The 72,089-nt window shown below is 38.9% G+C and overlaps 1 protein-coding gene across 1 annotated transcript; it reads right to left on the bottom strand.

Annotated features, from left to right (window-relative positions):
• Positions 1 to 35,332: 35,332 nt before the first annotated feature.
• Positions 35,333 to 63,419, bottom strand: LOC129718095 (peptidyl-prolyl cis-trans isomerase-like). The gene is made up of 2 exons (XM_055668518.1): positions 63,170 to 63,419; positions 35,333 to 36,028 (listed from the first exon to the last, which is right to left on the bottom strand). The coding sequence occupies exons 1-2, from the start codon at positions 63,380 to 63,382 to the stop codon at positions 35,603 to 35,605; spliced, it is 639 nt and encodes a 212-aa protein (XP_055524493.1). The 5' UTR covers positions 63,383 to 63,419; the 3' UTR covers positions 35,333 to 35,602.
• Positions 63,420 to 72,089: the final 8,670 nt, after the last annotated feature.

The raw sequence follows: 72,089 nt of genomic DNA, 5'->3' as shown, positions 1-72,089 counted from the left end.
TCGGCTCTCATGCATGTACATGCTTTTTTTTTTTTAACTCAAATATTTATTTAGGCCCAACCGCGAAGCATAACGGGGCCGAATATCTTTTGGAGTAGGGAAAAGCCAGCTTGAGTAGAGCCTGTATCCCGACTGCTCCTCCTCAAACAGGCATAAAAACCCTCTCATCTTTTCTCTTTTAAAAATACAATTTAAAAATATATGTCATTTAAGCCTACGACTAACATCTTTATAACTTCGGTGGATCATGTCTCTCAAAAAGAAGCAATGATTCATGTTTCTATAAAAAAGATGAACGAAAGAAAGAAGAAAAAATAGTAGGAGGGTGGTATCCGGGATACGACCGCATAGTTGACGTAGGACTACAATAGTTTTATATTTCCCTTTGAGGCTCTGTTTGATTTAAGCCTGTTTTACTTTTGGCACGGTTCGATTTTGGCACACATGTGCCGAAACGAGCGATTATGTCTAAGCACATTTTTTGGTCTTCTTGATTATTTTAACAAACTTAAGCTCAACATCCTCCAAAAGAAAGGTATTTTGGTTCTTTGTGTTGCCGAAGCGAATGACCGTAATCGGTAAAACGGATCCTGGAACATGACCGGAACATGTGCCGGTAATATGTATAATGAACATGATCTAAGCAATACTAAGCCTCTGATTACTCGGGTAGTAATATCGAGTATCTAGGTCATCAGCCTCAATTCATCAAGCGACACCTCAAACGACTTGGAACTAAAACAAGTTCATTGGTGGAAATATCTATGAAAAAACGTCATGAAAAGAGAACCGTTCATTTTTGGAAAATTCTGCTATGTCGTGTTTGGCGAAATCAAACGGGGTCTGTGTTTTGATTATTTATTTGCAGCACACTATTTTAGAAGAAAAAATATTCTCTTCAACATTGATGAATACCTTTCATTCTAATACAGTCAATTTTCTTCAATAGGCGAAAAGGCAAGCTTCTATACAGACCTAAATTGAGTACGATTTAGCAGAAATTAAACAATATTTATTTGTCTTGTGAAAGATGGCTCACTCTCTGATCACCAAGCGGCAAACATGTCACATAATAAAATTTTCCTTCAGTTACAAGTTCGTGGAAAAAATAACAATAAAAAATTACAGTTTTTGAACAAAAATGTATATTCACAAAAAAATTAAAATGGACATGAGAAAAACAAAGTGTAGAGTTCGAAAATAAACAACGCATTTTATCTGTACAATGAACCTAATTTATATACCCTGCTATCTGCCTCTACCGACACGTACAGAATTTTGCTATTCCCGGTGGCGCAGCGTATTTGCGGCACCCGAATAATCATATTGAATTCTGATATTTGCTACTACATATACGAAACAAGAAGAAGAAGACAATTCAAACGGCAATTCGATTGTGTTCCAGATCGCAAAACGATACCTACTGATAGACGACGAGTGATCAGCGCTCTACATTGCTCGGTGCAGTACTGTTGCCTGTGCCAGCATGTTATCCATCAAGACATCAGTTTTAATAACATTCTGACAGCAGAACGTAAATCTGTCTGATAGTGGAGGTAGTTACGAACTTTCCGAAAAAGCTTCACCTTCAAGACATCAATTTTGTCTAGGTTCTTAGAAGCAAACGTTAGTTGACCTATTGGGACGGGGAGATTCTGTCAATTTTTTTTGCCATTGCTATACAGGATGTCACAGCAAGCAGTTGGTGTCTATTCATGAAGTCTGTGTCAGGGGTGCTCGCATGTGATTGGTACATCGTTCGTGAAAATTCTACCTTGAAACTTTTATCCAATTTTCACTGTTAAACAATGAAATGATAATAATAACTGAGGAATCACAAAATTGTCCAGCATTTTATCAATCCAACGAAATATTGATTATTGTAATCCATCATGTGGTTACATCAGCATTACCGTTTGAAATCTTTCATTCCATCGTTACACCTTGGTTTTAGTTTCCGCAGAATGTATCTCAATATAGTGCGGTTAGACGTAGTCCTACGTCAAAAAAAAAAACGGAATTAGCGTGAAACTTTTTAAGATTGTTGTGTTGGGAGAAATTAGGAGAAAAAGCATAGAGATAATCAAATTCGATACTTGATATCTCTTAAAAAGTCGTAAATGGGTATTACAAGCGCGGGGTTGCGGCTAGCAAGCACATCCCGTATTTGCATTGTAAACGTCACTTTCTGTTTCCGAAGAGAATCCATAAGCTTGGCCCTTGCTCTGTGGTACTTAGGGCATACGAAGACTATGTGGTCAATATCTTCGTACCCTCCACATTCGCACAGATTACTATCGACTAAGTTTATTCGATAGAGGTGTGCGTTTGCAACATAGTGATTGGACATTAGGCGCGAAATAACTCGAATGAAATCACGAGTTAAATCTAACCCTTTGAACCAAGCTTTTGTAGACACTTTGGGCGAGATCGAGTGCATCCATCGCCCAAGGTCGTCTTTATCCCATTTTTCCTGCCAGTTTTCTAGAGCCAATTGTCGGGGCAGATGAAAATACTCGGTATAGGTGATCGGTCTATCAAATATATCTCCATCTATGGCACCCCTTTTTGCTAATAAATCAGCTTCTTCATTGCCTGGGATTGAGCAATGAGAGGGGACCCACACAAAGCAGATAATGAAAGACCGATCAACCAGCACTTCTAATATCCGTCTAATTTCCGGAAGGAAATAGGACGGGTGCTTGACCGGTTTAATCGATCGGAGAGCTTCGATAGAACTGAGGCTGTCCGAGAAGATGAAGTAATTGTCTGGTGTCTTGAGCTCGATGATTCGCAGCGAATTGTGTATGGCAGCTAATTCAGCTACGTATATGGAGCAGGGCTGTGCCAGTTTGCGAGATATGCGATGATCTGTGTTGAAAACGCCATATCCGGAATTTCCATCCATCACAGATCCGTCCGTGAAAAAGGAATTCTGTTTTGGGAGGTGGCCAAATTTTGCCGAAAATATTGATGGCATAACTGTTGGTTTGAGGTGATCGGGAATTCCATGGATTTCTTGTTTCATCGTCAAATCAAATACAACAGAAGAATTGTTGAGCGATGTTGAAATCTCACGGGATGGAGCAACAACCGAAGGGTTTATCTCCATGGACATGAACCGCTGGTATACTGACATACAGGGTTTCTGAACAACTTCCAAACATTTCTCATAGTTCGCAATAAGCATTGGATTTGCTATTTCCGATCTAATGAGGAAACGAAAAGCCAACTCAAACAGCCTCTCTTTGAGTGGTAGTATTCCAGCTATGACCTCTAGGGACATGGTATGTGTCGACTGCATGCAGCCTAGAGCGATACGCAAACAACGGTATTGTATCCTCTCTAACTTCAGCATGTGTGAAGCTGCGACACCTCTGAAGCATATGCTGCCGTATTCTATAACGGGCAGAATCGTGGTTTGATAGAGTCGTATCAAATCCTCTGGATGGGCTCCCCATGATGTTCCTGTTACCATCCGAAGAAAATTTATCCTTGGTTGGCATCTTTGCTTCAGGTAATTGATATGTTTTTCCCATGTGCACTTAGAGTCATACCATACTCCGAGATATTTAAAGCTAGGTGACTGGGTGATGGGTCTTCCAGACAGAACTAGCTTTAAACGGGGTGGTGGTCGCTTTCTTGAGAAGACAACCATCTCCGTTTTTTCAAGCGAGAACTCAATTCCAAGACAGCTGGCCCAACTGGTCAGATTATCTAGCGTTTTTTGCAGACTGTTTTTCATATCTACAGCCAGAGACGCCGTGACTGATACTACGCAATCGTCAGCTAACTGACGCATTGTGCAACCGTCCGTCAAGCATGTGTCGATGTCACTGATGTAGAAGTTGTACAACAGCGGACTCAGACAAGAGCCTTGGGGGAGACCCATGTAGCTTGTTCGTGTTATTGTTGAAGAACCGTGGTTGAAAAGTAAATGCTTTTCAGACAGCAGGTTGATCAAAAAGTTTGTCAATATAGGGGAGAATCCTCTTTGATGCAGTTTCTCGGAAAGAATTTCGATTGAAACTGAATCAAATGCACCTGTGATATCCAGGAGAACCGAGGTCATTTGTTGTTTGCTGCCAAGAGCCATTTCTGCTTCTGTGGCTAGCAATGCCAGGCAATCGTTAGGGCCTTTGCCCCTACGAAAGCCGAACTGGGTCTCTGACAGTTGGTTAGTTGTTTCTGCCCAGTTGTCAAGTCTGCGCAGGATCATTTTTTCAAGCAATTTGCGTATGCATGAGAGCATCGCAATCGGCCTGTACGAGCGGTGATCTGCGGCAGGTTTATCTGGCTTTTTGATTGCGATAATCTTAACCTGTCTCCAAGCTTTTGGGATCACATTGTTCCTGATAAGCTTATTAAACAGTTTAAGAAATCGTATCTTGGCCGAATCCGGCAGGTTTTTCATCAAATTAAATTTGATCCTGTCCGGTCCTGGAGCCTTGTTCTTACAAGACGCGAGGGCAATTGAAAATTCCAGCATTGAAAATTCTGGTTCTTCGATCGCCGTTGTGTCGCTGAATTTCTGCTGTGGTGGGACAGCATCTGGACATACCTTTTTCGCGAAATCATAGATCCAACGTTCAGAATATTCATTAGCCTCATTGTTGTCGGACCTATTGCGCATTTTCCGAGCCGTATTCCAGAGATAGCTCATAGAAGCCTCTCTGGGTAACGTGCTTATGAAATTTTGCCAGTACGATCTTTTTTTCAGTTTGTGCAGTTTAGCCTGTTTCAGTTCCAGCTCTCTAAACTGATCAAAAAGTTGAATGGAATGATCTTTCCTGAATGCTAGGTATGCTCTTTTCAGAGTTTTTTTCATCTCGGTGCATTCTTTGTCCCACCATTGTTTGTTAGGACGAATTTTCAACTTGTTCTCAGGGGCGGGCCTCGTCTGAGATTGCAACGCGCTATCTAAAACTAATGTTGCAAGAAAGTTGTATTCGTCTGATGGAGAAAGCTCGTCGGTTGTTTCGAGCTCCTGAGATATCATGTTCGAGAATTTTTCCCAATCAATATTCCGGGTGAGATCATACTCTACTTCGACTGTGGTAACAGACTGGAGCCTGCTCATAATCGAAATACTTATTGGCAAATGATCACTACCATGGGGATCTTGAACTATTAAATGTACATGCACTTGGTTAATTTTCAAGTGGTTGCATGTACATGCATGGGAATCAGGATTTGTGGTGAAACATGGTTTTAGGAATTTGGCTAGCTCGGTGGGAATACTCTAGTGGTCTGCACATGGCTAGTGTCATATGCAACACTTGTCGTGGGAATAATTTGGAAGATGTTTGACTATCCGGCCCGTGGGAATATGTTTTCTGGGTCCGTTTGGAAAGTCATTAAAATTTGGAGGATCATGTTATCCTCGTAAGGTTTCAGCTTACATCTCCTCCCCAAGAGGGTGAAGCCGAAGGATCATTCTGAAGAAAAGGAAAGGTAGGGTTTTCGATAATTTTTGTCAAATAAATAGCTTTTAATTAAAAAAAATGCCTGGTTGGTCGCCTTTACAATATTATTATAACTTTTGGTTACCTTGTTATTTGATTTTGTGGTAATTCGATAACATTAGGGGTCTTCACATCGAGCTCGTATACGAATACCCAGCCGTAAACTGTGTATCTTTCATTACTCGTCAATGGAGGTGAGTATTTTTACGGCTGGGTATTTGTTTACGAGCTCGACATGAATACCCATATTATTTTATGCTCTTATAAGTCTATTTTTGTGCACTGTAAATTTTTGATTTAAATGTATGTGTGAGATTCCGCAATTTGGGTCTGTAATTTTTGTTATTTTGTACGGTCCGTTGTAAAACGAATTTAGTTTCTTTCTATTTTCTGTTTGCAAATATACTGTATCATTAACTTGAATAAGCAACGGGTTTACATTTTTGTCGAGCACTTCTTCTCTCTGATATTTTTGATCTATTAATTTTTGTTTTGCTATCTCGTTGGACTTCTGTATTTTATACTTCATTTCTTTACTGTATTGTTCGAAATTGTATACGGGGTCTATTGTATTGTCATATGTCTCCTGTGGTAGTCGTGGTTTAAATCCGAATACTAACTCGTAAGGTGTGTATCCGTGATCTGTATGTGGTGTTGAATTGTAAGTAAATGCATAATATGGTAGCCAATCATCCCAGTCAGATTGGTGTTCGTTGACGAAGGATCTCGGGTATTCGTTTAAACACCTGTGGTTCCTTTCCAACGAACCAATTGTCTGTGGATGGTAAGCTGTAGCGAATGTTTGTTTGATTTTTAAATATTTGCAGATCTGGTCGAGTATTTCGTTTTTATACTCTGTGCCCTGATCTGACTTTAATTCTAAAAATTTTCCGTATATTAATATAAAATTGTTCACTAACGTTTTTGCTATGACGTTAGCTTCTTTGGTTGGTATTGGTATTAAAACTATATATTTTGTTAACTCACACTGTATTGTTACAGCGTATCTATTTTTGTTTTTCGATTTTGGTAGTGGTCCTACCGTGTCGATAGCTACTACTTCGAATGGTTTTGAGGGTGTATTAGTTGTAGTACACTCCTTTGTATGTTTTGTTATTTTGTTTAATTTGCACAATTCACAGGCCTTAATGAATTGAGAAATTGATTTCCTCATATTTCGCCATGCATATATTTCTCTTGTCGGTGTTGTCCGATATGTCCTCCTGTTGGTGTTTCATGGTGGCTTTTAAAAATTTCTTTTACCTTGCAAACATCACTAATGAATATTGCTGGTTTATAAATTATTATTTGCATATTCTTTAATGCTTTATTACTCATTTCTTTGAGTACTTCTATGGGTACATATTTAAATATTTCATCGAGACAGCGCAATTTTATTTATTTTCATCTTTTTCATATCTTCTTCGATTTTTGTAAGTGCAAATTTGACAATTTGACTTCCATTACCGTTTTGTATTTTGAATTGGTAACTGGTTACCTGTTCATTTTGCTTTGGTATAATTCGCGCTTTTGTATATACTGCAAATTCGACATAATCATTTTCGAATTCTGTTTGTAATTTCATTAACTTTCTAACCTCGCTTAAATTTTCGGTAGTGTACACCGCAAGGTGATCAATCTTGGACCCGCACTCCGTCTTATTTTGTATAATTTTTGATCCTTGACTTCGTGTCATAGATCTTGTATTTACCATTAAAATGGAATTTTGTTTAAGTTCGTCAGAGGAAATGACAACACGTGATAACGCGTCCGCTCCCACGTTGTCCTTCCCTTTGATGTACTGTATTTCAAAATCAAATTCACACAGATCAAGACGCATCCTTGTTAATTTCGATGTTGGGTCTTTCATACCAAACAGAAATACAAGGGGTCTATGGTCTGTCCTTACTATAAATTTTGTACCGTAAAGGTATGATTTAAAGTAGTTAATAGCCCAATGAATAGCTGTTAACTCTTTCAAAATAACTGCTTTATTTTTTTCACCTTGTGTGAATGTTTTCCTCGCAAAAGCAATAGGTAGTTCATTACCGTCAATGTTCTGCGATAAAACTGCTCCACATCCTACATCCGAAGCGTCGGTTGTTAATATGAAAGCTCTTGAGAAGTCTGGGAATTGAAGAATTTTGTGGTGACATGAGATAATTTTTAAATTTATAAAATGCTTCTTGACATTGATTTGTCCAAATGAATTGTTGATTTTTCTTTAAATGCAATTGATTTGAATGCAATGAAATTTTCTTTAAATGCAATGATTTAAAGGATGTGCAATTATTGCAAAATTTGGCACAAATTTACGGTAATAGTTACAGAATGCAACAAAGCGTCTTACATCATCACTATTTTTGGGAATTGGATATTGTTCAATTGCCTTATATTTTGAACTATCAGGTAAAATTCCTTGGTCTGTAATTTTATGACCTAAATAAGTCACTTCATTACTAAAGAATTTACACTTCTTTGCATTTAATTTTAAATTATATTTTCGCAGTCTATCAAAAACTCTTGATAAATTCGCTAGATGATGTCTTACTGAACATCCTATTACAATTATATCATCTATATAGACAAATGCCATTTCAGATGTTAATCCTGCCATTGCAATTGTCATCATTCTTTGGAAGCTATTCGGACTTATATTGAGTCCGAATGGCATTCTCGTAAATTGGAAATGACCTGATTGTGTTGAAAATGAGGTGTATTTCCTAGAATGTATTTGTCGAAAATGAGGTGTATTTCCTCGAATGTATTGTTTTATAATTCGGAATATAAACTGGTATATTATCGGTTAAGTTTATATTTTGATTATAAAAATTATTAACAAATAAAGGTTCTCCTGGTAAGCAGAAAATATCTGCATATTCATTAATTATTTTCCTAAAGTCATTTTTCGCATAATCTGGTACTTTTGACATATCTATAGTGTCGGTAATTATGTCTTTTCGTTGATTATTTGAATCAGTATGTATATTTTTATGTAGAAATTTGTAATTACTTAGTGGTTCTAATTTTAACTTACCGCTTATAACCTTACTTGGTATATGTACAGTTTGGTCAGTTGTATTAATATTTTAATTAGTTTACTATTTGGCGATATGATAGAACTTGCACAGAATACACCGTAGGTTAATTCTTGTGACTTAACTATCATAAATTTCAAGGTTGTGAATTTGCTTAAAAACTTCACATCTTGGTGGTATAATATAATTATCATCTAACATATCTTCAATTGGTAACGAAATAGATGTATTATTAATTGAAAAATTTAATAACCAACATTCGTAGTCGATTATGCATTGGTGAGAAGACAAAAGTCTCTTCCCAAAATACCATCGGTTGGTATCGGAAAATCAATATTTACAATATGAAACGTATGATTTGTTTGACGTTGTTTGATTAGTAATACCTGTTAATTTAATTCTGTTATTTGTGTTTATTGGTTGCTGAGGATGAATTTTATTAGCTTTGATGACAGATATATCTGCTCCTGAATCTACTAAAAATTTACACAATGAGTTAGCCATAGGTACGCAAATTTTCACAAAATTTGACGCACTTATGTTCATTGTATACAATTTTCGCCTAAAAAATTTTGTGGTACGTATTGTATATTTTGCTGTCTTAATTGACCAACGTCAATTGGGGGTGCCTCGATAGTAGGTTGATTCGGCGCGACTACGAACATTCGCCGGTTGCGTTGTTGAAAGTTATTTCTTTGTCTTCCATTGCTATGTTGAAAGAAGTTTTGATTTCCTCTTCCTCTATTTTGTCCATAAGGTACTCTGTTAAAATTATTTCCGTTATTATAATTTGGAAAATTTGGTCGTCTATTGTAATTTATTTCGTTTTGGAAATTTGGTTGCCTAAATTGATTATTGGAATTATGGTAACCTCTGTGGTTACCTCTTCCGCCTCTGCCTCTCTGCTGTAGGTGAGGTTGATAGTATCTATTATTTATACCTCTTTGGGCTGTGAAAATTTCTCCATTTCCGTTGGTATTGTCCATGGTGTACTCCTGAACTTTTTGAACTGCTGCCGTGATGTCAGCAAAATTTCCAGCATTTAGAATCAATTTGAGGTCTTTGGATTGAATGCCTTTTATTAAGCTATTCAATCCAGCTTTAGTTGCTAAATTATTGGCTGCCTCTTCTGGGACGCCCTGTTCCAGATATAAAAATTTTAATTTCTGCGTGAGGATATCAACTTCCTCGCAGAATTGATTTGTATTGGCATATTTAATTTGCCCTAATTTTGCTGTGAGAGTATCAGGTGTCTCTTTTGCTTTGCACCTTCTCTTTACATCGTCCAACAGCTGTTGTATCGTTCTCAATTCCAACGGCAAGCCTTGTCGCGCTTTGCCTGTTAGCATCATTCGTATGAATTTTATTGCTGTTGAAGTTTGGTTTTCGGGTGTCAACTCCGCTAGCATGTTAACAGCGTCAATAAATGAACTTAGCGCATCAGCGTTACCATCGTAAATCGGTAAAAGTGCTAATGCCTGTTTTAGGTTAAATGTTGGTGTATTGTCGGTCGTCATGGTTGTTTGTTTATGTTTAGTTTGCTGCTTGCTTTGATTGGTAAAATGTATACTGCTTATCGTAGTTTTACTTATGCCCGCTAAAGTGTTATGGTTCGTTCTGTGCGGGGGCGAATGAGCCTTATTATGCTGTAACTTAGATTCTAATATTTTTAAGATTTCATGATTAATTTGCCTTGTTGCTTTTACGTATTCATGAAATTTAATGTCTGGTATTTTGTCTTGATTTTCTAGTAGATAATATTCTACACTTTGTGTTAATGCGTTACACAATGTAATTTTATCTTTTATTAGTTCTGAACTTAATTTTGTATTTATTGCTTTTGTGCAATATGTTAATAATAGTTTTAAATCCTCGAATTCTTTCATGTGAGGTTTTTAAATTTGAATGTTTATACATATATAAAATTTAATTTATTTTTTTTGGGTATATATATATAAATGTAATAAAATTGATTATTTTCCATGTTTTACTTATCTACGAATGTCCATTGTGTGTTTTCCATTGGTTCCTGATTCTGATTGATCCTGTAATATTGTTGCTCTCACTCTTCCTGAGCTGGATCCTCCTGGTTGTCACTTCTCGATCGTATCGCTGTTTCCACTGCACTTCCGTTTGTTAAACTGTTCTTCCATTCACGCCTGTGTGATGCTGGCCAAAGATTTGCGTGCTTTGTTGTAAGCACGTCTCTTAATCCATTTTAGATGGACGTAGTACAAAATTACCGCTAACTGCAGGCTAGTGATTGCTACTATTACCCACAATAAGTTTCCGTTATCGTTTATTGATTCCCCGTACGATTCAAGTTTATTTATTATAGCCACTTGGGGATCGCCGGTATTTTCTGTTTGCTTTGTGGTTACACTACCCATTGTTTCATCACTTTTTATTTTCTTCTTGCTATTGTATTTTAGATTGTTAGTTCTTCTTTTATATGAAAAAATTTGTTTTTATTAAAGTTCATACGCACTATTTGTTATTTTGGCCACTTTTTTGTTGTCTGTGTCCGTGTTTTTATTCCACTGAACTGTTATATTTTCGCGGGTTTTCAATGTTTCGTTGTAGTTTCTCCAGCACTGCACTTGGCTTGTCTGCCATTTTTCATTCCTCGTTATTGTTGATGCCGAAGGACATTATCATTTGCTCTTCGGTTTTTATTAACATGTTCTTCGTGAGCCGCCTGTGTTCGATCATTGCACACACTTTTTTCAATGTTTCGAGGTCTATTTCTTCTGCTTCAAGTTCTCGTGCTTTTAATTCATAAAGGTTTGGCATATATTTGCATACCCTCGCGTACACTTGCTCATATTCCATTGTTCATTTCTCTTATTGGGTATTTTAGCACATAAAGAAATTTCTGTCACTTCACTTTATCACTTGTTGTACCCGTTCTGCTGTTTTTTTTTAACACTTCCGCGATTTCACTCCAAAGATTGTGGTTACTAACTCACCGGTCGCCATGAGGGTTTCTCGCATTTCTTTTGGTTTTAATTGAAACACGACTTGTTCTTACCATGTCCCAAACGGGATTGATTTATTCAAAACTCCACTTAACTGTAAGTCCCTTCTTAATTTCTAGCTTTTACCTAACACTACTTTACATGTGAATTTGTGTATGTCGGTATATGAAAATAGGCGGACCTAGGGCATTGAATTGTCATTACTTGATACAGTGTGGCTTGCTATAAAACTCACACTGCTATAGCACATGTTCATGATGTCCGCAAGTTGCGCTAGTGTCTTAGCTGCTTGCGGCTCTCGATCTATTTCGTAAGGATATGGTGGAACGAGAAAGAATCGTGGGAAGCTAAACATTGCTGGCTGTGCTGGCAATGTTTCGTTTAGTTTATGAGGTGTTGCAAATATGGGATCGAAAAGGTTCTTCGGCTCTCATGCATGTACATGCACTTGGTTAATTTTCACGTGGTTGCATGTACATGCATGGGAATCAGGATTTGTGGTGAAACATGGTTTTAGGAATTTGGCTAGCTCGGTGGGAATACTCTAGTGTTCTGCATATGGCTAGTGTCATATGCAACACTTGTCGTGGGAATAATTTGGAAGATGTTTGACTATCCGGCCCGTGGGTATGTTTTCTGGGTCCGTTTGGAAAGTCATCAAAATTCGGAGGATCATGTTATCCTCGTAAGGTTTCAGCTTACAACAGATACCATTTTGAAATCTAAAATGGCGACTTCCGGTGTCAGGAAAACGGCGGCAAACGACCAAATACCACCCAATATGGGTATTTTCGGAATCGTAATGATGCACTGGAGCCACAAATCGACTTCAGACACCATTATGAATTGTAGGATGGCAACTTGTGGTGTCTGTAAAACAGCCAAAAATGGCCGATTTCCGTCCAACATGAGTATCTCCGGATCTAGAATGATACGCAGCAGCTGAAATCGACCACAGACCCCATTTTGGATTCTAGGTTGGCGACTTCCGGTTCCTGGGAAACAGCGGAAAATGATCGAATTACACCCAATATGGGTGTTTCTTCAACCAGAAACGTTCAGAGGCCAGAAATTATCTCAAATACCATTTTGAAATCCAAGATGGCGACTTCCGGTTTGTGAAAAACAGCCTAAAATAACCAAATACCATACAATATGAGTATCTCTGGAACCAGAATGATGCAATGAGCTAACAATTGACCTCAAGCACCATTTTTTATCGCTAGATGGCAACATATAGGAAACAGTCGAAAATGACCAAATAATACTCAACATGGATATTTCCGTAATCGAGATGATGCATAGAAACCAAACTTTGACCCTGAACACCATTTTGAATTTAAAGACGACCACTGCTAGTTTCTGGAAAACAACCAAAATAACTAAATACCTCCCAATATGAGTATTTCCGGTTTCAGATTGATGCCAGAAAATTTGCTGAAAATGACCGAATACCACCCAATATGGATATATTCAGAATTAGGGCGATGTACAGAAGCCAAAAGTCGAGGATGTTGTCTTTTGACTTTGATCATATCCTATGGCCGATTCGTCGTGCATTTGCAGCTTTAAACACATCGCAAGGAATCATTGAATTTGGAACGTTCAAATAGTACAAAACCACATTTAAATTATGTTGAGACCACATACATCAACCAAAGCAGGTATAGTTTTAAATAGCCTTTGAATTTCTTTTCTTTCCATAACTTTTGAGCCACATATCAAATTGTTATGAAGTTTGTTATTTGTATGTTTGAGAGATGACTCGTTCTTATGACACTAGTTATGTTCAAATATATATAATCTTTGAAATAATAGACTTTCGTTGTTTTATTAACAATTTAATACATAACGGTGGCTTAAGTTTAATTATAATCAAATGAAATGGGAATGTATAGGGCAGCCAAACTTTGAAACCACGTGTTCAATTATAATTCATCAGTTAACCCATAACTAGCCCGCTCATATAATATTAATATTGATCAAATCGGTTGTGTAGTTTCTGAGAAAATGAAGTTTCGTGATTTTCACAATTTGGTACTTTACAGACGAAGTTACAGTCCGATTACAGTAAAATTCAATAGGGTCTTCTGAAGCAGCTAGACTTATTAGTTGACACTAATTTTGTGGAAATCGGGTCAGCCATCTCCGAGAAAAGTGAGTGAGTTCAAGTAGTCTTCGGAATATGTTCCTTTTCATAGCTGGATTTCACATTGCAAAACAAATCAAAAGGGTCTTATGGGGCAACTAGACCTTCCATTTGACACTGATTCTATGAAAATCGGTCCAGCCATCTCTGAGAAACATGAGTGAGATTAAGTAGTCTTCGAAACACGTTTCTTGTCATAACTTTTGAACCACAAGTTCAATCTTTATGAAATTCAAAAGTTAAAGATATTTAAGGTAGCCCGTTCATTTGAAATCAATTTTGTTCAAATCGGTTGTGTAGTTTTTGAGATAATGATGTTTCATGATTTTTACATTTTGATACATAACCTCAAAACTAAAAATCCGATTACAATGAAATTTAATAGGGTCTTATGGGACAACGAGACCTTTCATTTGCATTTAATTTCATGAAGATCGGTCCAGCTATCTCTGAGAAAAGTGAGTGAGAATAAAAATCTGCACATACACACACACACACATACACACACACACACATACAGAAAATGCTCAGCTCGTCGAGTGATATATGCCATTCGGCCCTTTGGAGCACTTTTATACTTTCGGTTTTGCAAGTGATTGCTATACCTTTCTAGGAGAAAGGCAAAAATATACCGAACATTGATTTTTGGACATTGTTTTTTGCCTTCTACGTCATCACTATTAACAGAAAAACCTAAATTAATCCACCTAGCGGTGAGACCCAGCCTTTCTCCTTTGAACTTATAATTTGTTAAAATAGATTTACTACAACACTTAAAAAATACACCTTGATTATTTCTGCTGGATTTGTTATTCATTCTAAACAAAAAAATTTTGGTAGCCAACAGCACAACTATACCGAACATTCAAAATTTAACATATAATCGACTTCGTGCAACACTGGCACAACTCAAAATTTTGCATTTTTGAGTTTTTGATGCCAAACGATGCCAAATATTGTTAAGTTTCATCACACGAAATCCCATTTCGAAAATCACAAAAATTCCAGAGTTATGAGTAAATGTGCTTGCTGCACAAATCGAAATTTCTCCATAAAGTTAGTGAAAATAAGGTTTTAATTGGACAACGTGAGCACGTAATATGTACATAATAGACCCAAAGGTGTTAAATAAGGATTGGTAATCTTACACTTCAAAATTTTCTTGAAAACCCAAAAATAAATTTTTGACGCAAATTTTCAAACGCGTTTTTCTCGAAACTATGTTTTTTGAGTTGTGCCAGTGTTGCACGAAACCGACGATATGAATATAAATTAACACATATACATGCAAATAACATGAAATTCTTTCAACTATATGATGCGAATTTGTTTTTGATTGTGGTATAATCGATTTGTACTTATATACTGCCTATAAATATTCAGATTCTTCAAGTCAACGTTAGTCATAAGCTTTCAAATAATGTATAATTAAATGTTGTTCCTTATACATTAATTAGATCATTCATATCAGTGAAATTGGAATTCTTTAACGCAGTTGATATTACTGATCGTTTCTGAAAGGCATCCAATGAATGGCCTAATACCAATCAATATGGGTTCTTGAAACCTGGATTATACCCAGTGGCCAGAGTCCGACCTAAAACTCAATTTTCAATCCAGATGACCACTTCTGGTTGCCTGATAATCATAAAATCATAAAATCCATCATAAAATTGCCGAACTGCCTAATCTGGGTATTTTTATGGCGAAGATGGCGACAGTTTCTGATCAACAGCCTAAAGTGACAAATGTCATCCAATACGATTTGGGGAAGCGGTATGATACCCTGAGGCCAGAAATCATCTTCAGACGCCATTTTAAATTTCTAGACAAAAGCTTTCGGTTTCTACCAGTCTAAAAGGGACAAACATTACCCAATGTGAGTTTTTCAGTACCCGGGATGATTCTCAGAGCCCAGCAATCAACTTCATACTTCATTTTGAAATCCGAATTTGTGACACCTGTTTTCTTTAAATAAGTCGTGTAATCTTTAAAAGAAGAGATTTTCAATATTTTTACAATTTAACACATAATGGATAAAATAAAAGTCCGATTACACTGGTCAACACAAGTGCTGCCCCGAAGGTCAAACTAAGAAAAAATGAAAAATTATAGCTTTTCATGTGTTTTTTTTTTCTTTCTAGGGCAACTATTATGAGCCTAAGAACAGCATTTTTTTCGATTTTGTCAACGAGTGAATTTAAAAAAGTTTTCTGAACACGTTTCTTTTCATAACCTTCGAACTACATGTTCAATCATCATAAAATTCGTTATTTAGGGGTTTTAAAGACAGCCCGTTCATTTGGTACCTATTTTGTTCAAATTGGTTGTGTAGTTTCTGAGATAAAGGAGTTTCATTAATTTTACATTTTGATACATAACAGACAAAGTTACAGTCCGATTATAATAAAATTCAATAGGATCTTATCAGGCAACTAGACCTTTCTACTGCAACTTATTTTGTGAAAATCGGTCCATCTCTGAGAAAGGTGGGTGATTTCAAACAGTCTTAGAAACATGTTTCTTGTCATAGCCTGATTTCACATTATTATACATAACGGACAAAGTTAAAGTCCAATAACAATAAAATTCAATAGGGTCTTATGGGGCAACAAGACCTTCCATATCATACTAATTTTGTGAAAATCGGTTCAGCCATCTCTGAGAAAAGTAAGTGAGTTTAAATAGTGTTTGAAACACGTTTCTTTGCATAACTTTTGAACTACATATCCAATCATTATAAAATTATTTCACAAATAGTTCAAAAAACAAGCCCGTTCTTTTGATACCAATTTTGTTCAAATCGGTTGTGTAGTTTCTGAGATAATGAAGTTTTGTGATTTTCACATTTTGATACATAACCTCGAAACTTGAAAATCCGATTACAATAAAATTCAATAGGGTCTTATGGAGTAACTAGACCTTTCATTTGCAATTAGTTTCATGAAAATCGGTCCAGCCATCTCTGAGAAAATCGAGTGAGATTGGGAGACCGTTACATACATACACACACACACACACACACACACACACACACACACACACACACATACACACACACATACACACACACACCCACACACACAGACACATACATACACACACACACACATACAGAAAATGCTCAGCTCGTCGAACTAAGTCGATTGATATACGAGATTCGACCCTTTGGAGCACTTTTATACCTTTGGTTTTTTCAGTGATTGCTATATATACCTGATATATACGCTTACCGGGAAAAACCTATAGATAAGTAGAAATCACTCAAAATCCCCTTAAAGCGCACAAACTCAAAATCTGAGTAGAAAGGCTGTACCTACTTTTGAGTTATATGATCATACTTATAATTGGATAACGAAATATACCTAAAAAATGGTAGCATATGAGATGAAACAGATACAAAAATGACTAGTTTCAACGCATATCAGGATGTTTCAGTTCATGATTATTAACAAAAACAAGTAGTTTTAACGATTAATTTCGTCAATTTAACCCACAACTAAATTGTTTTACAGATAAATGGTAATGCAAAGTGGGTAGTTTTAACATATCAGTGAGTAAACTTCACCCAAAACTAAGTAGCTTGTCATGACATATAACCACAAAAAAAAAATTCAACTCAAAATTAAGTTCTTTTTAGTCAATTCTATAGTGCTGAGTAGTAGAAGTAAGAACCCTGGCATGAACTGCAAATTGGGTAAAAATTACTCAACGATCGATGAAACTACCCATAATTAAGTTCAAATTACTCAAATTAAGCATTGAGAAATCCTGCAGTGAAAAATTGAAAATTAAATAAAACTCATAACATTAACGGAAATACTTCATTGTTTATGTTCCCTTCAACCACTACAACACTCGTAGAAAAAAAACACTGATTTCACAACTGTCTCTTTCTTGACAGCGCTGGCAGATCAAAAATTTTCATCCAAAATTAGGTAAAACAAAACCCCTCGAGCCGCGAAAATTATTGATGGAAGGGATCGAAGGAAATTACCAATTTCATAATGAATACAACCTATAATATTTCACTCAAAAATAAGTATACTGTATTAATCCATCTTGTGAGTTTTTTCTACCAATTTCACTAAATCAAAGTTACTCAAAATCGAGCTTCGCTTAGGCGAACTCAAAAACTGGTAGTTTTCGTACTCATAATTAGGTAGCTTCATTTAACCGTGTACCTCTCTAGGAGAAAGGCAAAACCCTTTAAACCCGAAACTCAAACCATCTCCGTACCTTTTTATATTCCATTGGCCCCGGTGAACTTGACCTTATGGACAATAGATCATTGCACGACGACTTCACAAAACAAGAAGAAGAAAGGGATTTGTCAGTTGTCGCGGGTTTGTTTACATAGTAAAATTTTCGGCTCGAATAAAAATGCGACACTGTCTTGTTAAAAACTGCGTTTCCAAGAAAAAACCAAAAGATCACAGTAACGAATTCGCATAGGCGGAGAGTTTTCCCATCTTTTTCGTACTCGTCATTTTCACTCCTATCGCATAAAAAGTGAATGGAACGCATTGTAAACAAACCCGTGGGAAGTGTCAGAAAAGTGAGGTTATTTTTCGTGTGCAATGATCTATGGTTTTGAAACCTGGCTCGTAACATATCAAACTTTAAGTTTTGGCAGAATGGGACCTGAAAATAAATATAACCCCTCAATATAAACCCCAACTCTGACAGTCTTCACACTTTTCCTTCGTACTTTGAAGTGCAAAAAATATGGCAATAAATAGCATTAAGTGCAGAAAATGACAATATCATTAATCTGCATGTTATCTTCACGCTCATTTTTTGTTACTCTAAAGTGAGTTAGATATGACCCATTTTTGATAAAAGTGGTGGTACCCTAATTTGAGTACTTTTACGGTTACTCACTTCTGAGTAAGGGCGTCATACGTCAAAAACTGATTAGAATCTACTCTGTTTATGCAAACCAAGAATTAACGAAAATGAGTACAAGTTACCCAGTTTGCCTAAATTTGGAAATTTGATGATTTCTGGTTTTTGTAAATCTGACTCAATAAATAAAATAAATTCAGAGCAATCAAAATCATAGTTTTATTTTTCATCGAAACATTATAAATGTTTTTAGATCATTCACGTGTCTTTATATAATGCAGCAACCAACCGGTTCACAGTTGCCCGTGAACTGTGGCTCATGTTTTTGTACAGTACGCACACCAGAATATCCGTCATCATCCGTCACCAAACACTGCGAAGGATTTAAATTGTATCGATTGCATGTATTGGGCACTGTACATCGATACAAATGTTTCCGTTCATTATCACGAATAAATGCCCGACTTAAAACGGCATCGCAGGACACACAACATGCGGTTGTTCATTTTGAAGAGATGTTTTTTATGTTTTCAAATCCTCTGCAATAATGATGTTGGGCTGAAATTGTTATGGAATATTATTACATGTTGTTTGTAATGTAATTGATTAGGAAATTATTGATTTGATGAAAGATCAAATACTTACTGCTAGCAAACGAATAAAAAGCGACACCAATTATTCTTCGGAAACAGATAATATCGCTGTTGAAAACTTTTGACATATACATATTTTGGGTGAGTAAACATCATGGATAATAATTCAAAACTGAGTAAACATGGTAATTATGGAAATTTGGGTAAATGTTACTCAATTATCAAGTACCCGATAACTCACTTTTTGACATTTTGCATAAGAATACCAAACTGAGTAGATCCTAATCAAATTAGAGTTAAAATAAAGCAGCGTGTTAAGCGTCGAGCTGACCAAACTGCTACACCTTTTTCATATACAATCTTGATCAGCTCAACGATCAATGACGGATTATGCACGATAAATTGGTTTCGCGCATAGTGACAATTTTATTAGAATTTAAGTCACCAGATGGCAGCACTAACCGTCGGAAATCGGTCGTGTTCAAAATGTATGAAAAATATGGAAGTTAGGTATCTTGTTCTAGTTATCTTTGGTTGTGGGCAACTAAAAAATAATTGTCAAGCAAAAAAACAAAAATGGAATTGTTGATTGCTACAATTTTTTGCTGGAAATTGTTAATAATTTTATTTAACATATCTTCTTATGTTTGCCAAATAATGAACTTTTGTAAGGGCTTCCATATTATTTTGAAAGTAAGATCCATATTATATATTTGATTTAATCAGTGTCAAATAAGACAAAACCATTCATTATGATAACGTAAGTAATATTGGATTTGGTTTTTGAGGATATAGAGTTAATTCTGACTTTGACGCATTACGAGAAATTCTTGGTGCTTCTTCAACAAGCACGATATGCTTGTGCCTTATCAAATACATGTTGTTTGCACAAAAAAATACTACAGGCATAATATCGCCGAATATAAACAATATTTTTCGAGTGTTGAATATATTTCAAAAATTGATTTCCAGGGGAGGCTGAAAATAAAAATACGTACAGTCGCTGAGAAAACACATTGATTCTGTCTGCAGACTCCGTATATTTTGTAACAAAAAATTCCCTAATTACAGTGTTTAGTCCCACGTCACCATTTCATACAACCCTAGGGCTGTATACCTTGTAGTATTTTTAATAAATCCACACTCTTCTGCTTATTTAGAACACATACTCTTAATATATAGTTGAAACCAGAGGCCATGCAATGCCTCTAAGCTAATGATCTCAATTTTAAAAGCTGAAAGCTACGTTGCAGACCACGGAGGAGATACTATAATTAAATAAACGAAAACTTAAAAAAATAAATTTGACATAACCTGTATAATAAACATCACGTAGAGAAAAATGAATCTGTTTAAATATATTCTGCAAGTAAAAATGTTTCCATCCAACATTCTGTTGGAATGTAAAGCCAAATTAAACTACTCGGTTTTAATTCCAGGTTGAAAAGGTAATCTTTATTCGAAATCATCTTGTCAGGTCATTACAAGTGACCGTGTTGGTCTAGAGATTGTTACATTTATTTTGTGTTTCTCTTTCTTAGACTTGTCTACCTACTATTACTTGTAGCACACACACCTAAGCTGCCGCGCACGTGTTGTACAGCTTTAAACTTCCCACCTAAAGCTTTACATGCAATATTGCATACATGCTGGCTTATCATGATACATTCTCTATCTACATACTAACTGATATAAGTAAAGCGCCTGATGAATGGTAAATTGCTTTTATTCACATTTCATAGTGACTGTAGTGAAATGTTATTCTCAACACTTCCCCGAAATTTGCACATTCAGCAGATTAAACAATCTCCGATGCGTGTTCTTAGGTAACTCCTTTGTGAACGCGTCGGCTGGTTGATCTACACTCGGGATGAATTGCAGCTTGATTCGTCCTTGCTTGATGAGATCCCGTATGAAGAGATATTTGATCTCGGTTCCTCTGTTATGCTTATTGATAGGCTGATTGTTGGCTGTCGTTTCGTTGACCACGAAATCAGATTTCCATAAAGTTGATATGCATATCCTGATACCGACTTCCTGTCGTCAGGATCATTTGCAAAATCCGCATCTCCAAATCCAACTAATGCTGGTCCATCATTGTGTTTTGCATACACGATCTTCGTGTTACTTGATCCCCTCAAGTATCTCAGGATTCGTTTTAATCCTGACCAATGCCAATCTGTTGCGCAGATTGTATACTTGCTAAGGGCGTTTACTGCAGCACAGATATCTGATCTTAATGTTAATGAGAGATATTGAAGACATCCGATCAATTCTTTATATGGTTGATCAGTAAGTTCCCCTTCTGATTTTGACCATTTAGTAATACTATCCAGAGGTGTCCCCACTGGTTTACACTCAGCCATTCCATATCTTTCGAGAAGTCTCTCAACATATTTCTTCTGAGAAATCTCGATTATTTGATTTTCAAAATCACGATTAATTTCCATTCCCAGAAAATGCTTCACTTCAGAAAGAACATTCATTTTGAACCTTCCAAGTTTTTCCTTGGCAATTAGCAGAATGTCATCTACATAGAGTATTAGGATTATCCCCTTGGATTTCGATTTGTAGATGCAGCAAGATCAAATCCAAGTTCTGCCATAGCATCACTGAAACGTTTGTTCCAGGATCTACTTGCTTGCTTAAGTCCATACAAGCTTTTATTTAGACGAACAATCTGACTTTGTCCGTTTTCATTGATTGGCAATTTCTTCCAATTGTCCATTCAAAAATGTTGTTTTGACATCCTTTTGATGTACAATTAATTCATGTTCGTTTACAAGTGCAAGTGCTGAACGAACGCTTTCTAGCTTTACAACAGGTGTGAATGTTTCACTATAGTCGAATCCTGGTCGCTGTGAACATCCTTTGGCTACTAACCGTGCCTTGTGCCTTCCATCTTCTTTCAACGAGAAGATCCATTTTGAGTACATTGGTTCTACTCCTTTTGGTATACAGTTAACCACTGTCCAAGTATTGTTGCCACTCAATGCAACTACAGTTAACCACTGTCCAAGTATTGTTGCTGTTCAATGCAACTACAGTTAACCACTGTCCAAGTATTGTTGCCATTCAATGCAACTACAGTTAACCACTGTCCAAGTATTGTTGCTATTCAATGCAACTACAGTTAACCACTGTCCAAGTATTGTTGCCATTCAATGCAACTACAGTTAACCACTGTCCAAGTATTGTTGCTATTCAATGCAACTGCTTGCTTCCATTCTTCCCAGTCCACTAGTTCCTTCAAGTCCTGAATGTTTGTCCCGGAAGTTCACCACTTTGGATTGTAGCCATTCTTGCTGAGTAGTCCGAAAACCTATGAGGTGGTCTTCTACCCCACTGGCTTTATCTCAATTCTTGTTGGTACCCATCTTCCTCTCCATCGACTTGACTATCATTTGCACTCCCGTAATCAGTTTCGCCAACTGATTCCTCCGATGCATCCTGATTCTCACCTAGATCTGGATTTTGTTCAGCTATGGTAGCATCTTCTATTTGATCTTCATCGGATGGTGCTCCTTGACTATCATTCTCCTGATCTTCTTCAGAAGTTGACTCCTGACCATCACTCTCATGATCCTGATCTTCACCGAGATCTTCATAGTTATCTCTGAATTGGAATTGTGTATGAAGTGTCAAATCCTGTTCCCCAGGTTTGAATTCATTCATTCCATTTCCCCGATAAACTATGACCGATTCGTCGAATACGTTTCTTATAATTCCAATAGAACGTGTTCCGACATTCCACAATCTAAAACCATTGTTTGCGTATCCCACAAAAACCAATGATTTACTCTTGGGATCCAATTTTTGACGTTTCTCCTTTGGGATTTGTTTGAATGCTCTGCATCCAAAGATTCTCAAATGTTTCAAATCGGGTCGTCTTTTGAACCACATTTCGTATGGTGTTTTATCTGACGCTAACCCTTTTATTGGAGATCGTTTCAATAGATATGTGGCAGCATTCAATGCTTCACCCCACATATTTTTAGGTAACCCGCCTTCATAAACCATTGCTCTTACCTTTTCTATTTATGATCTATTTATCCGTTCACAGTATCAGTACAGTATCTATGAAATTCGTTGCTCAAAATTTGCTGACGCCATGGCTTCATAATCCTTGAATCTCTCAAAAGACTTCAGACTTATGCTTCATAAGCTAAACTACGACAAAATGCGTATAGTCATCGACAAAAGTTACAAAATAGCGATAACCGCCGTATGTGTCCTGTTCCATTTTGCCACAGACATCTGAATGTTCTAATTCTCATGGTCGTTTTGATCTTGGCAATTTCATACCCTGAAATTTGAAAGCAACTTGCTTACCCGCCAAACAACCATCGCATACAACAGCCTGATTTTTCTTTCCAGAAGATATGTTGATTCCCTCAACCATACCTCTTTTAATGAGCATCTCCAAACCAGTAGTACCTATATGTCCCAGTCTTTTATGCCATGTCTCGAGACTCATCTGTTTTCCAGAACATGCCGATCTGTTTGCATATTCTTCGGACTTTCCATCCCAAATGCAATCAAGGTAGAATACACCATCTGTGCATTTACCTTTACCGATTACTTCATTTTTGATATTCAAAGATAACCTCTTTTTCAGAAAAAGTGACCCTTTCCATGAAGACTTGTCTTTCTAACCGAAAGCACATTTTATTCAAGATTTGGAATTAATAGAACATCGTACAATTCCAATACCTTTATTAAATTCTTTCCGACTACTGACTTCAGCCACAACTTACCCATCTTCGTGGCCCGAGGTTCTTGTCGCTTTAGGCTGTGGAGAATATCAGTGGTAGCGGAAGGTTCCTAATGTCATCCAGCAGGCGCTGGTCGTTGACCATGTGGTCGCTCGGTCCAGAGTCGACCACGAAACGAATTCGTTTGTTTCGTTCCATCGTCTTTAGTTTTGTCATCATCGCGTGAGATCGTTTGTTGTCCTTTTTCTTCTGTTCCTCCTCGTACTTCTCCTTTTCCTGTGCTTTAAACTTCTTCATGACAGGGCACATGTTGTAAAAATACCCTGTATCGTCACAGCCGAAACAACGTCTGGTCTTCTTCTTCGATACGAGGGTGACGTTCCACGGAATCTTCTCCTTCGCCTTGTCTTTCCCAGCTTCTGCACCCGCTTTATTCCGGTGGTATTTTTACTTTCGTACAGGTTCTAATCCGTCAGTACAAATAAAATAACGCTTTCTTGACACAACGATAGTAGCATAGGAAAAGGTGCGCTCGAAAGTTCCCCTTTCGTAGCCACCGTTCCTACGTCAAGTTGTCGTTTTGTCCTGGTAAGCGTCAGGCGATGTCCTCGCTGACTATCAGTATACCACTGATCACGACTCTAGCAAGACTTGCTACTACCAGTTAACTACGGGTTAAAACGTCCGGTCCAATATCTGCTGCTACAACTACTGCTATTGCTGTTACTACTAGATGACCACTGGTTTTCCAAGTCCAATCCAAGAACAGCTGCAGCTACCAGTTAACCACTGATTCACATCTACCAGTTTACCACTGGTGATGCTGTTTCTTTTCCAACCGGTTATGGACGCGCCACTACCATGGACCAAAGTTCACTTCTGTACTGTCGTAGACGTTGGCCCACTCTGCTTGCACAACGGTAGCGGTATAGGGTAAGGCGCGCTCGAAAGTTCCCCTTTCGTAGCGGCTGTCTCTATGTCCAGCCATTGTTTAGCGTTCCTGGTATGTAGTCCTGTCCTGGTCCAGTCAAGCGTTGACTATAACCTATAACCGGTTAACCACTGGTTTGTCGAGTCCTATCCCAAGTCTGCTGTTCCTACCAGTTAACCACTGGTTTGCCGAATCCGATCCTAAGTCCGCTGTTCCTACCAGTTGACCACTGGTTTGTCGAATCCAACCCTTGGACTGCTATTCCTACCAGTTGACCACTGGTTTTCCAAGTCCAATCCGAGGACTGTTGCAGCTATCAGTTAACCACTGATTTGCACCTACCAGTTCACCACTGGGGATGCGTCTGCTACCATTTAACTACTGGGCTCATAACCATTTGTTGGAATGTAGAGCCAAATTAAACTACTCGGTTTTAATTCCAGGTTAAAAAGGTAATCTTTATTCGAAATCATCTTGTCAGGTCATTACAAGCGACCGTGTTGGTCTAGCTATTGTTACATTTATTTTGTGTTTCTCTTTCTTAGACTTGTCTACCTACTATTGCTTGTAGCACACACACCTAAGCTGCCGCGCACTTGTTGTACAGCTTTAAGCTTCCCACCTAAAGCTTTACATGCAATATTGCATACATGCTGGCTTATCAAGATACATTCTCAATCTACATACTAACTGATATAAGTAAAGCGCCTGATGAATGGCAATTTGCCTCTAGTTACATTTCATAGTGACTGTAATGAAATGTTATTCTCAACACATTCTGAGTTTGCTCGATACAGATTTTTTGGCCTGAGATACAGATATCCAAATATTTTCAAAGAAAAACACAGATATAAATGTGGCAACCCTGCTGACGACAGCACACATGCAACTCCATACGGAATGTTATTTTTCATCTTCATATGTCTGTTGGTATTTCCCTAAGGGAAGACAACTCGGTATAGATTTGCATCCACTTTGGGAACCACTCGCTGATTGGTTGAAATTGAAATGGATGAATCATAATCATTGATGGATGACACGTCCGATTTTAGTATATTAAAGATGCAGGTTCTCCGGTAACCCTCAGACGGTAAAACCGCAGACAGACGTCCAAGCTGAGTTCCAAACTTGGGTAAAGTTTTGTAGTAGCAATCCGTAACCAGATAGCGCTACCAGTACCGCCAGCCTCGTGCACCAGCAAAAAAAAATGTATTGTAGCGATAAGGTCACCAGGCGGCTCTAGTATACAAGTGATTTATAACGCCATTTACTTTGAAAATTTACACGGAAATTTTGATCAATGTTGTTCTTGCTTGGACGTCTGTCTGTGGTAAAACTATCGCCTGCAGGAGGAATTGTGCATAATGGTGATAATAAGCATTAAAACATTCAAGTATTTTCCGAGTGGATGGCAACACTTACGAAAAATACAACAGGGATCATCGAGGTGGATGAGGAAGAAGCCAGATGTCGCCCCTTAGGTATTTTCAGGTATTTACAAGCTGTCGCGAACAACGTTGCCAGTATGCCAGGTAAATCTGGATTTTACCAGATTTCTGTTTGCGCGCCAGACAAACAGATAAACCTCAGAATCTGCCAGATTTGTAAATGAGCCAGATATTTGCCAGATTTCATCAGCGTCGTCTCGCAAAAAGGTCATTACCGCGAGATGGGCCGTGCCTGGCCTTTACCTACCTAGACCCGGCGAGAGCGAAACAAAAAAAGGTCATCACTTTCAATTCTGCCAGCAATTTTATCCAAAAATGAGTGACAGATTTTTGCGACTTTTTATTTTCGTTTTGCCAGATTTTATTCAAAACTTAGTGGCAACGCTGGTCGCGAATGGCAGCCTGTAATCTTCCGACTAGAGATCCTCAAGGCCCAAGCACAATGGATACGTTTGCGTTGCGTTGACGTTAATTTGACAGAAAATGTATGGGCTAACTGTCAAATTGCCGCAAACGCAGCCGCAACGTATCAATTGTTTTTAAACAGGGGGCTCTTGTGGCTGTCAAACTCCATACATTTTCCATCTACCACTCATTGATTCTGGTACCAGCGTTTCTGATACCCACTTTTTAGTTGGTTTGCCCTGAAACAAGTGTAATAGAGTAATCGTTCCAATTTGTCGGTAGACTCATTCTCGAGTAAATGTCGTTTTAGATGAAAAAAAAACAAGAGCTCAACATTTGTTTTCAGTACTTTCAATGAATAAGATAAGTTTTGTAAGCATTTGAAATGAAATATTACACACACACACGCTACTCACACACACACCCACGCTACTCACACACACACACCCACGCTACTCACACACACACACACACACACCCACGCTACTCACACACACACACACACACCCACGCTACTCACACACACACACCCACGCTACTCACACACACACCCACGCTACTCACACACACACACTCACGCTACTCACACACACACACCCACGCTACTCACACACACACCCACGCTACTCACACACACACACCCACGCTACTCACACACACACACACGCTACTCACACACACACACACCCACGCTACTCACACACACACACCCACCCACGCTACTCACACACACACACCCACGCTACTCACACACACACACGCTACTCACACACACACACCCACGCTACACACTCACACACACCCACGCTACTCACACACACACACACTACTCACACACACACATACACACGCTGACGCTACTCAGACACACACACACTTGGTATACGACACACTATACCTACACAAATTACTATCGGCAGCATCCAAACGGCTTCCAAGTCTTCCAATGGTCCCTTCCAACGGCTGCCAATGGTCCCCAGTGCCGATCACGTCCAGTTTCGGGCTGTATTCCAACAACGATATCTGAATTAGATTACCACTGGTGGGGTCCAACTCAGATCGAAGGGAAGCCGAACTGTTCGCTTTAACGGTCGACTAGGGAATGAGCTTCTCTCAACACGGAACGTCCTTTTATAGCGTCACTCAGTATGGGAAACTTGGGTGATTGGGGGAAGAACCAATCACGTGGAAGCATCTCTGCTTTCTTTCTTCGTCGCTAACGTTGGGTATTGAATGCGATGCCAATTGGCTGGCATTGCTAGCCAATGACTGAATGCGTGAAATCATTTCGTCTATGTTTTTGAAGTCTGCGTTAGGGAAGTATACCAATCGTATGAAAAATGTATGTGGATATTCGACCTTCAAAATTTCCCGCAATTTTCACGGAGTAATAAGGAAATGGTAACTAAAATTATCATGTTATACAAATCTTGTATGTTTTAGCTTTCCAACGGTATATTATCTATTAAAATCGGAACAGTTGTTTGAGCGCTATTAGCATCTAAAATCTTCCATTCCACCAACCAAAAACGTTACATGTTCAATCCAGTTTTCACAGAATGTACCTTAGTATAGTGAAGAAAGACGTAGTCCCACGTCAAAAACCGCTGATTTGGCAACTAGGTTTCACATATCAGAGGTGCCAGATCTCTTTTTTTTCTCATATCATTTATTTGACACGGCACAAATACAATTTAATGTTTAACGGCGCCAATTATATCTGAAGACTTAAAATCTTAAAGCAAATTTTTTATCCTCGCTGCTGACTACGAGCTGAAATTAAGTCTATCTTCAAACTAGGATGTATTTTTCAATCACTGTTTTGTAGTTTGATGGTCGTCTGGTGCTCTTCGAATGGCCATGAATATGCAGCAAAGGGTTGCCATATTTACTGCTTTTCTTTTTGCGCATCTCTTTATAACACAGTCTCTAGTGAAGACAAATGGAAGACATTCGAAAATATGTGAAGACATTAGAAAATATGTGATATGACTTTTTTTTTGCTCGACACTTTTTGATTTTGCCGGTAACTTTTTCAGTCTTTGGTCGGTCTTAACCACGGGAATGGCATCGCTGTCAGCTACCATACATTTGACGCGTTACCAACATCACTGGCACTGGCACCCGGAAAATGGGCAGTTTACCCTCATCTAATGTTGATTCGGGCAAACCAGCTAAATGTTGACTGCAATTATTAATAGCATATCAGACAGTTTTAAGCGAATTCTTAAGGTTTTCACATGGTATGTGATATTCTAAGTGATATTTAGTACAATAATTGTGTCCCAAAGCAAAGTGAAGCAAACTGTGACAGCAAAAAAGTAGTTTTGGGACAAACGGTACAGAAATAGATGTTCGTAACGCTTGAAGCCTACCATACCATTCCCTTGGTCTTAACGGACCATCTCGGCTTGGAAGACATGTGAAGACATTTTTTATTGAAACGTGAAGACATTTGAAAAAATGACCTGGCATCCCTGATCACGACAGTAAGGCCGATGAAAGAATGAAAGAGAGATGGTGCAAAGCACGTTTTTTCTTAGGTGGGGAATAATCAGGGGCCTATAAACGTCAACATTTTGCGTACCAAACATAAATTCATCACGGCGGTAATATTTCATTTCAAATACTTACAAAACTTATCTTATTCATTGAAAGTGCACATTGTACTGAAAACAAATGTTGAGCTCTTGTTTTTTTTTCATCTAAAACGACATTTACTCGAGAATAAGTCTACCGAAAACATGGGACGTCTACTCTATTTCACTTGTTTTAGGGCAAACCAACCAAAAAGTGGGTACCAGAAACGCTGGTACCAGAATCAATGAGTGGTAGATGGAAAATGTATGGAGTTTGACAGCCACAAGAGCCCCCTGGGAATAATATCAACCAGGGATACCAGATGTGCAGATTTGTCTGCAAAACGCAGATCTTCAGAGTCCGTGTGCAGATTTTTATTGATTCGCAGATATTTAGTTTTTTCATAATTTTTGCAGATTTTTGTCAGAGTCACCTTATATTTGCGCAGACTTTTCAAAAATGTGTGAAGATTTTTGCAGACTTTTGGCAATGTTTTCGAATCACGGATTTTTTTTCAGAATTCAAGCAGATTTTTCCGGTTTTTCGAGTAGTTGCAGACATTTTTCGAAAACATCTGGCATCTCTGATATCAACAGGGGGGATCTATCTGTCAAGCATCGTGTAACCAACATATTCGGCAATATGGCGTTTGTTTTGGTTTTGGTTTTGGTTCTGTTTGGTCACGAAACTGATCGATGTGAAATATTTTAGAATTAAAACGTTTTTTATCAAAACTCGAGAAACCGCGGAAAACTTTCACGAATGTGTTGTGCAGTGATTTTTTCCCCCATTATTGTTCCTAGTTACAACGTCATGGACCAACAAACGTCATGGACCAACAAACGTCATGGACCAACAAACGTCATGGACCAGAGTTGATCTGCGATAACGCACACATATATGTAATTTGACAGCAGTGAATCCCCTCTGGATATCAACAATAGACCATTGCACGGTGACGTCACACATCTGAATTTACCAGCTACTGGTAACTTTGTTTACCTCCGGGCGATGCAGTTTTGCTCTCAATCATAGCAGATCATTTCAATTGTTGCCAAAATGCCCTTCAAATATTGTGCGTGAGGTACCAGTACACGAGGAACATTTATAAATTGAACAGCATTTCCAATACTCACACGATTGCTCCAGCAGAAAAAATCACAAAGTCCAAAATGTAAACAAAGTAACCACTAACTGTCAGAAAAGTGAGGTTAAAGAGATTCGGTGATGTGGTCTATGGAAACGGTTTGCTTTGTATTCAATATGCCACCGGCCTGTGAAAAAGGAGAAACGCTGTTATGTTATGTTAAAATATGCTGTTTTTCATCATTTTGCCGGTAACCTTTTTACACTTTTCGTTTTTTTCTTGTACTCTTATAGCGCTTCTAAATAGAGTCGCTTATGTTTCATACAGTAACAAAAGTCATGAGCAGAGTCTATGTTTATAATAAGAGTCCCACAAAGACGAAACCAAATCAGTGTCAAACGAGGGTACCAATCGAGCAATGTAAATAAACAAGGTGATAATGTTAGGAGTGGATGAAAAGTGTTGTAATTGAGCGTAATAAAGAACATGTGTTTTTCCGAAGTTTTACTTACACATTTTAATCCAACATTAAACCTGTACACTGGTTCACTTAAATTTAACAAAACATCAACGGTGTCATCTTTCAAAACTGTGTACCTTGTGATAAATTTCAAAAAATGATATTCGCTTATGTATGGTGAAAAACAGAACTGTATAGTTCTTGGCAATAAAACGACACAAAACTGTGTTGCCGAAACGATAGATTTTCTCTTCGCGCGACTCTATATACACATAGACTCTGGTCATGAGCTATGACAATGACCTAAGACAAGACGTGACAGCTGGTCACCGTAACATTCAACCAATTTGAACCGGCTGCTGATTGGCTGAATTCGATAACGCAATCGTCACGTAGAAAATACAACGAGGTTACTTTTCACTGTAAAGCAGTGATGCTGGAGAGTAATAATTTAGCTATTATAATTGTTCATAAATAATGATGCAAAAGTATGCAAGGTACATGATATTACCGAGTAATGTATTTCACTGTTATAACTTTAAAAATGCATTGATTAATCGTTTATTACTATTTCGATTGAAGTCCAAGAAACTTAGAAAGAAAAAAATTGGGTACCAAGAAACTTAGGAAGAAAAAATTTGATAATAGAAGTATGCTTTATTGAACATAAAATAATAAATAAGAATTGAGTATTATTCGCCTATATATTGCAATTTTAATTTGTTTTATTTTCATTGACCTGCAGAAGTTGTTAAAAATAATCATTCTGGCATCAACGGTATGGAACGTTCAAAAAAATTTCGACGGGGATGACGGCCGTTACGAAAAGAAAAATAAGAAGCCAGCTGTCGCGTCTTGTCTTAGACAATGACTAAGATTGGCCCTGACACAAGTAAAAGAGATTTTCAAGGCTGTTCGCACCTACACGAATTTTCATATGCAATTGTCAATTTATGTGTGAAAACAAAAGCAAAAATATTTCCTTCCTTCACTTTCGCAAGTAAAAACCAAACCAATATCAACAGAGTCGTCAGGGCCAATTATGCTCCAACTATTAGAAATATAGCATTTTTATATATTTTATTTCGACATATTGTCGCAATTTTTCACACTAAATCTAAATTAATATCAATTTCTAGTGTGTTTCAACTGGAGATTCACTCTCCAACCAACAAAATCAAATATAAAATAACATAAAACGAGAAATTTCCAAAAATGTTCCGAATTCCATACAAAACGCGAAATTTTTCATAGCGAGATTTGTGCGTGGACCAGAGATGCCAGATATACAGACAAATCTGTATTATACAGACTTTCTGTGTTGCGATACAGACACGCATAAGCCTACAGATTTTATACAGACATTTAGTATAATACAGATATTACACAGATATCTGATATTCTACATAATGGTTTTACCAGTATACACAAAAAAAACGAACACAAAAACCAAAAGTCACTGTAGCCGTTGCTGGAAAAAGTGAACTAGGAACTGAACACTTTGCTGAACATATCAATCTTGCGTTTTTGAGAGTGAAATCATGACAACGGGAATCGAGTCAGGCTATCGGGGTTTTTATCGGCCCCGTGGGCACTAATCTGCCTGTTTCGCCCCCAGTAACAAACAGCTGATTGTCTCGATCGATTGCCATGCAGGTTATATTGGTGAAAAGACCGTTTGTTCTATTCGGAGCAATATCCACATTGAAGAATTGCTTAAAATGTCCCAAACCTTGGAGGTACTATTTTTATAACCGCGAGACTTCTGCCATCATGTATCAGTTTAGCTACATTACGACGAACGACGATTTTTATCACGGGAAAGACTCTTACTTCTATGTGTTACTTAGATTTAAAAGATAAATTAGTTATCGATTAATCGACCAACTATGATAGACTCGAAAAAGAACAATCAAAACAAGCAATAAAACAAAACAATCTGACAGGTCGACAAATAATTAGGTATCAATGTATCGGTAACTTTTTTTTCGCAGCGGTATACAAACTTATACAGACATTTTTATGGATTATACAGACTTGCCAAAAAAAAGTCTGGCATCTCTGGCGTGGATAGACAAAAATGTAGCATACCTTGTAGAACTGTCATCATACTTGGCGTCAGTATAGTGTCGCTCTTAGTGATGTCCGATTTATTCAACTAATCGATTAATTGTTAATCGATTATTTTGTTCCTGTCCGCTAATCGGACTCGATTAGCTGACAAAAGATATTCGATTAATCGAGATAATCGATTATCTGATTGCGTGAGCCCTGCGTTCAAAAATAAAATGTTATTGTCGCTGCAGCGCTACTCTGCAATTCGCTGGTGAGTCCAGCGACGCGAAAATTTCTAGCGATGTTATATTGCATGATTATTTCTCGCACAGTACAATGCAGTTTCAATGTTCTTTGATAAAATTGACATAGTTTTGCGACTAGAAAACAATCAAAACTATTAGAAAATAATACAGTCGCATATTTTGGGACACTTTATGTTGAATAAAAGACTACTTTATATTAAAATACACCAAGGTCGCTTTTAACGCGGTTTTCTTTTACGCGGATTCCGGAATTTACACGCTTTTTTACGCGGATTCTTGAATTTACGCGGATTCCGGAATGCACGCGGTTTTTTTACGCGGATTCCGGAATTTACGCGGTTTTTTTACGCGGGTGCCCCCGCGTTAAAAGCGACTTTGGTGTACTACGAAATTCGCTGGAAAATCCTTGTCAGACGAGCGACTCGTCGCTTACGATTTTTTTCTGCATGCACAATAGTGCTGACCAACAGTCAGTTACCAATAAACTTGATCTCTAGATTTACTGACAAATCTGGCAGAAAGCTCTAGCATTATTCCGTGGCCTACCTCTTGATTTCGATGTACGAAGTTGGTTCATCGAACAAGCTTATGATCGAATCTCTACTGCAAATTCTGTGTAAAATAGTGTAACACCTAAACTTTGCTTTTTTGCAGCAAAAAATATTGTACAATTTTACAACATATTAAAACTTTCTCTAAGAGACTTTATGGCTATTCGGTTCGAAATCACATTATTTGCGTGCGCTTTATTTTTGCGGGGTTACATCATCAACCGGAATAAGTTCGGATCGCGTTATGATTCCCGTAAAAGATATAATGAACTCGTACGCGCGATATTTGGTATTATGAACCTGGTATTAGAACTCAGCGCATCGTTTACCAAAACGAAATCTGCTGCAAACCTTACCCTTTTCTTCAACATCCCAGTGATTTCTCGTAGAAGTGCAGAGGTGTTCTCGGCTTCCAATAAAGCGAGTATCACGTCAACATATTCCTATATACACTCCTTCTTTGACCTGCATTCGGATGCGGCCGGCGCTGGTATTGCCTAATAAAAAGATTAAGGTCACCAGTTTTTACACATTGAGGATGAATGTTAATCCCAAGCATCATCCATTGGTTCTCTGTGTAATTACAGCTGATCTGGCAATAACGGAGTAGCAACCGCGGGCGGTCAATCATGCTCATGCTCATTCGGTTCTAAATCACATTATTTAATATATTTATAATTCATTGGAACAGTGGAACCATGCATTCTCTCCTATCGACTGTTAGATTAGGAACATTTCTAGGTAAAAGCGTTGGAATCTGTCCTCGAATTCGGTTCCATACTGAAATTGGGTCAGAATTTCTTGGTGCCAAACCACCATGCAAATACTGCCGTAACTCCCCGGGTAATTCGCCCATATGGTCGATGTTTTTGTATTTTGATGCTTCTCTAGCAAGAGTACCGTGGGCAGCCCACAGGTCATTGCTTGGTTCGATGTTGACTGGTTCAGGTTGCTCCTCTCTACACTGCCTAGTATTTTTTTTGCATAATATTAACTGTATGAAATATTAACGTCGCAGCACTAAATCGAAATCGCGACTTTAAATAGAAAGTAGTGCGCTGTATAGCACATCAGATGCGCTATACAGCGCACTATTTGCGACGTAAGGTATAATGTGCGGCATGAGAGTAAAATCAATTGTCGCCAGTCAACAACTACAATTTTCAACTAAATAGATAATATAAAATAAGTGAGAACAGAGGTTTCGAAATCTCTTGTATTTTCGTCACCGCTGGCATAACCAATTTTCCCATTTTTGGACAAAGTTGAACTATAATCGAACAATAATCGGGGTCAATTCTTCGATTATTCAATAATCGGAAAGCCGGTTAATCGATTAAAAACTGATCGAATATTTTCGCAAATAATCGATTAACTCGATTAATCGAGAAGTAATCGGACATCACTAGTCGCTCTCCAGTCATTTTCCAAAGCTTGTAGGGGTGTCGACGTCTCCAACAGTTACTATAGAGCCATTTTACTAGAAACTAATGAATAATAGATATTTTTACCTCCAGGAATTGGAAAATAACTATCAAGCCAACGAATTGATAGAATTTTGAACAAACTTTTGTCAAGCAAACGCAAAGAGATTTTATATTTGTTGAGTTGATATTTGAACGAACGAAAGATTTACACCACATTTGAATTTTATAATGAAAAGATACACGATCGAACAACGATTCGAGATTATTAAAACTTACTACCGAAATTCGGAGCCAGTGGTCTCAACTTTAAGATAAATTTTACAGAAAGGGTTTAGCTTGTTTTATTCACACAAGTTAAATTTATTTTTCGAAAGATTTGTTTATTACAGTGACGCTAGTTTAATCGGAATTTTGCAGTGATCTACTCAGAATATAGAAATATTTTGGATCAATAGGTTGCATTGGATCATTAGTTTCGCTCGCTGAAACTTAAGTGTTGAATATATTTTTTAGATAGCCAAATTAATTAACTATTGCAATTGAAAACACAGGTTACAATGTATTGGAAATCAAAAATGCTAGATGCATAGTAGATAATGATTGAATTTACAGTTGACCACAGTTGGCCACAACAATTTTTTTTGAGGTTTTACCGGCTTGATTGCCAAATGATTCGATTTTTCGCACAACATCCATGCCTTCAACGACGCATCCAAAGACGACATGACGATCATCCAACCAAGATGTTTTCACGGTAGTGATGAAAAATTGAGATCCATTTGTGTTTGGTCCAGCATTTGCCATTGACATAATACCAGGTCCGGTGTGCTTCAGAACAAAGTTCTCATCTTCAAACTTGTTACCGTAGATCGACTTGCCACCAGTTCCATTGTGGTTCTGAAAATCCCCGCCCTGGCACATAAAATTCGGAATGACGCGATGGAATGTTGAACCTTTATAACCGAAGCCCTTCTCTCCAGTGCAAAGGGCCCGAAAGTTTTCACATGTCTTCGGAGTTACATCAGTGCGTAGCTGGAAAAAATAATACATTTATTTATCAGTAACAGTATTGCCTGGGCGGTAAAAAATTAGAATTGGTCGGCGGTGGTAGATCCGCAAATGACAACCGCAGCTACCCCTACCAAATCCGTTAAGACTGTAAGATATTGTGCTGTTGGTTTTAGAATCAAGCGATCGATTTTTTAATTTCTTAGTGATAATCAATGATATTTTTATACATAAGATCTTTTACAAAGTCTAAACATAACATTTTCAAACGAGTTGCAGATAGTTGTCAGGATCAGTTATTCATAATGTAAAAAAAATAAACGATTGAATTTGTATCATGCGTGGTCAATATCGGTGAAGTCTGTCACTTCTTCAGATAGAGATAATGAAAAAGACCTTTCGACTGGAGTAATGGCAAATTTTAAGATGGCGTCATATTATTCAACTTTGGATATCACAAGATATCAGTCAGTGTCGGTTATGTACGGAGCACGCATTTATTTCCATTGAGCAATTGTTGAATATTTGTGCAGTCTGAAAATGCATGTTGTATTTCCGCCTGCGTATGCTCCTATAACCCGGTTGAATAGTTCAGAAAGTATCAGGTGGTGTATTTGATGCCAGTATCGGATTGAACGCAAATATGAAATGATTATGTTGCATGACGATCATTTTAACTTTTAAATTATGTACATCATTGCTTTTTTATTTATGTGTTATCTCAAATATTCTTCGTAAACATAAGAGAGATGAAACTCATCAAATTACTCTGCCGTGTTTACTAAGTAACTTTCTGAAAGTTCTGTTGATCAACAACAAAAAACACGTTTGTTCATAAGAAATACCAATTATTAGTGGAATGACCGTTTTCCCGAAACGCTGTATATTTTGCAGAGGTTTTTACGATAGTGACCTGATAGTGATCAACTAAAGTCAAAAAAACTAATATTATTTCATAAGTTTAGAAGTGTGCCGGGCAGAGTTCGAAATCTCACATTCAATGCTTGGAATACACCTGAAATGGAGCTAACTGTATACTCACTCTCACCCTTTGCAGTGATACTGAATTGAACGTTTTACTGATTCGGCTGGTGTTAGGGGTACTGGGGCTAAGCCCCGCCCTCTAAGGAAAATGATTCTTTAGTAGCACTTGATGGCGAATATTGTTATATTCCTTTCACAGAATCATTGCCCAGATTGTTTTCTACAAGATATGAAGGTTTCCAGTACTTTCAAACTGTTATTTTACAAGGAATAGTGAAGTTTTGAAACTAACATAAAAACGACGTTTAGCAATCAGTGCGGGTGAAACCGGCACCCCCTGGGGGTTACACCGGCACCTAAGTTTGTTATGAATTAACTCGAATTAACTGAACCAATTTGAATTCGGAAACCGCCGAACGAGAGATCTTAAATTTCAATATGTTACTGTTGAATTTGGTTGTTGTCGGTTAGCTGGTTCTGGGCAGATTGCCGGAACAAGTTCCGGTGAACATTATGTATAAACAATGGAAGAATTTGATACTTGGTCAGCCTATCATGTGGCACTTTAAATCATATTATGAACTAGTTTCATTGAAGCCAGGATCACATTGACCACACCGGAGAATATTTCAAATACCACCGGGAAAGCCGTCAGTTTTGTGACTTGATTCAGTACATTTGACACCTCTAATAACCCATGGAATCATTCATAAATCATAAGAGCTTGAGCATGGTTTTAAATCGAATAATTAATTTATTTATCAACGAGACATCGGTAATAGATGTGGAATATGTGTCAGTAACATCCAACTTGCCTCTGACCATGTCGGGCTTACCCCACTCACTGGGTGACGGTGTTACCCCTACAGCACACATTTTTTCAAAAAGAGTAATTCTACAAATTTATCGCTTCCATATGTGTACCATAATGTGTGCTTTTGTACACTCATGTTCGATTTTTTTTTAATTGAACGTTCATAAATAAAAATGTATGCGTCAGAGTTGTAAAAATGTCAAAAATAGAAATAAAATTGGTAAGATACCAAGTAAACAAACAATTGAATAACCAGAAAATAATAAACCAAGCAGAGAAAGTACAAACAACTATAAATCCCAAAAAAATCATCAACGAGCCCACAACAAAAATTACATGGAATACTGTTCCCAGAGACGTTCAAAGATAGATAGTTTTTTGATATGTTGATTTCGATTAACCGTAGACCTTTGGGAAAATTCGATAAATCTTACGTTAGAGAGTCGTTTTTAACTTTCATATATTTTGTTAGGTTACTCATGGAATAACTGAAAAAATGGGAAACTCTTTTCAATCGAATAGTTCTTCGGTAAACACCACAGTTTCTTCATTTTCTATTGCGACTTTTGGGATAAACTGACCAGAGGTGAAGCATTAAGTTCTCCTCGGGTAATTGTGATTGTGACGCGGTGTTGGTAGGAGCAACGAGGTTTCGTTAAGACTCCTCCCTCTTGACAAAATAAGTCTTTTTTATAATAAAACTGTTCTGAGGAATATTAATCCTCTCCAGGGAATTGTAATTGGCGGTATGGGCACGAGGAACGAGGTTTCGAAAAGGTTCCTTCATCTTGACATAATGGCCAGAGGGGAACGTCAGGTGTAGTCTCACTCCTGGGAATTGTAATTTGGCAATATTGGTAGAATAGTAAGAGGTTCGTTATAGTAGAGCAGTAAGCTTGAAACGAAAGGGTAAACTCTCTCACACAAGCACGGATATAAATGAAAAGCGTACATTTACTGCCAATAATATGAAGTGCGGAGTACAGAAAACACCTGGCCAATGTCACAATAGATAAAATGTCTCTGGTCGCAGTGACGAGTCCGCACAGAGGAAAAAAATTAAAATTAACGAGAAATCAGCAAAAAATATAGTCGTGCTTGGAAATGTTGACGAAAAAACTATCTACAAAAATGTCTGATTCAGCGCAATATGATCAACTATTTAATTTGCGCAAAATTTTCTGTGAATTCCCGCATTTTGATCTCCAAAAAAAAGCTTTGTATTTCAAAGAAAATTACCAAATAATTAATGAAAAAACACTATTCACTTTTCATAAATGTTTTGAACATTTTAAGACTGCTCATACGTTTGCATAAAAATAAAAAATACATTTGCATAAAAATAAAAAATAAATGTTATGATAACTGAAACAATTTTCTCGAAGCAAACTGACGAAGCAAATCACTGATAATGACATTGATATTTTTGATTTCATTCGATAAAAAAGTCTGAATATTTATTGTCAAATATTGTATCAAATTTCCACAAATTAAAATAATTTACACTACGGTACATTCGTAAATACACGCTCAGGAGCGGGAAAATACTTAACGAAGTGTTACACTGCGTGAGGCCACCATGCAAAATTGCATTACGTAGGGGTGAAGGGGTATTGAGAATTTCCAAATTCCGCATTACCTAATACCTATACGAGTGTTCCCTTATCGGCTGTGATTTGCGGTATTTCTATAACCAGGAAAAAATCCAGCATACACAATCACTATCGGCGCGGTAAAGATTTTCTCGGCGGCGCACCAAAAATTTTTTCGGCGGCGCGCCGAGTCCAAATCATCGGCGGCGACGGCGTGCGTAAAAGTCTCGGCGGCGGCGGCGCGGCGTGGCCGCGCACAGGACTAATACCAACACTTCACATATTCCAAAACACAGTTAATTAGCGTTTTCTAGTAAAATCCTAGGGGTGACGGTCTTGCCCTCAGTGCCGGGCTTACCCCAGTACCCCTACTTTTTGTCATGCTTTGCCATTCATTCGTTCAAGAAAGTAAATGATCTTGTATATAAATATGAAATTCCCTAACGCAGTTGCTCTTATTGATATTATTCCCTTCGTTTCTGAGGTCCATCCGTGCACCATTCAATAAACATTAATACAACAATTGTCCAAACATAGCAACAAATTTAGAACGAAGCATTTCGATCGACAGATGAAAATCAAACATTGACGAAACTTTGTTGAACGCTCGATGAAGGCCAATGATTGCACTATTGGAGCTGTAGTTTGTACAACTAAAAGGTACATGCATTGCAGGTACTCTCCGCAGAGTTTTGGATGGAGCATTTATGTTGATCTGGCGAAGAAGTAATGAATGATATCAAACTTAGCCTATTTAGTTCCGTCAGGATACAGCAAGCATTGGGTGCTCTACAGGATGAAGCATGATTCTTTAAATTAGTGTTACTATAAAACCATGTTACAAGAAACCAATGGCTAATAGTTATTTCAGCACCAGAAATTGGAAAATCACTACCAATCCAGCGAATTGATAGAATTTTGAACAGAAACTTCAGTCAAGCAAGCGCAAAGTAGTTGATATTTGAACGAACGAGAGATTCACACCGCTATCGGCACGGTAAAAAGTTTTTGTCAGAGCATGCTGTATGAGGGATAGAATAGCTTTAAATAGCTGGAAATATTGTACTCTGAATTCTCTTCTGTTACTTTTTCCGAACTCTGGTGCCGGGTATCTGAACGATTATTTTCATAAGTACACTAAAGTCGCTTTTTACGCGGGGGATACGTGCCGCGTAAAACAAAACCGCGTAAATTCCGGAATCCGCGTAAAAAACGCGTAAATTCCGGAATCCGCGTAAAAAAACCGCGTAAATTTCGGAATCCGCGTAAAAAAACCATCGTTAATTTCGCATTCCGAGTGAAGGGAAACTGAAATCCGGGCAAAAAAATACCGCGTAAGTTCCGGAATCCGCGTAAAAAAAACCGCGTAAATTCCGGAATCCGCGTAAAAAAACGCGTAATTTCCGGAATCCGCGTGAAAAAAAAACCCGCGTGAAAAACGACCTTAGTGTATTTTGTTTCCAGTGTAAACGGGAACGTTTTTCCCGAAAAAAATAAACATGTTTTGAGCGTTAAAATTGCATTAAATTTTCTTTTCGGCAAAGTTAAGCTTCGTGTATCATAAAACGATCATTCAACGACCAGGAAATTCAATAACGAACATTAAAAAAAAAGAATAAAATCGGTTCAGTAGTTTGACAGCAATAAACACGGCGAAGTCATTTTTTGAGAAACACCATTCCGTGATGAACGCGTACCTATAAAGTTTAAAGTTTAGTATATGCGATCGTGACGAGGCGCGCTTCAAAGCGCTCTAACCTTCTCTTTATTGCTCAGATCTGCATGAATATTTGTGAAAATGTTCTCAAGAAGGTATACTTAAAGGTAATACAGTAAAAACAATTTCGATTTTTTGAAACCTAAAAAGGTAAAATTGAAAAAAACGAGTTAATGATAGCATTTAATCAAGATTTACTTAAGCTACATCACACAACAACCAGAGTTGATTTATCTCTCAAACAGCAAAACTTATGGCATATTTTTTTCTGAATAATCGAAGAAAAGCAATCATAGTGTGTAGTCAGAGCGAACCAAGTGTTGGGTTATTGGCAAATACAACTCAGTCACATGTTGGTAAAAATCAGACAAATATTCAAGCGATTTTTCGGATTTCTCTTTATTAGAGGATACTTTCTTCATCAATCATCGGAGTCATGTATGTTTTACACACAGCAATGTACTTGAATGTATTTTTTTTTTTTTACGAATTTTGCTATGGCTACGCTGACTATATATCACGCTTTATAGTATTCAGACAGAGTGGACCATGTGCCAAGCAGAAAAAAATATGTAATTACCGGATTTTTTTGCATTGGTTTGAAATCAGCATAAGTTGATTTCAAAGCTACCAGGTACCTTATAAAAAGTTCCAGAGCCCGTTAGCCAAACGAGTATACCTTACCAGTAAAAGAAAAAAGTGTAAATGGTTCACTATGATTGAACATATAACTAGAAAATGTTAGTCTTTAGTGTAAGTAACACCAAAATTTTCATTTATGAAAACAACTTCCGATTGAAATAGTGATTCTGACCTCAAGAATAACGATTCTACCAAGGAATCATAGCTTAAAAAGGTTGATAAAAATGATAATAAAGTGAGAGAGGATGGTTGCGAAAACATTCATTGAGTTTGCTCAATTACATTTTATGTATTAATATTATATTATTTTTGGTGCTGAACTGCCGTAATCTCGCAGACTGACGTAAGCGCCATTTTTTCAAATATGGGGTTTTTATGCCTATTAGTTCGTTATTCGAAGACCCATCATTTGGTATCTTTCTTTTAGTTCACGCAAAAGTTGGATGGTGCGAAACCAGTACAAAATTGTGCGTTTTTAGTGCAATTGTTGATGTAATTCGGAACCAGTACAATCATTGCGTGTTGGGCATAACGCAATTAATGCTCTATGGTTTCTTAAATGTATTTGGCAGCTCCAAACTACTACACCTAAACAGTTTCAACTGGTATCAAGCAGCATTGCAAAGCGAGCGAGAAGCAAAACCATTCTCCTCCTTTCTGCTTGAGGACAAGACATATGCTACGCTTTTCAAGTCTTCTTTCGAGATACTTTTTCTTCTTCATGCATTCCTCTAAATAGCAGCAAGCACGCACCGACAGTATGAGTGAGAGACTAACAACACTGGTATCAAGTATGTGCAGCACGGGTGTCTCGCTCATTTCGTGAAGCAACGAGATATCGCCTTGCGCGTCGCAATCCGAACCGAAAGAGAAGCGAAAGAGCAACCTGCAAATTGTATGTCACGTGTCTGAAATTCTACGAGCGAGGGAGAAATTTCTCTCGTCGCTTGAGAAAAAAGCGCGTGCAGTCACTAATACACTCGACGTGAGAAATAAAGTGTCGGTGTATGATACATATTCTGATTTCATTCTATGTCAATGTATTCGCAGTACAACTGTTGCGTTATGCGTTTCACACATTTATTATGCGATTTCTGTGCAACATTTGTGCGAATCGGGAAGACACAATGATTGTACAAGACTTCAACTTTTGCGTGTTGTTACTTATTCGTACGTTGCATAAAATCAAGAAAACGAAATGACGTATGCACCATTTCAATACAAGAGTAACAAGTAACCCATTCGTTTTGGGCCGTATTGAAAAACTTATCAAATATATGTACGTCATAATGTTATATGTTGATTGGCTATAAATATTTTTTCAATTGATCAGTCACAATGAACCAACTCATTACATATCATTATTTTGTTCAGTCAGAGTGGACCAACTTCACCTAGTCAGTTATGTTACCGGTCATTGTCGAATTCATAACGCTGTTTTTCTTAATTGTCATTTTACATGATACAGTCAAAGAGTAACTCTAGCTCATAATACCAAAATTACCCGGAAATATGGAAATCTTCAAAATTCACAGAGTAGTTAACTTGAAACTCGTTTTTCTCGAAATAACCAAAATGCCGGGCAGAGTTCGAAATCTCACATTCAATGCTTGGAATACACCTGGAATGGAGCTAACTGTATACTCACTCTCACCCTTTGCAGTGAAACTGAATTAAATCTAGTTACTCTTACCCCAAATTTAACGTTTTACTGATTTGGCTGGTGTTACTTTTTGTCATGCTTTGCCATTCATTCGTTCAAGAAAGTAAATGATCTTGTATATAAATATGAAATTCTTTACCGCAGTTGCTCTTATTGATATTATTCCCTTCGTTTCTGAGGTCCATCCGTGCACCATTCAATATGTTTTTTTTATTTATTTGCTTTCAACCAACAGACATATATTGTCCAAATGGTGACTAGTTACTACACTAAACATTAATACGACAATTGTCCAAACATAGCAACAAATTTAGAACGAAGCACTTCAATCGACAGATGAAAATCAAACATTGACGAAATTTTGTTGAACGCTCGTTGAAGGCCAATGATTGCACTATTGGAGCTGTAGTTTGTACGACGAAAAGGTACATGCATTGCAGGTACTCTCCGCAGAGTTTTGGATGGAGCATTTATATTGATCTGGCGAAGAAGTAATGAATGATATCAAACTTATAGCGCCTATTTAGTTTCGACAGGATACAGCAAGCATTGGGTGCTCTACAGGATGAAGCATGATTCTTTAAATTAGTGTTACTATAAAACCATGTTACAAGAAACCAATGGCTAATAGTTATTTCAGCACCAGAAATTGGAAAATCACTACCAATCCAGTGAATTGATAGAATTTTGAACAGAGACTTCAGTCAAGCAAGCGCAAAGTAGTTGATATTTGAACGAACGAGAGATTCACACCGCTATCGGCACGGTAAAAAGTTTTTGTCAGAGCATGCTGTCGATTTCGAGAGCGCTAGGTCCTTTAATCGCATATCGATACCAGCTTTGAAGGAAACAAAAGTAAGCTCATCGAGGGTTTTCTCTCTGGGAACCAGTTTAACAACTGACACTTTTTAAATTGTTACAGACCTAAGGGGCGACATCTGGCTTCTTACTCTTCTTCCTCATCCACCTCGATGATCCCTGTTGTATTTTTCGTAAGTGATGCCATTCACTCGGAAAATATGTCACCATTATGCACAATTCCTCCTGCAGGCGATAGTTTTACCGTCTGAGGGTTACCGGAGAATCTGCATCTTTAATACACTTAAAATCGAACGTGTCATCCATCAATGATTATGATTCATCCGCATTGACCCATCTGAATTGTACTTTCCGCAGAAGCAATATGCCCCAACAGGTATGTTCAAACTTAATCCTGAACGGATTCAAAAGTAGAAACAAGCTCACACTACTCTATTTACTCCCGACATTGAGCAGTGGTATGCTGTTCTTATGCTTCACGCAAAACCGTAATCACTCCTTGCGCACTTTTGGATCCTTTAGTAATTGATATTAGTGATGATCCAAGTCGGATCTCTTACTATGCCCATATTTGTACTTGATGTTCACTTGAAATTATTTTAGATTATAATAACAGGTGACATCATTAAAAAAACATAAATCAAAACAACGAACTATGTTGTTCAGCAACACTGCCAGCAAGCCAGATAATAAATTTTAACGCACTCTGGGTATTCAATTTCAACCAATCAGCGAGTGGTTCCCAAAGTGGATGCAAATCTATACCGAGATGTCTTCCCTTATAGCGAATTTCTTTATTCCTCTGTATGCGAGCGAAACTACCGAGGAATAATAAAACAGCATCGCCATTTAAGATGCAAGTAAGAAAGAGATGCCAGATAATTGTTTACGAACTTAGCACGTGCGGTGGTGGGTTGAAGCTGACAAATTTTACAGTGCGCTTTGGGCAGCACGGCAGGTCAAAACTGGGTCAAAATGGAGCGAATAAAGAAGGGTTTTGACAGCAGTTAGTGCGCTTCCAGCTCAAAACGAGGTGAGCTGGTGGAATAAAGAAATTCGCTATTAGTTACAGACTAGTTTCTCGACTTGTTGCACTGTCGCGTGAGGATCGAAGCCAGACAGATATAACCAAAACAGCTGTTCTTTTTGCGCAGCAGCTAACGGTACTGCATCTTCTGGTTCTATATCTTTTGTTCCTTCGAAAACATTTTCGCGTTGCGGAGGCTCATAAGGAATTAACAGACGTGGTCTTTTCCGTAAATTTAGTGTTTGTTGTGATCTGGGAGTTCGTGGTTGTTGGCAGAGGCGGTCGCTGAAGTATCGTGTTAGTTTTGGTTGTGTTGAATGCGACTTCTTTTTTTATTTCCTCAAGCACTTTGTTCTGTTCATCAACCATAAACTGCATTGCACTGTTCGTGGACGAAAGGGCTTGACGAAAACAGGCGTGTCATCATATTTGTACAAGCACATCCAAAACAACTGAGAGTAGTTAGCAACAGCATCCCTGGTTTCTGCCGTCAAATGAGCACACTTCAGATGGAATGAAGATTTACAAAAGCCGCTACAAACAACTTCATCTTCCTTTTCTAAGCCGTAGTTTGCAAACTCGCACAAAACTAGCGCTGTATAGGACGCGGATACTCCCGGTGGCGCTTTACGGGCATGAAGCATGGACGCTGAAGGAAGCTGATCGACGAGTGCTCGGAGTTTTTGAGCGTAAAGTTCTGCGATCGATACTTGGCGGTAAACTGGAAGACGGAGTGTGGCGCAGACGCATGAATCACGAGTTGTACCAGGTATACAAACATGCTGATATAGTGAAGGTAATACAGCGGGGCAGGCTTCAGTGGGCTGGACATGTAGCCAGGATGCCTGACGAGAGAGCCGCCAAAACTATCTTCAGTAGAGAACCAGGAAGAGGCCGTCAACTCCGTGGTAGGCCTCGCACGCGGTGGATGTGCGCGGTGGAAGAAGATGCACGATCTGCTGGTGTACGGGGAGACTGGAGAACGGCTGCCCAAGACAGAAGAAGCTGGACATCTCTAATTCGTTCGGCCCTGGACCGGTGAACGGTCCGTTAGCCAAAAAAGTAAGTAAGTAATCACTATGAAATCACTGGATGACAATGTACTTCACAAAACTCAGAGGCAACGGTGAATGAAACGTCGAAAGAATATCGAAAAGTTGTGGCGCTTGTGGAAATTCATTATCAAAGACAAAAACCATCAGTGATACCGCTGGTGTTGATTTAAGGAAGCGCGCACACCCAGTGACAGTGACAAAAACCGTTTTGCGAATATAAGTTAGTAGACAATAAGCTCACATGGTGGCGCATGAGTGTAACGTTTCGAATAAGATCGATGATTCTTCAGGATTTTTCTTCGAAGAGGCATGTCTGTTTGTCTGTGACTCAGCTATTGCTGTTTAGATCGCAGTAGTCATACAAATTGAAAATTAAGATCATTTGTTGTAATAATTATTTTTAGTATTGGTGAACTTCCTCCAAGTTTTGTGTTTTGGGTTTTCAATACTCTGACTACCAATTGCTGTCTTTTTTGACATGGTGGGAAAGACGGACACCTGGGGTGGGTGAGATGGACACTAAGATGGAAAAGGTGGACACTCACAAAAAAAGATTTGGTACGTTACGTATTCTTTTGATTCATGTGTTAAGTAATGGCCATACACTACTCTACGTTATTAAAGTCCATATATACAATTGAAGTTTGGGAGAGTGGGTTAGAATGAATGCGAAAATTCACGGCCTTTATGGTCTGTTCTAACTGCTAAGTGAATCATATCTGCTGGTTCCTCTCACGGGTGTACTTTGTAAACATCTTGTAGTACACAACCGATATTACATGTGAAAATTCTTGGAAAATTCGTGTCCATCTTTCCCTATTTTAGTGTGTCCATCTTGCCCGACCTGGCTGTAAATTTTTCAAACGATCGTTGCTCTCTATCGGAACATCTGAAATCTGCTGGATTTACACTAGAAAACCGAGGAAAGACTAATTAAACACTTTACTATCGGTAACAAATGAAAACACGTATGTTTAACGAATTTTCCACTATTTTTCGTGAAATGAAATTATAAATTTGACAGTTTGCTTGCTGAAAGCCGACAATGCATCTCAAAAGTATTGACACACTACAGAGAAGGTATTTGCATCACTCAACTATCATCAAACATTCTAGTTTGTGATATATTAAAAGTGTCCATCTTACCCGCACAATATTTTCCTCTGGGGTTTCTAAACATACACCAATAAGATGTTAATTAAATGATTGTATAACAATTCCCCGAAAACCATTAACCCGAAACCTGTTTTCTCGAAAAATATTTCCCCGAATGTACCGATTCCCCGAAGACCGTTTCCCCGAAAGTTTTTTTTCCCGAGTGTACCAATTCCCCGAGTGCACCATTACTCCGAAAAATATTTTAACGAATGTACCACTTTCCCGAAAAATATTTTCCTGTAAAAACTATTTTCGCGAAAACCGCAGTACAAACGTTTTCTTCAAATGCACGATTTTTTTTTTGTTCACACGAAGCACTAAAACTCCGGTTCAAAACGTGCGTTGATAAATAAGTTATAACTTTTACTGTTTCACCTGCGCTATGCATAGTAGGGTGAGGCAAAGTGATCGATTTTCCAGAACCAGAGTTTTTTGGTTCCATTCAGGGGCCGAACAATTTTAAACCTACCGGAAGTCGATGTTATGGGGAAACAGGTTTACTACGAAAGGTTGAAACTTAAATGTCCGAAATTCAAAAGTCTGAAAGCTACATAAGGCTGAATCAAGAAAAGCTGAAAAATCATGTGGCTGAAAATTCACAAAGTTCATTTCTGTCGCTTTTAAAAAGCACTCGCGGCCTACGGCCGGCTCGATCGTCCAAGATGTATGCTGTCGTTCAAACTAAACTAGGGGATCACACCTACGAAAACGAACATTTGGCATTTGGTTACCCTAAGAGAGTCATAGTTGTTCCCATCTATCTCCCCGCAGTGGCTGGCGCTTCCGATGGAGGGCCGCCGGCGCACACTCGCGGCTTGCGGCCGCCTCGCCCTGAATCATCTAGAAGGTTATTATCATCTAGGAAATCATTACAAGCGTGTGAATTCAAATATTGCTCGAAGTATAATATGTACAAGTGAGCATTTTCTAACAAATATTGTATTTAGAAAAAAAAATTTTAAAAAATAGATGCCACAGGGATATCCTGATTAATTATTCTTAAATTTAGGTTAGAAACATTTAGGAGGACATTTTCCCACTTCATTCCATATTTATTTTTTATTTTTTTCTCATATCATTTATTTGACACGGCACAAATACAATTTAATGTTTAACAACGCCAACTATATCTGATGACTTAAAATCTTAAAGCAAATTTTTTATCCTCGCTGCCGACTACGAGCTGAAATTAAGTCTATCTTAAAACTAGGATGTATTTTTCAATCAGTGTTTTGTAGTTTGATGGTCGTCTGATTCTCTCCGAATGGCCATGAATATGCAGCATGTATGGATTTGTTCTGTTGAGCCACGATGTTATGAGCTGGAAGAGGGGCTTGTAATTCTCGGGTCCTGAAGGTATTGTGCGGGGTCTAGTTGCTGGTTATGGTTCGTTGTTGTTGTTCGCTGGTGTTCAAGTGGCCTATGGTATGTGCCGCTGAGCCAAGATATCACTGAAGGCCTCGGGTTCTCAGGTCCTGGTGAATTCGTGTGGGGTGCAGTTGTTGATTGCAAAATCTCTGCTTAAGGTTCAAACGTGTTCTTGTCGTTTTGTTGGGTGTAGACTGAGGAGAACGGGACTAGACTGGGGCATGGATGGATTTTAGGAAAATGTATATGAGGGTCATGTAAGGTATGTCACGGCTCGCCAAGACATCACGAACAGGAACAGCTGGCCGTCTACCTCCGGCCTGAAGGGAAGCTACTAATTTAGACCTGGCGTCACGGTGGACAGGGCATGACCAAACAACGTGCTCTATGTCGTGATAACCTTCGCCACAGGCACAGATACCACTTTCCCCGAGCCCAATACGACGGAGATGCGCATCAAATCTATAGTGATTGGACATAAGCCGAGACATCACGCAAATGAAATCTCGACCTACATCCAATCCCTTGAACCACGGATTCGTCGATACCTTGGGGATTATGGAATGTAACCACCTTCCCAGTTCCCCTCTGGTCCAAGAACTTTGCCAACTGATGATCGTGTTCTGACGTACAAATGCGAAAAATTCTTTAAAAGCGATTTGTCTTTCATAAATTTCACCGTTTGATGCGCCCACCTCAGCCCAAGAGTCCGCTTTCTCATTACCCGGTATCGAGCAGTGAGAAGGGACCCACACTAAGGTAATCTGAAACGAGTTTTCGGATAAAGCACTCAAATGTTCCCGTATTTTCCCCAGGAAGTACGGAGAGTGCTTAACATCTTTCATCGATCGTAGAGCCTCAATGGAACTGAGACTGTCCGTAAAGATGAAATAATGGTCCGTGGGCATTTTTTCGATGATCCCTAGGGTGTACTGAATTGCAGCTAATTCTGCGACGTAAATAGTAGCAGGATCATCGAGCTTATGGGAGACGGTTAAATTGTTATTGAAGATACCGAAGCCAGTGGACCCATCGATAAGTGATCCGTCAGTGTAGAACATATTGTCGCAGTTGATGTTTCGATATTTATTGGAAAAAATTTTGGGGATCTGCTGCACGCGTAAATGATCCGGGATTCCACGAGTTTCTTCTATCATGGATGTATCGAAAAACACAGTAGAATCAGGAGTATTTAATAAGTTGACACGATTTGGAATATTCGAAGAAGGGTTAAAATTTTGTGACATGTGATTGAAATACAATGTCATAAAACGGGTTTGAGAATTAAGTTCGATTAACCTTTTAAAATTTTCAATCACAGGACGGTTCAAGACCTCACATTTGATAAGAATACGAGAAGACAGGCTCCAGAAGCGGGTTTTCAATGGTAGAACTCCAGCCAAGACCTCCAAACTCATCGTATGGGTCGATTGCATGCAACCTAAGGCGATACGCAAACAACGATATTGTATTCGCTCCAGTTTGATCAAATGTGTGTTTGCTGCGCAATATCGTTGTTTGGTAAAGCCTTATAAGGTCTCCCGGGTGTGCTCCCCACCATGATCCGGTTATTGTACGAAGAAAATTCACTCTTTGTTGGCTTTTTTTTCATCAGATACCTAATGTGACAACCCCAGGTGCCTTTAGAGTCGAACCAGACACCAAGATACTTGTGTACCAAAACCTGAGAAATCGTTTTACCCATTAATTGTGGCTGGAGCTGAGCTGGTTCATGCTTACTAGAAAAAACTACTATCTCAGTCTTCTCCGGAGAGAATTCGATACCTAGCTGTAGAGCCAAAGCAGACAAATTGTCCAAGGTATCTTGCAATGGTCCTTGCAAATCGGCAACTTTGGCTCCTGTAACAGAAACCACGCTGTCGTCTGCAAGTCTTATCGTGCATGAATTTGCCAGACATTCGTCGATGTCATTTACATAAAATTGTAAAGAAGGGGGCTTAAACATGAGCCCTGGGGAAGACCCATGTAGCTAATTCGAAAAGTTGCCAAATCGCCATGCGTAAAATGCATGTGCTTTTCGGACAACAAATTGTGCAAAAAATTGTTCAAAATTGGAGAAAATCCTTGTCGGTGAAGTTTGCCCGAAAGAATGTCAATAGAAACGGAATCAAAAGCCCCCTTAATGTCCAAGAAGGCAGACGCCATTTGTTCTTTGCGAGCATACGCCAGCTGAATATCTGTTGAAAGCAACGCAAGACAATCATTCGTCCCTTTGGCACGGCGGAAGCCAAATTGAGTATCTGATAGTAGACCATTTGATTTGACCCAATGGTCTAAACGACGGAATATCATTTTCTCCATCAATTTCCGGATACAGGATAGCATTGCAATCGGCCTATAGGAGTTGTGATCAGAGGCTGGTTTTCCCGGTTTTTGGATGGCGATCACCTTCACTTGCCTCCAATCCTGCGGTACAATATTTTGCTCCAGGAACTTATTGAACAAGTTCAACAAGCACCTCTTGGCATTGCCGGGTAGATTCTTCAACAAGTTGAATTTGATTCTATCTAACCCAGGCGCGTTATTGTTACAGGACAGGAGGGCAATTGAAAATTCTGCCATCGTAAAAGGTGATTCTATCGCGTCGTGGCCGGAGACGCATCGCGAACAAAGTTTTGCGCAGGAACAGAGTCCGGACATACTTTCCTGGCAAAATCAAATATCCACCTACTTGAAGACTATTCGCTTTCGTTGACCGTTACGCGATTCCGCATTCTTCTGGCTGTGTTCCAAAGAGTGCTCATCGATGTCTCCCTCGACGTCTCGTTCACGAACCGACGCCAATATCCGCGTTTCTTTGCTTTAGCCAAGCTTTTAAGCTTAGTATCAAGCTCCGAATACCGTATATAGTCGCCAGGTATACCTTTCTTCTGATAGGCCAAAAACGCGTCGGATCTTTGCGTGTAGACATCGGAGCACTCTTGGTCCCACCACGGAGTGGGAGGCCGTTCTTTGATCGTTACGCCGGGATATTTCTTCGTTTGGGCTTGCAACGCGGCGTCGAGAATCAAGCCCGCGAGGAGGTTGTATTCTTCAAGTGGTGGATGATGTTGAATCGACTCGACAGCTTCTGAAACCATTTCCACGTATAACTTCCGCTCAACATTCCGTGTGAGGTCATACGGAATGTCAATTGGCCGCATGCGAGTTGACCCGTTGGTAATTGAAATAAGAATAGGCAAATGGTCGCTACCGTGAGGACCGAGGATTACCTTCCATGTGCAATCCAACCGTAGCGACGTCGAACATATAGAGAGATCCAAAGCGCTTGGGCGCGCTGGAGGTTTCGGGACACGTGTCATTTCACCGTTGTTTAGAATAGTCATGTCGAAGTTATCGCAAAGGTTATGAATTAAAGAGGAGCGGTTATCATTAGAAGGGGAACCCCAAGCCACGCCATGAGAGTTAAAGTCTCCCAAAATCAAACGTGGCGAGGGAAGAAGTTCTATTAAATCAAAGAACAGCCGTTGCCCAACCTGTGCTCTGGGAGGAATATATATTGAGGCAATACAAAGCTCTTTACCTTGTATTGTCATTTGACATGCGACAGCTTCGATGCCTGGAATCGAGGGGAGGTTAATACGATAGAAAGAATAGCACTTCTTAATCCCTAGAAGTACTCTCCCATATGGGGTGTCTCGATCAAGGCGAATAATATTAAAATCATGGAAGTTTAGATCAGTATTCGAAGTAAGCCAAGTTTCACAAAGGGAAAATGCATCGCATTTGTTTCTATTTATCAAAACTTTAAACGAATCAATTTTTGGTAAAATACTTCTACAATTCCACTGTAAGACAGCGATAGAGTCCTTCACATAAGCAGATGAATTAGGCATCGAAGGATACGATCGCTGCAAGGAGGGGCCATTGAGCAGTCAACTGCTTCAAAAATGTTCTAACTGTTGGGAGGAATGCTGTAAGAAAATCTTTTATTGGATCGGGTACATTGAAAGTTTCAAAAATCCAGTCCACAATGTCAGAAAATTTCACCAGTCCAGCATTTGATTTTTCAACTGGATGAGCAAAAGGAACAACTGGGGTTTTAGATGTTCCAGGAAGTGCTGGGAACTCCTTCTGGGACTTTAAATTTGCAAGCCCAGAAGGGGTTTGCTTCGGTTTTTCCGCTGCACTTTTAGGTTTGTTTGTACCATTCATTTCACTTTGGAAAATCTTAGGACCTTTTCGGGGAAGTTTAGGAGAGGAAATATTTTTCCTCTTTCTAGACTCCCCAGGATTGGCATAAGATGTTCCCGCTGGTTAATCGTCAGAATCGGTTTCATCAGAGGACAACAGATCAAAAGGGTTTGATGTTATGGGACACGTGGTAGCGGTCTTCTTCAGCATGTCAGCGTAGGAACGCTTTGAACGCTCTTTGAGAGACCGTTTTATTTTATCCCTGCGCTGCATGTACACCGCACATGTCGAGAGCTCATGCAGATTTTCCCCGCAGTGAATACACTTTACGGCGGTAACACTACAAGAATCTTCCGCATCAGTCTCCCCACACTTGCCACAACGTGCCTTATTGCAGCAGTAGGCGGCTGTATGGCCTAACTGCTTGCAATGAGTGCAGTTCATGACGCGGGGCACGTATAGCCTCACAGGGAGACGAACCCGGTGGATCGAGATGTGGCTTGGTAGTGCAGACCCGGCGAACGTAACTCGAAACGAGTCTGACGGAGTGTAAACTTTTTTGTCACCGACGATCGATACCGACCGCAATTGCTTGCAGTCGAGCACCTTCACATCGGGACATGTGTTGTTCTTAAAGCACCCTTTGGCACTTTTCAATATACACTCGACGGACAGACTCGAATCGGTCACGACACCGTCGATCTCCACATCTCTAGCGGGTACATAGACACGGTATTCCCGTGTAAAAAGCTCGGAGCAAGCTATATCGTTGGCCTCTTTAAGGTCATTGACCACGACACGGAGCTTGTTCGGCCTGATTTTTAAAATTTCAGTCACAGCTTTAAAGTGTGACGTCTGTAGAACGTTTAAAGATTTCGACTTCGGCCCCGCTTTAGGCCTGAGGTAAACTGCCACCGGAAGAGTCGATCCATCTGGATACAATCTGACACGTGGGGGAGCTGAGGAATTAATATTAGGAGGGGGAGCAGGAGGGACAGGGTCGAGGGGATTCAAGGATGGTGGTGCGGGAGGTGGGGGGTCTACATCCATCGTGCTAAACCTAGCGCGCCGATGGGACAGACAAGAAGCACGTACCTTCCTTTCTTTTTCTCCTTCGTGTTGGAGTGCACTGCACTCACCACCAAATCGTTCGACAGCAGGCAGCTACAAAGCGACACAGTAACACAAAGGCGCTTGACCTTGCGACACAGCAATCTAGACAAAAGACACCGGGATCGGTCAAAAAATGCCACCACTTGCACACACGTATTGAAATTTATCGGAGCGATTTCGAAGCACAAACGATGCTGATGCGTGTTCGGCACAGAATGATTCCATATTTATTAAAAATTAGAAAAAAATGATCACCTTTCTATCTTTCCACACCAAATTTTCATTGCTGGAAACCAACAAAATTTTGCTGATTTTTGGTGGTTGTGTTTCCAGCATTCTGTTCAGCAAAATTAAATTTGCTGATTATTCAGTAATGCTCATAAGCATAAAAATGACAGATCGTTTGCTACATATCCAGTAAAACAAAACACAACTTGCTGGTTGTCAGCTATGACAATTTGCTGTACATTCAGCAAAGCATAAATCAATTTGCTGGTAACCAGTTAGTTCATGGAAACCATGTTTCCCTCAAGCACCAGCTTCCATCCGCTCATCGGATCAAAGCCAAATTGCTGTTGAATTAGAGATGTATGATTATCATTTGAACTTTTGAGTTCATCTAGCCCAACAGTGACTTAGCTATGGTCCCATATCCGCTAACAAGAGCTTAGCGATGCTGCAAAGCGATTTGGCGCGTTTTACTAATGACAGGTTGACGTAAAATTTTTTTACATATCAATTCTTTCGCTGGATTCCAGCAAACATTCATTTACTGTTATATGTTCAGCAAAAAGTTTTGCTGAATTTACGCGAATCTTTGCATCGATTACTGGTTTTCAGTTAATTTATCAATGAAATACTGGTTTATAGCAAAAATAAAATTTCTGAACGAAATTCAGTAAATTGTAGAACTGAACTACAGTAGACTTTTGGAAAAAATGCTGTGATTCAGCAAACAAGTAGTTTGCTGATACACTTACAGCAATGTACTTTGCTGAACCATAAAGAGAAATTTTGGTGTGATAGCATGCATTGTTACTAACATAGAAATTGCATTTTTTCGAGAGAGTATATTTTATTACATTCGGGAATTCGATTTCAGGGAAATTTTACACTCGGGGAATTGGATTTCGGGGAAATGATACATTCGGGTAAATGATTTTCGGGAAAATGCTATATTCGGGAAAACGGTACATTCGGGGATATATCATTCGGGGAAATAACATTCGGGAAATCGGGTTTCGGGAAAGATTTTCGGGGAAATGGTATACAACCAATTAAATGCTTACTTAGGCAGACCGTTCCGATGAATTAGATGCATTTTTCACGAAAAGGATTTTTTTCCAGATATATTATTCTGCTAACTGGTTGGCAGAATAATGGTCAAAAATATATTCTATATAGTTCTGCTAGCTCATGAAAAAAGTTTTCAAAAACAGCGTTTCTAAATAATAAACTACTGTAGCATGGTTTAGATAATTTAATGCTCATTCAATGCTTTGGAAAAACCCAAATATCTGAAGGTTTCTGATTATTATTAGAGAATAATATTTAAAAACAAAATAAGAATATATGTATAATGTATGGATATATATTCAAACCAATCATAAAAATCAGTTTATTTTTCAATACCGTTGAATGAGCGTTGACCGTTTTAGAACTGTTTATTGGCTTAATCTTCTCTTTACCATGGTTACTCCGGAGCCTTCAGAAATATTTACCAATCCTATTAAAAAAAGCATAACTATGTTCTTGAAGAATTAGTAGATTGTTCAAGAATATATTTAAGCATTTTGAGTGGCATTGGTAAGAGGGTTAAAATGCTATTTTCATATATTGTTATGCTACTTCTTAAGCTAGCAGAGCAGAACATTACTCAAAGAAATGACGGAGCAACCGGGCAGTGGGAGCGCTTTTTTTTATCCCATTACTATTTGTTCTGCTAACCTCGTACTTCCAGCTTCAAGGACACTATGGATGGGTCCTTGGTGGAGTCGCCTTCCCGGGCATCGGTGATTGACACGAAAGTAGCGGAGCTTGTCCGACGGAAAATAAGCAAAAAAAAACCTAACTTAAGCTTAAAATCGTTTAAGAAAATTTCTAGAGGCGGAAAATGATTTCAAAGAATTGGCAATTGCAAAAACCAGGAGCAACGGAAATGTTTTCAAATTTAATTGAAAATTTAATAAATATTAAAGACCGGAATCGTCATTGTTTAGATTTTAATTTTAAACCAGAAATACCTAAAATGGTTTCTAAAAAAACATTTGGATTATATTGTACTGCCGATACCCGCAAAACTGTCCCATACTGATTTTTGTCACTTTTGAGTTATCATCGAGAATCGACTTAGTTTCGTTTTTCGTTTTCGGGCGCAGAAGGGGGCCGTAGGGCTAAGTCTCCAGTGATTAATCACTTTCCATGCTGTACCAGGAGAGAGATGTAGATTTGGCATCGCAGAATAATAACCTCAGGGGTCTAATGAATCCTGCTTTGGACTGCCGGATAGTAAAATAAGTTGTTGAATATAGAGGATAGTCGAGGTAACAGTGATAATAGTTGCAGATAGAGAAGGAAAGGAAGAAGTAGACATAGATGAGGAGAGATATCTGTCATTGATGGGTTTTACAAATTCAGTGATGTGTTAGTGTAACATATATATTAGAAAAAAAATACATTCATACATACACAAAAAAGAACACATAAACATACATATATTCATAAGAACACATATTACCACAAAAGATCAAAATAAGGGTCGCAGTGGTCCAAATCTTACAAAAAAAAGAACTCATATACATACACAAACACAGAAGTGTAGGGTGTCGTTACGTGGAACAAACTAAACTTGATAGTAGAAGGCCAAAACTATGCTCTCCCCACTCCATCTCATCGGAAGCCGTCGAATTTATTTATTCTTACGAAGTTCATGACACCTTCCAGTACGTACTTGGAGTCATGCTAAGTTAAATCTGACTTACTAGAACTGTTCAAATAAAATAAAACATTCGCCGGTTGCCGGGTTTACTGCTTTTCTCTTTGCGCACCGCACCTTACAACACAGATCCTTGTTTCTATTACTACGGCTACTACAACTGCACAGATTTAATAAGTATGTTTTTTTTTTCTTCGCCTATAAGTAAGTATGTATTTGTCACTTTCTAGATGAGAACCAAGGTTGCATATTCAATTTTGGGGTGTCAATTCCACTCAATTGACCGCGTGTCGATAATTCGCTCCACAAGTACAATCTTGAAATATGATGTACGACAAACTTACAGTCTTTAAGCAATGCTACAAGTTTGTCGAAGAAAGCAGTGCTTCAACTCTTATACCTGAAGTGTAAAAGCCAATATTCAGTGGGGTATTCAGCCAATATTCGCGGTGAATATTATAATATTCGCGGTGAATATTATAATATTCACCGCGAATATTGGCTGAATATTGCACTGAATATGGGTTCTCACACTTCAGGTATGAGAGTTAGAGCATTACATTATTCGATAAACTTGTAGTACTACTTAGGGACTACAAGTTTGTCGTACATCGTTTCTCAAAATTGTAATTGTGGAGCGAGCTAGCGGCACGCGGTAAAAAAGCACCCTAAAATTGCATATGCAATCTTGATGAGAACAGAGCTTGCACAATGTGGTCTGGTCCACGTGTGAAGAGAATTCACCAAAACTTTTAACAATTAATATTGTTATGAATCCTCCCCACATAGGAGACTGCCGAGATCTGAGTAGGAAGAACTAAAACATAGGTATCTGACTCTCATGATCTCCCTTAGCTCCCATCCGCCACCCGGAAGCACGCGCCCTTGGGCTGTCAAAGCTGAAACAACTTTGTGGCTCTATCTTGAATTTGGTTCTTTAAAGCTATAAGAACCCAAGATTGGAGCTCAACCACCAAGCCCAGGGTCATCGAGAATCGACTTAGTTGTTATCATATTTTCCGAAAAAAATCTAAAATTGATACTTTTGTATGGAAAAACATGGAAAAAATACCAAGTTGTGTTTGTCCCATATTGAAAGTACCCGCATTACAGTCCCACTGCATAGTGGTACAAACTTCGAACATATAATTTTACTCCAGATTAGTGTATATCGGATAATTTCAGGCATATAGAATTATATCATTCAATTCACTAGACTAGTGTTGTTTTTCAATAGTACAATCTACGTTGCCAGTGATACTGCCGGTTGCTGGTTGAATTTATACGTCATGGGACAAAATATGCGAATACTTTTGAAATGTATCCGCTTATTTTGTCCCATATTGTTTTCTTTGGCGTAGGACTACGTCTTTCTTCACTATACTAAGGTACATTCTGTGAAAACTGGATTGAAAATGTAACGTTTTTGGTTGGTGGAATGGAAGATTTTAGATGCTAATAGCGCTCAAACAACTGTTCCGATTTCAATATTTAACCGTTGGAAAGCTAATATATACAAGATTTGTATAACATGATAATTTTAGTTTCCATTTTCGTATTACTCCGTGAAAATTACGGAAAAGTTTGAAGGTCGAATATCCACATACATTTTTCATACGATTGGTATATTTCCCTAACGCAGACTTCAAAAACATAGACGAAATGATTTCACGCATTCTGTCATTGGCTAGCTATGCCAGCCAATTGGCATCGCGATTATCACCCAACGTAAGCGACGAAGAAAAAAAGCAGAGATGCCTTCACGTGATTGGTTCTTCCCCCAATCACCCAAGTTCCCCACACTGAGTGACGCTATAAAAGGACATTCCTTCGATCTGAGTTGGACCCCACCAGTGATAATCTAATTCAGATATCGTTGTTGGAATACAGCCCGAACTTGGACGTGACCGACACTGGGGACCATTGGAAGACTTGGAAGCCGTTTGGGTGCCGCCGATAATGTAGGTATAGTGTGTCGTATATCAAGCGTGTGTGTCTGAGTAGCGTGTGGGTGTGTATGTGTGGGTGTGTGAATAGCATGTGTGTGTATGTGTGAGTGGCGTGTGCGTGTATGTGTAAGTAACATGTGTGTGTATGTGTAAGTAACGTGTGTGTGTATGTGTGAGTGGTGTGTGTGTGTATTTGTGAGTGGCGTGTGCGTGTATGTGTAAGTAACGTGTGTGTATGTGTAAGTAACGTGTGTGTATGTGTAAGTAACGTGTGTGTATGAGTAAGTAACGTGTGTGTGTATGTGTGTGTGTGTGAGTAGCGTGTGCGTGTGAATTGTGTGTGTGAGTAGTGAGTAGTGTGTGTGTGAGTAGTGAGTAGTGTGTGTGTGAGTAGTTAGTAGTGTGTGTGTGTGAGTAGTTAGTAGTGTGTGTGTGTATGTTTGTATATGTGCATAACATGTGTGTGCATAAATGCATTTATGCGAGGTAAATATATTTATGACAGAATACTTGTATTGACAACAAGTTCATTATGTTTCTTATTAGAACTTCAATTGATATTTCTATGATAGTGACCATAATTTTATGCTAGTTATTTTCAGCACTGAACTTGTTTTGCGTTTATTTGTAACATGGGACTGACCAAAATTCATGTTTTTCTAATCAATTTAGCAACAAAAAGCTTTTTCTTGTGATTTTTTGAGAGCATCGGGTATGTGAAGAAGTTTTTGAAGTTTAAGCAAAAAGTGATGAGAAATTACATGGGACTGTTATGCATTTATGGGCAGTTCATGTGGGTATTGGTATTTGTATGCTGTGGTTTATGACAGGTGTATGTGGTTTTTTGTGAAATGTTTATGGATTATTGTGTATGGTATTTGTACGTTTGGTGTGTGTTATACAGTATGGTTATGGCAGAATTAAATCTTTACACCCACCATAGTCCCACGGCAAGCCTAAGTTTGTGCACTCAAGCACATACCCTTTAACTTTTTTCAAGTTATGTAACGTAAAACCAATTGGGTTGTTTAGCTATATCAGTTTTTTATATCATCTGAAAGATCTGCATTTTCCAAGAAAAACGTGATTTGAAAAAAGTTCCTATCGTTGTCCTTCGCTTTTTAAATCACGATTAAAAACTGCTCGAAATCGCTACAATGACAGTTCGCCCATATAATAACTGTCATTGTAGCGATTTAGAGCGAATTTTTATTCTTCATTTAAAATCGGAGGATAATGATATAGTTTTAAAAAACCAGGTTTTGCTCGGAAAATTACACTCTTTCAGATGATATATAAAAATCGGAAATCCGTCAGTAGCTAAACAACCCAATTCCACCCATGGTTTTTTGTTTTCAACGTTAAACTTGTGGTGCCATGAAACTGTTCTGGTCATTGGTAACATGTTGTTTTTCATAAGCACGTCACCGGATGGCTACACTCATACCTCACTAACCGTAAAGCCTCAGTCTGCGTGAACTCCGTGTGTTCCAAAGAGTTCGCCCTCACGTCTGGTGTCCCACAAGGAAGCGTACTGGGTCCGCTTATATTTGTATTGTTTGTGAACGATATATGCACTAGACTGAAGTCTCAGAAATAGATGTTTGCTGATGACCTCAAATTCTATAGAGTAGTATCGTCACCTCTGGACTGTCTGGCTTTGCAAGACGACATTAACGAATGTGTTCACTATGGTGTTCACAAAATGGCATGAAAATGAACGCAGCGAAGTGCAAAATTGTTTCATTCACAAGGCGCTCTGATTCTGTAAACCATACATAAATCATTGATGGTAACGTGCTGGAGCGGGTCACTTCTATTTACGATCTAGGAGTCACGATAGACTCGAAACTGCGATTTCATGATCATGTCTCAATCATTGCAGCCAAAGCGTTTGCAGTGCTTGGACTCATTCGAAGGCAGATCAATTTACCGTTCCGCAGAACTAGCTACGGACGTGGTGATAGTGCATATAATGCATTTCTGAAGGCATATAATGATGTCAGTTACCTCCATGATTTGGGTATGACTTTTGACCCTTTATAAGGCAGTGGCAACTATATTGCCACCAACAAAATACATTTTTTTCGCTGCACTAAGAATATTGTTTTTAAATTTCGCTTAACCAGACTTCTAAAGGTGTCTAGAACCCCTTAGTTTTTACTAGAACTGCTAGAAGTGTGCAATATTCATTTTGGCTTCATTTTCATGTAAACAAACCAAGATTTTAGAACGTCGTTCGGAAATTTCTTAATTTGGTAAAAATCCAACAAACCGGTAAGTTTTTCACCAGAAACTTTCTATTTCATCTATGTTTCATTTTTTATTATTACAAAAAAGGGAGCTTACAATGCAGCTGCAAAAGAATTGTTTCCATCGTTTTGGGGGTTAACGGGCAGTGGCAAATATATTACCACCAATGTTTGTAAGGTTAACGGGCAGTGGCAACTATATTGCCACCAACATTGTGGGGTTAACGGGCAGCGGCAACTATATTGCCACCAATTTTTTCAATTGATTCAATAGTGAATTGTTAAACAAAGGTACAGATGTGTTGTTCCTCCTGTAAGGAATACCTTTTATCTAAGTTTATGTCAATACCTTGCGAAGTTTTCACGGCCTCACAAAGGGTTAAATAGAATTAGGAATTAGAATAAGCTAAAATTAGTCTGTACGATATTTATTCGAAGACGAGACACAACAAAAAATTATGGGACAGTTACTCGGGTACCAGCAGTGTAAAAGTACTAAATTCAAATTATAGTAAATCGAATTCTATTAAAAATTCGGAAATTCAGGAAGCGAAGTCAAAAAACGAAAGAAATTTATTATTGATACCAGAGAGGCAAAAATTGTTTCAAAGTAGCAATGAAATGGTATTAATTCCTGCAAGAGATCAACAACATCAAAATGAAGTAAATTCCAAACTTGACTAAAAAAGCGTTTGAATACCAGAAAATGGGTAATGATTGGGCTAGGTGATGCAATTTATTTAGCCTATGCAAAATGCTAAGTGTCGCATCTTGTGCGCTATGTAACCATCAGATGCGCTAAACAACGAATTAGATGCGACATTATGCGCATAAGGTAAAATCGAATGTCGCGTCGTTTTTTTCGATTTTCAGCTAAAACGATAATATAATTTATAAATTTTGAAGTCAGCGTGATTTGTTGTATGAAGTAGGTCGCCCCAAAGGTAGGTATCAGAATAAAATTTTGAAAATGATTTTGACGAGATTTTTTTTAACATAATTCAATTACCTACATAGAAGTTACAATCCTAATAATTAAATTAGAAAACTATTACATTTTTTGGTAACAATCGTTGCAGTCGTCAATTGTAAGGAACATCTATAAATAACGTAGCTTTTTTTGGAATTTGTCAGTCATTGCAGCATTTTGTCAGTCAGGAACCTTCTCTAGATAATTTCGTAGCTTTATGACCCCCCCTCCTCCCTTTTTTTTTTTCGCAAATTTTATTATCAAAAACATACCTTGTCATAAATGAACAAGACAAGAAAATAATAGAAATGACCCTAAACAGACAATACAGTGATAAAAGAGAACAGTTAGAAAATTCTTTTTTTTGTTTCATATTTGCTACGTAGCTTGGCTTGACCCCCTCTCCCCCTCGTCGCATTTCATCATAAAAGTACAAAGCCGCCCCCCCCCCCCGCGATTTTTAATGTTCGCTATTAGTTTATTCAGTAAATTATAGGTAATTATTGACGCAAACTGAATATTTTTCATCATTTTCAACTTCTAACAAATAAACTACTGAAGTATTTTAAATTACAATTCTGTTTTTTATATTTAGTGTTGTATATTTAAATTATACTTTTTATAAAAAATGGTGAAAAGGCTCTGTATGGTTTTTTCTCCCATGAACATTCAATAACAAAAATACACACACATTTGAGATGCACAGAAAAATAAAAATCACCTTCAGCTAGGTATAGCGTCAGCAATTTTATATATGTTTTTCAATAGGCAATATCAGCCCAGAAAACTTGGTTCGATTATTAAACGATACACTTACGTAATCAGCATATCTATCATGTTTGAAATAAAATAAAACATGTTAGTTTCACGATGACCATCGAATGATGATACAATTAGTTGCAAAAAAGCAGGAAGCCGGCGTATGAAAAAAAAAAATTAGAAACAGGTTTACCTCAATAACGATTCTTCCTAAAGGGGAATTATCAGCAGTCATATCGAAAAAACAGCGTGGGAGTCCCATGGTTTTTCTAGCGTAAAAACACACTTGCTGCACTTCAATAGGATTAGAAAACGTTTTACAATAAAATTTGGAAAACGTCTGGCCACCACAGATCCTGGCAACAAAAACGCCTACGGCTGGTACTCGAGTGATGAACGCTAACATTATAGCGGAAGTTAGTTGCTGCAAAGATTTCAGAATTAATTTGACAGAGCAAACGCAAAATATAGCAATGCAAAAATGGGCGTTTGAGTCAGGGTTGCCACATTTATTTCTGTATTTTTTCCGAAAATATCTGTATATCTGTATCACAGGCCAAAAAATCTGTATTTAAAATCTGTATCGAGTAAACTAAGAATACTGCATAGAAAAATTCTTTCTTGCTGAATATAGTGAAACACATCATCATTTTTTGCTTTAACATAATTTTTCTTCGTTCCAAACCCCAAATGTAAGGGCATCTTCAGCGGTGGTCTATTTTTGGAACAACTTTATATTAGATTTATATCAGTTTGGCAACACGGTTGTGACTTGTATTTATACACGCTGCTTTATTTTAACTCTAATCTGATTAGGATCTACTAAGTTTGGTATTCTTATGCAAATTGTCAAATAGTGAGTAATCGAGTACTGGACAATTGAGTAACATTAACCCAAATTTTCATAATTACCATGTTTACTCAGTTTTGAGTTATTATCCATGATGTTTACTCACACCTGAGTTTATGTATATGTCAAAAGTTTCCAACAGCAATATTTTCGGTTTCCGAAGAACAATCGGTGTCGCTTTTTATTTGTTGGCTAGCAGTAAGTATCTGATCTGTCATCAAATCAATAATTTCTTAATCAATTACATTACAAACAATGTATAATATTCCATAATAATTTCAGCCCAACATCAGTATTGCAGAGGATTTGAAAACACCTAAAAGATCTCTTCAAAATGAACAACCGCATGTTGTATGTTCTACGATGCCGTTTAAAGCCGGACTTTTATTCGTGATAACAAATGGAAACATTTGTATTGATCTACAGTGCTCAACAATCGATGCAATTTAAATCCTTCGCAGTATTAGGTGACGAATGATGACGGATTATCTGGCACAAAAAAGTAAGTCACAGTTCACGGGCAACTGTCAACCGGTTGGGTGCCGCATTCAATGAAGACACGGGAATGATTTAGTAAATTTTCTTATGTTTCGATGAAAAATAAATCTGTGTTTTTGATTGTTCTGAATTTATTTTATTTATTGAGTCAGATTTACAAAAAACAGAAATCATTAAATTTCCGTATTTAGGCAAACTGGGTAACTTGTACTCATTTTCGTTAATTTCTGGTTTGCATGAACAGAGTAGATTCTACTCAGTTTTTGACGCATGACGCCCTTACTCAGAAGTGAGTAACCGTAAAAGTACCCTAATTAGGGTACCTCCACTTTTTTCAAAAGTGGGTGATATCTAACTCACTTTAGAGTAACAAAAAATGAGCGTGTACGTTTGTATACTGTGCCTATACTTTTATCGATTTTTTGTGTTTAGATTAGCCGTTTTCGTTCGAGTTCATGCAAATCGGTTGGTTAACTACTGTACGTTCGTCGGTTCATCGAAGTTCGATAAGAATATTCGGTTTAAGTGTGTTTAGAACTGATTTAGTGCTTCGCTGTAGTGATTGTTTGTTTTGGTTTCTAACACGTCTATGAAAGCTCTATTACTCTCCCGCTCAATTTTTTTTTGTGAAAAGCGACATCTGTCCGTCAAAAATTCAAACACCATTAAAGCTCTTGCTATAAAAAAGCCAATGTTTGACTGTTGGTCTCATCGGCTGTGAAAAATAAACATCTAGCTTTCACTTGCAAAGACTTCAAACAGCAAGACTGTCAACCTCAGTTGAATCATGTCGTGTAAAAAATGCAACAAGCAAGTTTGTGAATCTGAACGCATAAACTGTCGCGGATATTGTGGTGCAGTTCTGGATGTGTAATACATGCGCAGACTTGTTCAGCAATGATCAATTCAAAAAAAAATCGCTTTGTAATGATCGTGAACGGGCCGTAGTCCCTGATGTCATTCAGTCTTTGAAGGATGACACAAAAATTAAGCAATACGATTTCAACACTCACGGCCAAGGTTGATGTCATACCTCAGCCAAGTCAACCCGCAACCCCCCCACCATGGAACACGAAAAATTTTTTACTGCCAAACACACCTAAACGCCGCCGTGTCGTCATTGGTGAAACAGCCGAGCCTGTGAATAACAGGAACGGAAATCATGGTACGAAGGTCGCAAGCGGACTAATTCAGGCGATACCTACGAATGACGATAGTTTTTGGGTTTATCTTTCGGCGTTCCACCCCAGTACATCAGAGGACGAAATTGCTGGTTTGGTACGCAAATGCTTGAATTTGGGATCTGATACAAAACCCAGAGTGGTTAAACTAGTCCCTGAAGGAATAGACCTTTCTACTTTGAGGTTTGTTTCCTTTAAAATCGGAGTTAGCTATGAGCTCAAAGAAATCGCACTAACGCGTGACACATGGCCTGAAAATGTATTTTTCCGTGAATTCGAAGATAATCGCACAAAAAACTTCACGAGAGTCGTACGCTTGAACCTGAAACCGAAGGAAGGATCTCAGCTCGAAGCCAATCCAGAGGAATGCTAAATTTAGAATCATGCCTTTCACCGGGATGCAACGTTGTGGAATCATCCGCTCATTTTCCAAACACCGATTCATCCGGCCCGGGACGCACGTCACAAAGCAGTATGGAAGCCCTGAACCCACTTAGCTCAGTCGTGCCCGCCATAGATTCCAGTATCGCTAAAATAATTTGTTGCTGCCACCTTAGTCGTCCCGGCCCTGAGTCTATTGTCGGGGGCAGGCCTCTCCAAACTGCCTCTCACGGCAAGTATATTTCTAATCACGACGTTGCTCGGCCTGATGCTGCCTCCTTTTTTAGGTTGTTACACGCTGATTCGAACGCCCCAGGATCGAAAGTTGATTTTTCAACATCTGACAACTCGCCACGATCCAGTATTACGCTCTCCGGTCTACAAGATACCATGCAGTTACTTCGGACACGGACCCCAGGACGCACCTATCTTAGCACTATGGAAGCCCCGTATCCCCCCCACACAGTCGCGCAAATGCTGCCTGCGTTCATCAGTCGTCCTGGTCCTGTGTCGGGGCTTGGAGAAGGGGTTTTCCAGCCTGCTACCTCAGGCGAGTATAATTGTTTGACTGAACTTCCGGTACCTGACAATTCGATACGTTCCAGCTTTTCGCTTTCGAGCCGTAGCGTTTCCAGCTCTATCACCACTCCGACGACTCAACTGGTTCAGCAAGAGCTCTACATGTACTATCGAAATGTCGGAGGCATGAATTCACGTGTGGATTCGTATAAACTTGCTTTTTCTGGCTGCGCATACGACATCATCGCATTAACCGAGACTTGGCTCAACGACAGGACCACGTCCCATCAATTATTCGGCCCCGAATACGAGGTCCTTCGATGCGATCGCGGCCCACTTAACAGTCGTAAAGCAACTGGTGGTGGAGTTTTGTTGGCTGTACGTCGTGGGTTTACAGTTTTAAAACGTCAAAACCAATCGTGGAGCAACGTAGAACAAATTTGGGCGACTGGAAAACTCACTGACCGTAATCTTCACATCTGTGTGGTGTACTTCCCGCCCGATCGAACTCGCGATACCGCCGTGATCGATGCACATAATCGATCTGTCGCCTCCGTAGCCGCCGATGCCGATCCCTCCGATGAAATCCTTGTTGTAGGTGATTTCAACCTCCCAGGATTGAAATGGTGTTCTTCAAACAGCGGTTTTAGGTATCCTGATCCTGCGGTATCTACTTTTCACACAGGTGCAATAAACATACTCGATTGCTACAACTCAGCAACATTACGACAAATCAACGAAGTTTTGAACGAGAATGGTCGGATGCTTGATCTGTGTTTTGTTAGCATGGGCACAAAAATAAGAGCTACCTCAGCTCCTGTACCGTTGTTAAATTCTGTTCCTCATCACCCTCCGCTTCACTTGGTATTAAACGGTAATCCTACGACTGTTAATATGAACACCGTTTCAGATGTTGTCTACAACTTCAGAAGAGCTGATTTTGCTAGCATGCTTGGTGTTTTATACAGTCTCGACTGGGACGACATCCTAGACAATAACGATGTTAATGCGGCTACAATGACCCTAACCCATGTGCTTGGGTACATTATTGACCGTCATGTACCCAAAAAAGTTATCATTGCATCCACTAAGACTCCATGGCAGACCGCAGAGCTCCGTCGACTTAAGAGAACAAAACGTGCCGCATTGCGTCGATTTTCAAAACATCGCTCTCTTGCCTTACGAGACTACTATGTTCGACTGAACCTGGATTATAAAAAACTGAGCAGACGCTGTTTCAATACCCATCAATATCGCATGCAGCGGAAATTGAAAACGAATCCAAAAGCCTTCTGGTCTTTTGTCAACGAGCAAAGAAAAGACCCTGGTTTACCTTCGACAATGTTTTATAACGGTGAAGTTGAAGCTGATTCAATTGGCCTTTGTAGACTTTTCTCGGAAAAATTCAGCCGTACTTTCGTAGAGGAAACACTCTCTTTAGATCAGGTGGCCGAGGCAACAAGATTTTTACCTGATTCAAACGCGATGTTGACGGATATCCGTATTGATAACGACATTATTCTTACAGCTGCCTCTAAGTTAAAGTCGTCGCTTTCTTCTGGGCCTGATGCAATTCCTGCTATCGTGTTGAAGCGGTGTATTGAAGGTTTACTACAGCCACTGGAACACCTGTTTCGTTTATCACTGCGTACCGGAACCTATCTAACTCTTTGGAAGTCTCCTTTTTTTTTTTCTTCATCTATAGTTTATTTAACACGGCACAAATACAATTCAATGTTTAACGGCGCCAATTATATCTGGTAGCTTACTTTCTAAAGTATCTTAATAACTAAAAGCAAATTTTTTATCCTCGCTGCCGACTACGAGCTGAAACTAAATCTAACTTAAAGCTAGAATATTTTGCATTAAAAGCACAGGTTTGCTGTTTGATGGTTTTCATTGCCATGGGTAAGCAGCATATTAAATTTGTTCCGCTGCTGGGCCAAGATATTACGGACTGGCATATTGGGTTGTTTCCATCGGGCCTTGAGAGTATCGTGCGGGTCTGATTGTTGTTTCCGGATCCGGGGTCTTAACGTGTTCTTATCGTTTGGTTGGATGTAGGCGGAAGGGGATAGGACTAAACTGGGGCGTGGATGGATTTCAGGAAAACGTATATAAGGGACATGTAGGATAGGTCACGGCTCGCCAAGACATCACGAACAGGAACAGCCGGCTGCCTACCTTCGGCCTGCAGGGAAGCTATTAATCTAGACCTGGCGTCACGGTGTACAGGGCATGACCAAACAACGTGCTCTATGTCGTGATAACCTTCACCACAGGCACAGATACCACTCTCCCCGAGCCCAACACGACGGAGATGCGCGTCAAATCTATAGTGATTGGACATAAGCCGGGACATCACGCAAATGAAATCCCGACCTACATCCAACCCCTTGAACCACGGGTTCGTCGATACCTTGGGGATTATGGAATGTAACCACCTTCCCAGTTCCCCCTTGGTCCAAGAATTTTGCCAACAAATGCGAAAAATTCATTTAAGGCAATTGGTCTTTCATAAATATCACCATTTGTTGCGCCCACCTTAGCCAAAGAGTCCGCTTTCTCATTACCCGGTATCGAGCAGTGAGAAGGGACCCACGCTAAGGTAATCTGAGTAGATTTTTCGAATAAAGCACTCAGATGTTCCCGTATTTTCCCCAGGAAATACGGAGAGTGCTTAACATCTTTCATCGATCGGAGAGCCTCAATGGAACTGAGACTGTCCGTAAAGATTAAATAATGGTCCGTGGGCATTTTTTCGATAATCCCTAAGGTGTACTGAATTGCAGCTAATTCTGCGACGTAAACAGAAGCAGGATTATCGAGCTTATGGGAGACGGTTAAATTGTTATTGAAGATACCGAAGCCAGTGGACCCATCAAGAAGTGATCCGTCAGTGTAGTACATATTGTCGCAGTTGATGTTTCGATATTTATTGGAAAAATTTTTAGGGATTTGCACGCGTAAATGATCCGGGATTCCACGAGTTTCTTCTATCATGGATGTATCGAAAAACACAGTAGAATCAGAAGTATTTGATAAGTCGACACGATTTGGAATATTCGAAGAAGGGTTAATATTTTGGGACATGTGATTGAAATACAATGTCATAAAACGGGTTTGAGAATTAAGTTCGATTAACCTTTCAAAATTTTCAATCACGGGACGGTTCAAGACCTCACATTTGATTAGAATACGAGAAGACAGGCTCCAGAAGCGGTTTTTCAATGGTAGTACTCCAGCTAAGATCTCCAAACTCATCGTATGGGTCGATTGCATGGAACCCAAGGCGATAAGCAAACAACGATATTGTATTCGCTCCAGTTTGATTAAATGTGTGTTTGCTGCGGAGCGGAAGCAGAAACACCCGTACTCAATAACAGACAGTATCGTTGTTTGGGAAAGCCTTATAAGGTCTCCTGGGTGGGCACCCCACCATTGTCCGGTTATTGTACGAAGAAAATTCACTCTTTGTTGACATTTTTTCATCAGATACCTCACGTGACAACCCCAGGTGCCTTAAGAGTCGAACCAGACACCAAGATATTTGTGTACCAAAACCTGAGAAATGGTTTTACCCATTAATTGTGTTTGAAGCTGAGCAGGTTCATGCTTCCTAGAAATACCTACTATCTCAGTCTTCTCCGGAGAGAATTCGATACCTAGCTGTAAAGCCCAAGCAGACATATTGTCCAAGGTATCTTGCAATGGTCCTTGCAAATCGGCAGCTTTGGCTCCTGTAACAGAGATTACACTGTCGTCTGCAAGTTGTCTTATCGTGCATGAATTTGCCAGACATTCGTCGATGTCATTTACATAAAAGTTGTAAAGAAGGGGGCTTAAACATGAGCCCTGGGGAAGACCCATGTAGCTAATGCGAAAAGTTGCCAAATCGCCGTGCGTAAAATGCATGTGCTTTTCGGGCAACAAATTGTGCAAAAAATTGTTCAAAATTGGAGAAAATCCTTGTCGGTGAAGTTTACCCGAAAGAATGTCAATAGAAACGGAATCAAAAGCCCCCTTAATGTCCAAGAACGCAGACGCTATTTGTTCTTTGCGAGCATACGCCAGCTGAATATCTGTTGAAAGCAACGCAAGACAATCATTCGTCCCTTTGGCACGGCGGAAGCCAAATTGAGTATCTGATAGTAGACCATTTGATTCGACCCAATGGTCTAAACGACGGAGTATCATTTTTTCCATCAATTTCCGGATACAGGATAGCATTGCAATCGGCCTATAAGAGTTGTGATCAGAAGCTGGTTTCCCTGGTTTTTGGATGGCGATCACCTTCACTTGCCTCCAATCCTGCGGTACAATGTTTTGCTCCAGGAACTTATTGAACAAGTTCAACATGCGCCTCTTGGCATTGCCGGGTAGATTCTTCAACAAGTTGAATTTGATTCTATCTAACCCAGGCGCGTTATTGTTACAGGACAGGAGGGCAACTGAAAATTCTGCCATCGTAAAAGGTGATTCTATCGCGTCGTGGCCCGGAGACGCATCGCGAACAATGTTTTGCTCAGGAACAGAGTCCGGACATACTTTCCTGGCAAAATCAAATATCCACCGACTTGAAGACTCCTCGCTTTCGTTGACCGTTACGCGATTCCGCATTCTTCGGGCTGTGTTCCAAAGAGTGCTCATCGATGTCTCCCTCGACGTCTCGTTCACGAACCGACGCCAATATCCGCGTTTCTTTGCTTTAGCCAAGCTTTTAAGCTTGGTATTAAGCTCCGAATACCGTATATAGTCGCCAGGTATACCTTTCTTCTTATAGGCCAAAAACGCGTCGGATCTTTGCGTGTAGACATCGGAGCACTCTTGGTCCCACCACGGAGTGGGAGACCGTTCTTTGATCGTTACGCCGGGATATTTCTTCGTTTGGGCTTGCAACGCGGCGTCGAGAATAAAGCCCGCGAGGAGATTGTATTCTTCAAGTGGTGGATGATGTTGAATCGACTCGACCGCTTTTGAAATCATTTCCTCGTATAACTTCCAATCGACATTCCGTGTGAGGTCATACGGAATGTCAATTAGTCGCATGCGAGTTGACCCGTTATTAATTGAAATAAGAATAGGCAAATGGTCGCTACCGTGAGGATCGAGGATTACCTTCCATGTGCAATCCAACCGTAGTGACGTCGAACATAAGGATAGATCCAAAGCGCTTGGGCGCGCTGGAGGTTTCGGGATACGTGTCATTTCACCGTTGTTTAAAATAGTCATGTCGAAGTCATCGCAAAGGTTATAGATTAAAGAGGAGCGGTTATCATTGTAAGGGGAGCCCCAAGCCACACCATGAGAGTTGAAGTCTCCCAAAATCAAACGTGGCGAGGGAAGAAGTTCTATTAAATCAAAGAGCAGCCGTTGCCCAACCTGTGCTCTGGGAGGAATATATATTGAGGCAATACAAAGCTCTTTACCTTGTATTGTCATTTGACATGCGACAACTTCGATGCCTGGAATCGAGGGGAGGTTAATACGATAGAAAGAATAGCACTTTTTAATCCCTAAAAGTACTCCTCCATATGGGGTGTCTCGATCAAGGCGAATAATATTAAAATCATGGAAGTTGAGAACAATATTTGAAGTAAGCCAAGTTTCACAAAGGGAAAATGCATCGCATTTGTTTTTATTTATCAAAACTTTAAACGAATCAATTTTTGGTAAAATACTTC

Source organism: Wyeomyia smithii, chromosome 1, assembly GCF_029784165.1.
Source record: "Wyeomyia smithii strain HCP4-BCI-WySm-NY-G18 chromosome 1, ASM2978416v1, whole genome shotgun sequence".
NCBI lineage: Eukaryota > Metazoa > Arthropoda > Insecta > Diptera > Culicidae > Wyeomyia > Wyeomyia smithii.
Note: the sequence above shows the minus strand (reverse complement) of the source record. Positions and strands in the feature narration are given on the sequence as shown.

Coding starts and splice junctions, on each gene's coding strand:
- LOC129718095 (XM_055668518.1), bottom strand. CDS start 63,382: ATGTTAGCGTTCATCACTCGAGTACCAGCCGTAGGCGTTTTTGTTGCC. Junction 36,029..63,169: donor TAGGAAGAATCGTTATTGAG/GTAAACCTGTTT, acceptor TATTTTTTCCAG/CTACGCACTGATGTAACTCC.